The 72,089-nt window shown below is 32.3% G+C and overlaps 7 protein-coding genes and 1 pseudogene across 10 annotated transcripts in view; 3 read left to right on the top strand and 5 right to left on the bottom strand.

Moving 5' to 3' along the window:
* Positions 1–1,130: 1,130 nt before the first annotated feature.
* On the bottom strand, positions 1,131–2,446 carry LOC124833325 (protein ROOT INITIATION DEFECTIVE 3-like). Its single transcript, XM_047307779.2, has one exon. The coding sequence runs from the start codon at positions 2,418–2,420 to the stop codon at positions 1,131–1,133; it is 1,290 nt and encodes a 429-aa protein (XP_047163735.2). The 5' UTR covers positions 2,421–2,446.
* Positions 2,447–12,552: 10,106 nt separating this feature from the next.
* On the top strand, positions 12,553–14,466 carry LOC124833326 (uncharacterized). Its single transcript, XM_047307780.2, has 2 exons — positions 12,553–13,323; positions 14,031–14,466. The coding sequence occupies exons 1-2, from the start codon at positions 12,745–12,747 to the stop codon at positions 14,076–14,078; spliced, it is 627 nt and encodes a 208-aa protein (XP_047163736.2). The 5' UTR covers positions 12,553–12,744; the 3' UTR covers positions 14,079–14,466.
* A 423-nt stretch (positions 14,467–14,889) lies between these two features.
* Positions 14,890–16,669, bottom strand: LOC124833328 (bidirectional sugar transporter SWEET2-like). Its single transcript, XM_047307784.2, has 6 exons — positions 16,366–16,669; positions 16,191–16,227; positions 15,870–16,086; positions 15,595–15,753; positions 15,376–15,495; positions 14,890–15,264 (listed from the first exon to the last, which is right to left on the bottom strand). The coding sequence occupies exons 1-6, from the start codon at positions 16,424–16,426 to the stop codon at positions 15,151–15,153; spliced, it is 708 nt and encodes a 235-aa protein (XP_047163740.2). The 5' UTR covers positions 16,427–16,669; the 3' UTR covers positions 14,890–15,150.
* A 10,354-nt stretch (positions 16,670–27,023) lies between these two features.
* On the top strand, positions 27,024–30,669 carry EMB1473 (Ribosomal protein L13 family protein). Its single transcript, XM_047316770.2, has 4 exons — positions 27,024–27,369; positions 27,996–28,181; positions 29,605–29,775; positions 30,277–30,669. The coding sequence occupies exons 1-4, from the start codon at positions 27,121–27,123 to the stop codon at positions 30,391–30,393; spliced, it is 723 nt and encodes a 240-aa protein (XP_047172726.1). The 5' UTR covers positions 27,024–27,120; the 3' UTR covers positions 30,394–30,669.
* A 2,112-nt stretch (positions 30,670–32,781) lies between these two features.
* On the bottom strand, positions 32,782–34,799 carry LOC124840669 (protein trichome birefringence-like 42). The gene is made up of 5 exons (XM_047316767.2): positions 34,488–34,799; positions 33,947–34,121; positions 33,674–33,849; positions 33,412–33,567; positions 32,782–33,212 (listed from the first exon to the last, which is right to left on the bottom strand). The coding sequence occupies exons 1-5, from the start codon at positions 34,742–34,744 to the stop codon at positions 32,945–32,947; spliced, it is 1,032 nt and encodes a 343-aa protein (XP_047172723.1). The 5' UTR covers positions 34,745–34,799; the 3' UTR covers positions 32,782–32,944.
* Positions 34,800–49,466: 14,667 nt separating this feature from the next.
* On the bottom strand, positions 49,467–56,486 carry LOC124840663 (G-type lectin S-receptor-like serine/threonine-protein kinase At4g27290). Of its 2 annotated transcripts, XM_047316753.2 has the most exons (8): positions 55,851–56,484; positions 53,479–54,285; positions 52,261–52,374; positions 50,983–51,140; positions 50,684–50,894; positions 50,337–50,574; positions 50,117–50,267; positions 49,467–49,870 (listed from the first exon to the last, which is right to left on the bottom strand). In XM_047316753.2, exons 1-8 carry the CDS (start codon positions 56,323–56,325, stop codon positions 49,568–49,570), a joined length of 2,457 nt encoding a protein of 818 aa, XP_047172709.2. In that variant the 5' UTR covers positions 56,326–56,484; the 3' UTR covers positions 49,467–49,567. The 2 variants fall into 2 exon arrangements, with proteins under 2 accessions (XP_047172709.2, XP_087966352.1); XM_088110226.1 differs by lacking the exon at positions 50,117–50,267 and having other exon boundaries at positions 49,683–49,870; positions 55,851–56,486.
* A 4,911-nt stretch (positions 56,487–61,397) lies between these two features.
* On the bottom strand, positions 61,398–62,876 carry LOC148202491 (uncharacterized; annotated as a pseudogene).
* A 7,837-nt stretch (positions 62,877–70,713) lies between these two features.
* Positions 70,714–72,089, top strand: part of LOC124835455 (rust resistance kinase Lr10-like) — a 3,383-nt gene continuing 2,007 nt past the window's right edge. The window contains exons 1-3 of one of the 3 annotated variants that reach the window (XM_088110230.1): positions 70,918–71,057; positions 71,168–71,713; positions 71,828–71,881. In XM_088110230.1, the coding sequence (XP_087966356.1) occupies positions 71,209–71,713; positions 71,828–71,881 (559 nt within the window). In that variant the 5' untranslated portion in view covers positions 70,918–71,057; positions 71,168–71,208. Of the gene's footprint in view, positions 71,714–71,827; positions 71,882–72,089 lie in introns of all 3 variants that reach the window. The other 2 variants (XM_088110228.1, XM_088110229.1) reach the window with 2 other exon arrangements.

The following is a 72,089-nucleotide window of genomic DNA, read 5'->3' on the forward strand; positions in this document are numbered from 1 at the left end:
TATAGTATTTAATTAATATTTCAGTTATTACTGTATAAATAATTATGTTATGTTTAAAAAAATAAGGTGCATCAAATATTTGTTCATGATTTTTTTTAACCTGCTAGAATTATTTATTACACATTGAACTAATTAACACCGACCAACATAATATATTCCATATTCAAAATGTTATCACTTCTGAACGATTTAATTAAGAGACACAAGTCCGGTATTACTTATGCCAACTAATCTTGATATTTCTATTCATTATTTATGTAATTAATTGATCATAAAGTATTTAACTAATATATCGTACTTATTATATTTGCTATATAATATTTAAAATCCACTTATTGGAGTTAAATGATTATATTTATTATATAAAATAGTTTATTATTCTATTTAGTATTTATAGTAATGTTAAAAAATATAATTTATTAAATATTTTTTAATTATTAAATGAAATATTTAAAATAAACATTTTAGTTTATATATATATATATATATATATATATATATATATATATATATATATATATATATATATATATATATATATCATTTAGTTGAATACACATGGCAGTTCTATAAACATGTTGATGTTATATAATTTTATTAAATTTTAAAAAAATTCTTCTCTTTGTCTATATAAAAGTAATTAGAATGGTGCTTCTTGAATAATTTAGTTAGCTAAATTAATTTCATGTTATTTTCAATTTCTATATATATATATATATATATATATATATATATATATATATATAATTTATCATTTTTCATAAATAAAATAAGTAGCTAACTCAATAAACTTGAAAATACTTAAGAAAAGAAAAAAAAACTTGTCAATTTTAAATTTATTGTAGCTTTACAATTTCGATAAACTTTCTTATAATAAGGAACTTGTAAGATATAAAAGTTAAAACTCTATTTCACTACTAGTTAAAAATAAAATTAAATGATTTTCTATTCAAAAATTATTAGTATATATTTTCATAAAATTCTCTTCCAAATATCTGAAATTTATTTGTGTGCTCGAAAAATTCAATATGTAGATAAAATAAGAAGATTAAAATTCATTATCATTCCCAAACACCAAATAATGCTACAAATAATTATCATTTTCTTCGGTACATTGACGACCAAAAGTACTAGTTCCCTTCCTTCTTATCATCTTTCTCGTGTTCTTCTTCATGTTTATCATCTTTGTCTTCTTCATCCATTTCTTCTTTTTCTTCTTCAATGGCTTTTGTAGCTTCCTTAAGGATAAGCTTCAAAAGTCTCTCATACATTTCAATCACAGATTCCAACATTTCAATGGCCTTTTTCCTGTCTTGTAATACAACATCCTTGACCTCTTCAAGGGCTGTCATTTGATTCATTGTCCTAAGAATCTCTTCATCACATAACCTAGAAGAAGTGAAGGACCCATTCTCTTCACCAACTGCAACATCATTTCCCTTTCCAACTCCAAACCCACCACCATTTCCCTTTATCACAATCATGTCACTAATGGTTATCAATTCATCCCCAAAAACCATCACAACTTCTCCTTTCTCAACATCCCACATCCACACACTCCCATCTTCTGCAGCAGACACCACATTCCTCTCTTCCTTCACCAAACCCAATGACACAATCCCCCCACTATGCTTTTGACCCCATTTTCTCACCTTACAACCCTTATCACCCACTACTTTTCTATTTTCAACCTTATAAACAAACCCATCTGCACCACCAGCGTAAAACGTTGACCCCGATGAATCTACGGCAACCCCAGAAACGGAACAAGGTAATGTCACAGTCTGCATAAGGACCCCACAGTTTTCCAGATTCCAAAACTTGCATGTTCGGTCTAATGAGCAAGAAACCAAAGTACCCATCACAGACTTGAAAGCAGTCACGGAATCAGAATGCGCCTTCCATTTGTGCAAGATCAAGTCTTCCACATTCTCCTCCAAGGAACCCTCTGCAACGATCTTGAAGCTAGGGACAACAACAACTGTTCCATCTTCACTGCCTGAGATAACAAGTGACCCATCGTCGCTCAGATGAAGACTGGAAACTGGACTTGAGTGAACAACAGTTGATCTGATGACATCCCCAGAAGAACCTGAAAGAGATATAACACTCCCTGAGATGCCACCACCGAAGAGAAATGCTCCATCGGGTGTTGCAATGAGAGGGGCAATGGGTTCTGGCACGGGGAAGTTACGAAACACAGAAGAACCGTGCCAATTGTAGATGTTGATGGAGCCTGCACCCGTGTCTGATGATACGTGTGAGGCTGCCAACAATCTCCGGCCCACCATGGTCAGGCCGCGACACGGAGATCGGCTGCTGGAGAACCGTGTCACGGCGGTGCGGCTAACAGTCTCGTAGACCATGATTGGCCCGTCAGGGGAGCTAGTGAGGATGAGTTCATTGGAGGAAGAAGACATGTTTTTTTTTTGTTTAGGAAGGGAATGAGGAAAGAAGAACTGTGTCTGCATACGATTTCTTAGGGTTTAGTTTTATAATTTTTTTAGAATCATTCCATAAAAAATTCAAATGTTTGTATGGTAGGTTTGTTAACTTTTAGTTTTATTTTTTTATAATTAAATTTTTTATTTGTGTTTCTTTATTTCATTTAAAATAAGTAATTTATTGTCATATATCTAAACAAGATGTAAATTTACTTTTAAATTTGTTAAACCTTTTAAAGAATTCAAAAATGGATTCTCATGCAACAAGTCAAACATTTTAAAGTATTTCATATATATCATCACTTGTTGAAGTAGTTTTTCATTGTTTTTAAATGATAAATAACTTTTATGTACAAGTTGATAGATTTTTTTATGAGTTTGTACAGGTTGGTAAATGTTTCTACATAACTTTCCATTTATCATTTTGTTTTTATCAGCTTAACTCTTTACAATTTAGTAATACATGATAATTTTCTATTGTAAAATTAATGCTTTAAAATTTCATTATATTTATTATATCATCAAAATGGTCAACGGTAAAATTTTTTAATATAATAATTATTTACTCCATCTTTGAGTTACATATATTTTAATGACTTGATTACACAATTAATCATGTATTGATTATTGTATTTATTAACATTCATTTATTTTTTAATCACTTATAAAATAAAATTAATTACACATATGCACGTCACTTATTTCATACACGAGATAAAATGAGTGAAAATATCTAACTAGGTTACTATTATATCCAACTAGATTTATATAAATATTCTTAATATTAATTAGTTTAAAACTTAGTATATTATTTGAACACTTAGATAAATCATTATGTACAGTGAATACAAATCCATTATATCAATGTTAAAATTTGTTATTTTAAAGGTATATTTATAAACTTATTTTATTTTTTTGCAAAACATGAATACAATTAAATATATTATCTTTATTAAATATAATATAGTTAATAGAGATTTCAATTTAGAGTTAAAATATTTAATGTTAAGAAAAGTCTATCGTATTTATTATTAATTAAAGTATTTAATAAATATTGCAGTTAATACGATATATAATTATAATATTAATTATGTTATATGTAATAAAAATAATATATTTATCAAATACTATATGTTTTTAACCTGTTCTAATTATTTATATGAAAAACAATACTTAATACGGACCAACATAATATATTCCATTTCCAAAATGATATTATCAGAATTTGAACAATTTAATTATCAGACAAGATTCTTACTATTTGTGTCAATCAATATCAATATTTTCTTCATTATTTATATAATTAATTGATGCTAAATTATTTAGCAAATATGTTATATATTTTAACGACTATACCTATTAGAATAAAAGGACATATTTATGAGATAAAATAGTTATATATTAATGTTTCTAACACTTACATCCAACTTGGGAAGCACATGAATAGGGATTTTTTTTTTCTTTCGCACCCCAAGTTTTCTTCTTTTACTTCCAAATTTTAATGTATATACTATATAAATTAGGTAAGCAATATTGCTTATCAAACATATTTATTGTAGCTTAGTGTATCTTTATTAAACTACCATGCATTCCTAATTCATTTTCTAACGTGTTTTTTGTTTTCTTCAACTCTTTTCTTTCAACACCAGCATGACATCTCCTTAGTCTTACTTTTTTTTTCCTTCAACTCATCTTATTCATTTTCATTTTCATTCATCCTCCAAGTATATGTATTATTTGTTTTTCTTGATTAAGTTTCGTTTTAAATTTTATATTTATTTTTCTTATATTTTAAGATTTCAAAATATAATTTAAGAAATATGATCGCAATAGTTTGTCAACATTAATGAATCATGTGAACTTCCAATAAATTTCCCTACATCATTTTCTCATTGAACAACATTTTTACTGCTCAACATTCAGTTGCTCCTTAATAACATTCTATCCTACTACTTATCAAGATCAAAATGAGATAATACTTCTCAAAGATGACTCTTTCTACGAATAAATGTTGTAGATCTCCTTCTGGCTTTACTTTGTGTAGAACTCTCACACTGGTATGTAGAGGCATATTATGTTCTTGTCGTTTATAACAAATAAATTAAAAAAAGATTAAAACCAATATACATAACAAATAACTAAATTTAAAGTGAATAAATAAAGAAAACAACAACACATAAACCCTAAACTATAACATAAAAGTAAGGTGCTAAAAAGATTTCAAAGGGAAAGAGAAACCATTTATCAAGTAAGGTATCTAATTAATACTAAACTATTGTAAATTATAATTGAGAATGTTAGTTGAAGTAACGTGGGAAGAGATGGCAGAAAAAACTAAGTTTATCTACATAACTCATACTTAATATATATGTTGCAATGGATATCTGAATATTGATACATTTATGTAAATAAACAATATCCTATAAGTTTATTTATAGACTCATATGATATGTGATGCGATCCTAAGGGCAGATAACATGTTTCTTCTAAGACCCAATATGATAAGAAGGTTCAACAAGACGGTTACACCAACATGTTTACTTTTCATCATTAGGAAAATATGTACTCTTTCATTACATTTAATTCCAAGATGAATACAAAAAAAAAATATGAAAAAAAAAAATATAAAAAGAAAAGGAATCCCACAGGCATGATCTTTCAAAAGAAAAACAATAAAAAGAAGAAAAAAAACCTTTTAAGCATCCATAAGGAGTTAACAAAGGTAAATAATTTAGATAAAGAAATAGCTAACAAATTATGTTTGTCTTCTTATGTTTCTTCCTCTTAAAAAACAAATAACAAGTTTTTTAAAGAATACTTAAAATATCAACTTTAGTATGGATAGATAATTAAGTGAACTTTTGACCTCGACATAACAAAGAAACTTTTTGGGATAGACACCCACAAAATTTGAGGATGAATTTTCTACAAGAAAGGGATAATAGGATTCTGAAAACAGTGTCTTAAAATAAAGAAGATTTGGGAGAAAATTCCTTAATAAGATAAATACAAGAATATAAAAATATAAAAAAAATATTGACAAATGTAACATCCCAAAATTATACAGTCAGCAACTATATAATAGAATATTAACATGTATTAATATGATAAAGCAGTTTTAAAATAAAAGAAGACAAGGTTCAAATTTGGCTGAACGACCTTACATTTACATACATAAACTAACGAGCGTTCACAAAATAATGAGGACGAACGGTTTACAAAAATAACTACCGAACGTCCAAGAATTTACAACCAGCAAAAGGGCGCTCGCTCACAAGCGGCCCGTATCCTAAATACACTAACTAAAAACCGAACGTCCTACTGTTCGGCCTTCACTTCCACTTCTACGAGATTCTCTTCCGCAATAAATCCTTCTTCAAGCGTTTCCTCTAAAGAAGCATCTCCCTCTGCTCACATCCACACGGATGATCATTGCATTGACATGACGGACGTACAGAAACGGACAACACAATGGAAAAACGCAAGGGTAAGCTTATTGAATTTAATTCAAGTCAAAAATACATTTCATACATATCAATTACATCAAACAATTCACAACACATACATTCAATTCATCCATTAACTCAATCAAATTCCTGGTACTAGACCGACCGTCCGGACTGTATGAATCCTGTGTAGCTAAGGCGTCCGTGCACTCAGGTGGGGTAACTGGAATGCTCATCAGTAGCCACCTGAGGTTAGTCTGTTCTGTCCAAGTTACAGTTATGGACTAGACCTCCTGCCATTCCCACGCATGACCTACTCCTCTCTACTTGAGAACGAGCACTCACGGAATATCAGGATGAACCACCATCTAAGCTTACCACGTTCATACTTACAAATCTCAATTTCCATTCAAGAGTCGTTCCACCCTGGAACGCTCGTTCAAAAACCACAATCACAATTTCAACTATTATAGTGTTCGCACATCTTAATTCTTCCTCTTAAATACATTTTCATTCTATGTTCCACTTGCATAAAAAGACGAACGTTCAATCCTCTTCAAAACAGGGACGAACGTCAAGAACGAGACCGAAAGGACTTCTTTTCTGAAGGAATAAAGCTGACTCTTCTTTCATGACGAACGTTATTAAAAATTTGAATCAGTTAAATGAACTGATCCTAGAACAATTCAAATTATACTTAGAATAATTCACTTGACAAGATTTCAGATTTAATTCAGTTGAATGAAGATAAAATACGAGTACTAAATGTACTAAATACAATTTAGTTGGAATAAGCGCCTGCTAGTAAATGACCGAACACGGATATACAATTTTACTGAAAGTTAGGACGAACGTGATTTTGAGTTTATGGACGAACGCTATGAAAATTAGGACGAACGCTATTTCTGTTCGTTAAAAATACCGGAAGGAACGAACGTTCAGTACAAGACCGAACGCTACTTATACTTACGCTTTGGGACGAGCGTTCGGTATAAGACCGAGCGCCACTTAGGACGTACGCTTTTAGGTCAAGGCTATTCGCTGATTCAAAATTATAGAAAATTGGGATTTATATAAGATGAGATACTTAAAGTTTATGTTTTAACAATTTGACTAAGTGTACACAGGTAGATTTTTCAAGCTTCTCAATTTCTCACACCACACTCATGAGGTCTACGTTTGGCCGAACGTTCAAACGTAAAGTTATGTATAAGAGGGCGTTCGTCCTCAAGGATAATCCTTTCCAAATGAAAGGGTTCGACTACTTCAAGGAATTTACTGAGAATACCGAACGGTCAAAGACCGTTTCGATAACGAACGTTTATTTTCATAGACTTAGATATTCAAACTCAACTTACAGTATACACATTTTCCAGTACAGACTTTCATACATCAATTTACTCAAATCATAATACAAATCCATACATTTTCATGCATCATCTCATCATACAGATCATTTTCAATTTAATCAAACCATAGAATATTTCATCATTTCCATGTATCAATTCAGATCATACTGCATACAGATTTACAGAACGCTCTTACAGTACAAAACATGTAATTCTCAGTACATTCATACATCATATTAAATTACATGAATTAAACTTAATAAGCTTCCCTTACCCGGATTGTGTGTTCGTTCTTCAGAAGGAAAACCAGATTCCAGTACACTCTTCTACCCTTAACGTTCAACCCAAAACTTCTTAAACTAAAATTACAGAAAACCAATATTGGTTCAGAGAAGGTACATGCAATTCAGAATGAGGCTTGCATGATGATAATGAAGATTAGTTAAGGACGTGAAACTTACCCGTTTCAGAATCCAAAACCGTTCGGTTTGATGGAAAGCTCAGGACGTCTGGATCTCTTCTACGGTCTCTGAAATTTGATCGGAGAAGAAGAAAGGAAGTTATGGCAGAGAGAAGATGGAGGTTCTAGAGAGATGGAGGAGAAAATGAAAAGTCTAAGTTTGGAAGGGGAGGAGGTGCACGCAGGAGAGTGGGAGATTTTTCCAGAAAATCACTTTTGTTCAAATTCCCACTTTCAGACGAACGGACGTCCCCCTGGTTGACACCTGCACCCCACCATTCACTTTAGAAACTTCCACTTTGACAAGTGGCGTGCATGCAGGGCTCGTTTTTCAGTGGATTTTTAATGCACTGAATTACGTGGCATGGTGCATTGATGTAAGCAGCTAGGTGACTCAACACAGTAATAAATGAGGCGTGACAACAAACATTTACAACATGATAAAAATGGACTAAAAAGAGACGTATGCCAGTAATTTCTAAAATATTTTATTCTAAAGTAGAATACTATAAAAAAGTATGATAACACCTTAAGTGATAAGGCTTGGATTTTGACAATCATGTCCCTGATATAGTTGATGTTAATTGCTTATGACAAAAGTAAGGTGATTTAAGTCACAATCGAATCATGACGCTTAGGTTATACACTCTTAAGTAGAAAGAGTTACATCTTAACTATCAACTATAATTTTTGATTTAATGCTAAGTGTTAGATCCAGTAATTGGTATTAAAGTTCCGATGTGTTGTTTTCAACCGCTGCTCAATACGAAAGGTATTGCTCCAAGTTCTTTCATCGTGACATTATTGAACCAAAATACTTAGATCAAGAGCTTTTTAGGAAGAAAATTTTAAGTGTTTCAATATATTGACAAATGTTGGTTTAGTTTATTTTGTTTGTCATAAAAAACACTTACCCTGAGTTAGTATGAGTTTTTTATAATAATGTGTGTATTTCTGACGATGAAGTCATTCGTAGTGAAGTAAAAAAACTGAGAATGACCATACATCCACACTTTTTTATTCTCTTATGAACATACTATCTGTATGGTTGTCTTTTGAAGGTAATATACCTTATGAGTGGACAAATGATTATTTTGGCCTACATGCTAGACAAATTATTTGTAACAACATGAATGCAAACATTGTAGGTAGAATACTGGAAAGGTCCATGAAAGTTGACACTAGAATATTGCATTACATTATTTGTCGCATTTTAGTTCCTCGTTCAATTAACTTGCACAGGCTATAAAGGAAAATCTTATTTTGATTTGGACAATTCTGACATCAAGGGAGATTAATTGGGCTCATCTCATCCGACATAGGATGAAAACGACTTTGAGAAACAATGCATGTTTACCCTATCCACAACTGATCACCAATTTTATGCATCGTTTTGAATTTCCTTTGAATTAATAATCATTTATGCAAGTGAAGAGGTCATTCAGAATTGGTGTCGAAGTTATCAGTTCCTTTGACATTGTTAAAAATGTTGATGGAAATTGGGTTCACAAAAGAGATGATGCTCTGACATTTCTTGATGACTACCAACCATCTCCCCCTCAAAAAGATACTTCATTTGTAAAGCTTACTAAAATAATGAACGAGATTCGTGATCTACAAGCATTTGTTGGTGACAAATTTGATAGTATTGATGCTCGAGTTTGACATATCGAGGAAGACATAAATTATCTACGTCGTCATTTTGGACCACTAGGATCTTCTTATGTTTTAATTTTATTGTGCTATCTTTTATTTTTATTATTATCTTTTTGTAATGACTTTATCAATTAATAAAATACTTTTTATTTTGTTTATAAATTTGTTTTCTGGTGTTAATGTGTTCTTAGTATAATGAACATTTAAATCATACTTAATGAATTATAACTTCATTATACTCTTAAATCACAAATTATATATCACATTTTCAACCATTTAACTTAGTTTTAAGTCTTTTTAATTATGGTAATCGATTACAACAACATTGTGATCAATTACATGGCCCTTTTATTTTAATTTCAGCATTGATAATCGATTACAGTAGTGGTGTAATCGATTACTAGTGAAGTCATGGTCTCTTATATGACTTTAACACTGTGTAATCAATTACACGTGTTCATAATCGATTATCAGTGCCTGAAAACGTGTGGGGTGCACGACTTCACCTTTTTTATTGTGTCAATGGAGAAGTCAAGCATCCCCTGCACGACTTCTTCATTTGAATTCGTGTGAGAGTTGCACAACTTGTCCATTTACATAAATAAATAAAAAATTGCTTAAATCCGTAATAAATTTTTGTCTATAAAAAAAACTAAAAAAGAAGGGAGGAGAGAGATCCAAAACAAAAACTAGGCCATGATGAATCATATGAATAGAAATATTAGAAATTATTATGATCATGTGACAACATATAACAAGATGTATAACAAAAAAATGTTAGAACGAAGGATTGATGTTGCGTTGTTGGAGAAGGTTCTTGATTTTTGTTTGGTGTGTTTTGTTGTTGAGGTGCTCAAAGATTAGGTCCTGGAAAATGGGGTGTGTTTTTTCTAATGGCTTGTACTCATTCGGTGATTAATTGGTTACCAAAAATCAGAATTCGGAAATACAATTACGGAAGATGTTACCAGCAAATAAATTCCGTAATCGTAAAATTGGATTGTTATGGAAAGTTAATTTCTTAATTGGTTTGAGGTGTTTGGCAAGGTGCACATGGAAGTGTAAATGCAACTTTTAGAAGGTCCATTGCGAAAATGTAAAATATCCATTCCGGAACAAGCTTCCCGTAATGTAATTTTATACTTCCAGAATTGACTTTTCGAAATTTACATTTACACTTCCAGATTTATGTTTTTGGAAAACTTCAATCAATTTTGGAATTATATTTTCTGAAAACATTCTAATAATGGTTTTTAAATTTTTTTAATTTATTTATGACATGATCATAAGCAGCCATTAATATTCTCCTATTCCTAAGATTGGAGCAATTTATAAACAATAACCGCAATAACTATAAACATATACATCAATGACATGAAAACTATATTAAGGAAGTATCGTAACTTCAGTTTTTTCTCTCTCCTTTTCCAATTCCAACTACAAGAATTGTTATGCATAAAATGTATGATACCAAAATGCTCAAAAAAATATGATAGTCAAATTTTATAGACCTTTCATATTATCTGTTTCGGATGTGAAGGGCTGCGTCCTTCGTCCAATGTCTCCACGTCCTCCTCTGCTCATACTTAGTATGTCCGGTCTTCCGTACTCGCTCCTCAATTTCCTCCTAGGTCCGTGGGTGGGGCAAAAGATTCTCCGATGCCAAAGTCAATTGAGAGCAATGGCGTTTTTCTATCGAACAGTAATAAATGTGCAGTAAATGCAACCTATCTACCACTCACCCTGGATCTGTATTTATAGTTTTCGCTATGGACTTGGGATTAGCGACAAGTTAATCACGGCCCAAATTCAGCCAAATACCTTTTAACCTCAACTTACCTTAAACCTGATTAATTAGCGGTATGGTCGGCCGGTCTCCTAAAGTTCGGCTTTTGAACCAGCTGACCCTTATGGGCGGCTGCATAGCAAACAACATGTCCGACCGACCTTTTAGTGTATCCGGATGACGAGGTAAGATTGTGTGATCTAGGACGCAAGGGCGTCCGGCCTATCTGGCGTCCGGTCCCTACTGGTACATTATCAATCCAAAAGACTTATATAATATTTGGAAAGAAATGAAAAACCAAATGGCATTAATTGTTCGAAAACCCTTAAAAAAAATTATCAATGTTTAGTAAATGTGTCCAATCTTTGAGCTCTACAAAACCTTGATTTTCATTTTATTCTTGTCAAAATTTTGATGTTTAAAATAGCATGAAAATCACAAAGTTGGAACAAAGCAGTAGAAAATAACGGAAAACAAGATTGAAATTATAAAAGGTTTCTACACATATAAACTATAAAGGGTAAAATAGGCAATTTGAAATATATAGGGTGTAGGAAAAAAGTTATATATGGTGGAAAAAAGTTGCGGTATCCTCGTGTTTTATTTTTTCTTAATTGTTTTATTTTTCTTTCCAAAACTATTATTTTCTGATACGTAAAGTACTGTTGCACGAGTTTTATTAGAAGCATTGAAGACTTATTCACTTTTAAATCAATCTTAAGATATTAAAACCACATAATAGATATAGTAAAGGGTTCAAAAATAATAATTAAATAAATTTATAACATTAAATACCATAAAAATTAATATTAATATGACATTTGAGTAAAACTTTTATATGATTTGATTCACTGTTATTTCATATCAATTTTTGTATTATTACTGATGGAAACATGCGTATTATAAAAATGTACGCGTTTATTTTTCTTGATTACAAAAAATCATACAATTATTATTATTAATATTATAAAAATAAATATAAATCATTTTTATAATTTTATTACAGACAGAATGTTTATTATAGATAATTATTTTAATTAAAAAAACAGTTGAATTTAGAAAACCAATTTTTATTTATTTTTTTAATTTGATACCCAACTAGACTTATTTGAAAGTAAAGTGATATTATTATTTGTTTTCCAAATGCAATATCATTATGAGTTAATGACTTGTTTAGATGATATTTCTCATAATCACAGCTTTAAATTTTACTTTCCATGACCTCTCTAGCAGAGTAGAAGCACACAGCTTCTATTTCCCATTCCCAAAGATCTAAAACTGAGTTTTCCATCACTTGATGACAACCACAGAATTCTCGTGAGAAGCCTTTATTAATCATTGAACGGTGAGCCACCTTTCGATTCAACGGATAGCAATATTAAGTACATACCAGAGGTGTTTATTGGGGCCCAAATTTCAACAGTTCCATTAGCGGTGGACCTCATATGGAACTTGCCAACCCAACATGGCAACATCACCATGAATGTTTCATCATACTTTCATTATTCTACATTGATTACCAAACATACTCCGCTAAAACAACCTAGGCTCCTCCTCAGTTCACTTGGACATACTCGAAGTAGAAAAAGGAAAAAGAAAACTCATGGAAGCTTTGTGGGATTTGGAAGACAAATTGAAGATTTCCACACTAGGTGCTGTTCTTCTTCTTGCATGTGCAAGCCTTGCTCTTGTGTGCCTTTGCATTGTTGTTACACTTAGAAGGAAGGCCATTAACAATAAGATTGTACACCAAGAGGGTGCTTTAGATGAAGAGAATGAAAAGAATACCACAATTACAAACACTAATACTAATTTTGATGCTACTGTTACTACTACTACTACTACTCCTACAGAATGGTCAAAGGCAAGTTGTGTAGGATGGATTTCAGTGAAGAGGGTTTTGATGGGGTCAATGCTGTGGAGCAAGGCAAGGAAATTGGAGGAGAACATTGCATGGCAGAGAGAGAGGGGATCCCCACTACTTGGCTTACAAAGGCAGCAGGGTCTTCAAAGTGGGTGGCAAAGCCATAACTCAGAATCTCCAGTGTGGCAAAGACCAATACTAAGAGGGGAGAAGTGTGAGTTGCCAAGTTTTAGTGGCCTCATTCTCTATGATGAAAGAGGAAGACTTCTTCGTGATTCGCAGAATCAAATTCACCACTTCATGGAAACATCACAACAGGTAATTCTCATCATCATATAGGATACTAAGGTTCTTAACTGTACATAGGATGATTCTTTGCAAACACATTAGTTTTAAGACCAACATGATGATGAATGGGGGACAGGCAGCTTCTTCGTGCTCCTCCATAGTTCTTCCAGCACCTCCATTTACTTAAAAATTTCAATTTTACACCCTTTTGAGTACCAGAATTCGTATTCCGAACAAAAGTGTATTTTAACATGGCATATGGAGTTGCAGGAAGAAGTTGCAATGGGAACAATGATGATACTAGACCTATTTGGTATCTATAAAGTAAAATGAGTGCATGCATGATATTTATGTCCATTTCTTTTTAAGCACAATTAGGATCTTTGAATATATCCTTACAAGTTTTGGTCTTGTGGGAGTGATCTTCGTTCTGGAGCTTAATCACATCTAAAACTCTTAGTCCCTCATGGATATGTTCAATGAGAATCAAAATAAAATCCTCTTCTACACCCCCAACATTTGTTGCCAAAATTGAGTTGTTTGTGTTCATTTTAAATGAATGCATAGATGCACACACAAAAAAGTTTGAATTTTCTTCCACAATAACTTCTTGTAACTCAATAGGATGCAACAGTGTTTGCTTCACAATACTGAATCACAGGAATGTCTCTGTTTCAGTTTCAGGCAACATTTTTGCTGCATTTGTTTATGTCTAACTTTTATTCTGTTTGATGCAGGAAGTAGGAACTGTTACAGTGAGGACTACTCTAAGAGATTTACTTTAGTACTCGCTTACTGGGTTTTTCTATCACTCGTAAGTTGTAGCAGACAGACAATGAGGTTTCACAGTAATGACATGTTGTGAGCAGTTCAAATATGTAACTATCATTTCATAAAATTGCAGTTTTTTCCGAGAATTCAATTATGCATTTTCCATTTCAGATCATTTCATAAATGACGCATTAGGAAGCTGCATTAACAAAAGCAAAGAATAAAAAGAACGTAAAGGAAGTTTATGGATCTCTGCAAATTGTGGAAACTACACAAAAATGGTATCTAGTTTAACCGACACATTATCAACTAGGAGATCAGTTACAACTTTTTATTAATACTTGGTTTACTGGGAAATCCTATTCTTATGCAAATGTCAAATGTTCACACTATTCTTTTAAGTTTCTTCCTTCAGTCACCTAATGGCCCTGATCTTACTTAAAATATTTTAACGACATAGTTCATGCTCACATGCAAGTTTGCTATAATTGATCATTAGCATTGTTAGGGTTACAAGTGTCCCGTGAATGCACCGAGTCATAATCGAAGAGTATGTAATTCCTAGGGAGACAATTGTTAAAGGAGAACTTGTTACATCAATTGTCCTGTGATAAAAGTAAGGTGAATCGAGTCACAATCAAATTGTGATACTTAAGCTTTTGCGCTCTTAAGTAGAAAGAGTTACACTCTTACTATTAACTATAGTTACAAGTTCAATTCTCAGTAGAACATTGGTTTAGGAAGAGATTATTGCGACTTGAGCTGGTATTTTTGTATGCAAGTTGGTTTCTACCATATTCATTCTCATATAGCAACAATAGAAAGTTGACACAAGGCACAGCCAGAAATGACATTAAAATATTGTGGAACGTTTCAATGCAATTCACACATCTCCATGAATTGCGTGGAAAAACTTCACACACAACCATAAATTTCACTCATTCAAGTAATGGAAAACATTTCAAACACAGAGAATTGCTGCTACTAATTTCAGAGAACTATCTCACTGAGGAAAAGACCATAAATCTTAATCAATCATGATGCATTTGCCTATGCCTCCACTTTGCCAACACTCACCAGCATGGATCATTCATACGACACTATCAAGGGCTGTCTGCAGTTTTCAGTGGATGAACTCTTGTAATAGAAATATAATATCAATTGCACAATTCCTAAAACAGTTCCTATCCCATTTGGCACCTACAAAATCAAACACAGACAGATTTATTTCATATCAAATCAACAAAGGAAAAAAGGGATCTTAAACTAAAATGAGTATCTCAAGAACAAACGAGCTGAAAGGAAACTCACGTAAATGAAGGTATCATCACTGACCAATCCGTAAAGAAAGAAGGAGATGCTCATCAGGAAGGTGGAAAGTGAAAGATAAAAAGGCATAAACTCTACACTTTTTGTCCGAATGACCAATCTCTGAGAAGTTACATAGACAAAATATGTAAAACAAATTTAATAAAGTAACAGATGCAGAAACTGATAAATGGATTGGTGTCTAGGAAGTGACAAGCATACAATTATAAACAATGGAGAGGCAAACATTGAAATGAGAGAAGCACAACTCAAGAGTCCCACAAACATCCGTCGCATTGCACTGTCATCAATTTGCAAGCTCCCAACTAGTATGATCACAAATATGCCCAAAACTGCTAAGAGTAATCCAAGCATTCTCACCTATCAAATGACAATTTATAGTACACAACAGCTTAAGAAAATAAACCAATTTTTTTTTCTTTTTTTTTCTTGCATTTATCATTCACAAGACTCCAATAGTTCATCAAAAGATTAACCTTTCTTGCTTTCTCAGCATAAATCAAGAAGAGGGTTATGTACACAAGCTGAAAGACTCCCCCAATTGTATTAACAGTTGTCACCAACAGATTATCAGGTGATATAAGAGGTGTGCCATACCACAAGCAGATCAAGCAGTTCAAAAGAGAATAAACATATGGCAGTCCTGAGAACATTTCTGTTGACCCATTTCTGATGATTCTCCTAAATGTAGGTCTAGAGTTCAGAACAGAACAGAACAAAAGTTATTATCACCAATGGAAAGATAAGCAATAAACTCTTCTCAGCTCAATTATTGTCTTTCACTTTAAGAAACTTACATGGGCGATAAAAACAACCCAAAAGCAAACACGTTACCTGCAATCCAAGAAGTGTATATCATGATCAATACAGAGATGGGTCTAAGTTTAATTTCAAAAAGTAAAGTTTTTTCTTCTAGTTTTCAATCTTTCCAACCAGAATAAATCATCCCATAAAGAAAAGGAGGTAAAATACCAGCAACTCCTGCTGCCTCTTTGCCAACCTCACCGATGGAATAAGCACCTAACAGAGACATCACTGTTCAATGGACAAAACCAGCTTTGACAGAAACAAACTAAACCTTCAGTTTAGTACATACATGTACAAGAATGTAATAAATTGCTATGAACTTTTGGATATACTTGTTCTCTCTATCTTTTGTCTAGTCAAAAACCCACTTTTGGTAAAGCACTTCTCTCCGAAAATCTAATTATAATGGTTGATCACTGCTAATGACATTTTTTCTAAAGACACGGTGGCATGCTTAACACGTTGTCTTCCTGTTCCTGGTCATAATGGTCCATAGCTGGCACTTGAGAGAAAAACTCCTCATAGAAAACTCTTTTGTGCCGTAATTTGAACCTTAATTTCATGTGCTGACGTGGATCTAAATGTTTCTATAATTCTTTAATACAATGGGGTACAGAACAAGACAACCTACTGCAAGTTCCTTGCTGTACTTTCATACCTTTTCTCTTGTATTTTTTTATAAAAAAACAAAACTCATGTTATTATATAATTTAGAAATAGAAATTAACTTTAGATTTATATAATCTAAAATAAATTTTTAAAGAGATTTCTAAATTGAAAGATAAAAAAGTTAAAAATAACTTTTAAATTATACAATTCAAAATTTAAGAATAATAAGATTGAATTAGTGATAAAAGCTAAAAAGAAAAATAATAACTTTTAAATAATACAATTCAACATATAATATATAATAACTTAATTTAATTTATTATATCTTAAATTTTGTTTATATTATCATAAATATCATTTTTCTCTTGGTTTTATAATTATTAATATTTTAGATAATTGAATATTATACTTAATGAATAAAAATAATAATAGTAATTTTGGACCTGTACATACAACCATGTATTCTTAGAGAAATTATCGTATGTATTCTTCTAGTTTGAATATGCCCATGTAATCTTTAAATAAATTTTAAAAGTTTTACTAGAAAAGTACGTAACAAGATATACCTTAAATCGGATATGTTCTAGAAATTAAATAAAAGATAAAGGACGAAAGAGTGTCGTGTGATTGTTAGTTAACAAATTGATATTGTTTATGTTAACGTTCCCTGTTTTGACTGAATTGCTCTCTAAGAGCAACAATATGTTTATTAGGGTTTATTTTTCTTTAAGTTTGTTTTTGGGTTAGGGATTTTTGTGAAATCCCGTTTCTTCCTTTCGGTTTTATAGGAACTCTATGTATATAGGGTTCTTTATCTTTTCCTTGTAACATACACAAATAATATATATTATTGAATACATACTTTTTCTTTTTCTTCTTCTATTTTTTTTTTTATACCATCGTTTTTATACCTGTCAAATAAGTCCCATAACAGAGATTGGCCTAATCCCCATGGATTGAGACAAAAAAAAACTCGGACCAAAAATCTTTTTATTAAAATAGTCCACGGGCTAAATACTCCCAAAACCCTAGGACTAGCCATAGACATTTCTTTTTATCAAATTTTTAAAAAGAAATACATCACCTTAATCATTGTTTCATTTATTTTTTATGCTTAGATGTCATGTATAGATACCATTGTTGAGTTAACCGTTTATTACTAAAATAGTATACTAACACTTTCTTCTAAATATTTAATAAAAAAAATCATATGTTGCTCATTTATCAATTTTGTGATTTAAAAGCATCAAAAAAAAGAAAAAGAAAAAGAAAAAGGAGATAAATTTTGATTAAATGAATTGTCCAAAAAAATAAGGCCAGACATTTGTAAAGCTTGTGACTTGAATGATATATATCTCTATCTATCACTATCTCAATCAAAAATAAAAAATATATATATGTGTGAGTAGTTTTTTTTTGAAAAAAAATTAAAAAGATCATTATTATCATAAATATAAAAATGAATATAAATAATTTTTATTAATTTTATAAATAATTTTTTGTTATAAATAATTATTTTAGTTTATCAAAATAGTAAGTTTTAGAAATAATTAAATAAATAATAACGGTTAATTTACAAAATATTACCAACAGAATGAAATTAATAAGATAATTATTTTAATTAAAATATATATATTTAATAAGATAATAACGTTTAAACTAATTTTAATTTATGAAAAACAAGTATTTTTACTTCTCTATTTTATAGGTACAGGTGTGTATATATATATATATATATATATATATATATATATATATATATATATATATATATATATATATATATATATATATATATATATATATATATAAAAGTATTCATTGAAAAAACATACTACCAATATAAGAGGTTGTATGAGTAGTTTAGAAATAAGTACAAATGTAAGAATAAACTGAAAATTATTAATAAAAAATTGATAGATATTAAATAAATTGTTTATAATTAATTAACATATTTCTGTATTTATAAGATTAAAATGTAAATTTCCAATATTACATTTCTTTATATTAGCAAGTTTAATTTACATAAAACATATTTTTTATCTTTCTAATGAAGTTATTTGACCAATTTAGATCATAAATATTTAATATATATATATATATATATATATATATAAGAGAATAAAATTATAATAAATTATCTATGTATAAATTATATTGTTTCTAAAATTTAATTAAAGTTTTGCAGTGGGGCTAAACTCACTTTAACCCTGACCCTAATCCACTTGAGAGGGGGTTTTGGGGGTTGGGGCTTTTTTCTGACCCCCTACTTGAGGGGCTTCTTAAAATAGGGCTTTTTCACTAATGGGTTGGGGCTGGCCCTGGGGCCAAGGGTTAAATTGACACCTCTAATCGTTCTGCCACTTCACTGGTGCTGCTAACTTCGCCATGGAAGCCTTCGTTGTCTTCTCTCCCTCTACACGTGAATACCCTTTTAGGTTTTACACAAGATATCAATTTTAATATGGTATCAGAGCAGGTCTAGTGTCTGTTTTGCCTCTGTTGCACCTTATAATTTGTATCTTGGGTTTTATTCTATCGTTTTTGCGATTCTTGAATCATGGAGCACATAGACCGGTCCAACAATCCTTCCACCCCTTCTATCTACATCCTGAAGAGAATCCAGGTCTCACCCTCATTTCTCAAGTTCTAAATGAAACCAATTATGCTTCTTGGAGTAGAAACATGAGAAGAGTTCTTCTCTCCAAGAACAAGATAAAGTTCATAGATAAAGGAATCAAGAAACCCCAAAGAGATTACCCTCTTTTTGATTCTTGGGAGAGGTGTCACATGATGGTTCTTTCTTGGATCATCAAGACTCTTTCATCACAAATTGTTGAAAGTATCATACATGTGGAGGATGCTAAAGAGTTATGGGAAGAACGAAAAAAAAACGTTTTCTAAGGGTGACTACTTCAATATTTCTGATTTACTTCAAGATATTCACTCCATCAAACAGGGAGAAACAACCGTAAGTCGATACTTTATTGACTTAAAGATTCTATGGGAAGAATTGGAGTCTCTTAGACCCATACCATGTTGTACCTGTAAAGTTCCTTGCACATGTGACTTGTCTAAGGTTTTTCACAAATACAGAGAAATGAAACATGTTGTTTGCTTCTTAAAAGGTCTGAATGATTGCTACAATACTGTGAGAACACAAATTTTACTGATGGAACCCCTCCCTAGTATTAACTGTGTCTTTTCCCTCATCATGCAACAAGAAAGGCAAGAAAAACATGATTATGGGCTCAACAACCAGAATGCAGAAATTAAAGTTCTGGCCAAAATTTGATACGTTGTAGTTGAAGCTTTCAAATTAATACTACTTTTGAAGGCAACTTTAGTATTGCCAAGTAGTATTCAAGAAAGTAGATAGGGTTAAAGTAACCCTGAGTCGTCTCCCAACGAATACGAAATTGCTTTTAAATATTTGAATCTTATGAATGCAATGCAATGCTCAAGAATTAAAGTGATAAACTATGCTAATAGAATTCATGTTTGAAGAATGTTTGAAAAACAAAGATGAAACTTAGAAACAATTATGATGAGATAGACTAATTCCACTATTTTTCCAAGATAGATTCATCATCGGTTATCCACATATCACTGTTCAATTGATTATTGTTCAAGTTTCACATTAATTAAAGTACATTCTTAATTAATTTGAGGGCAATCATACAGTTAACCAAAGTAGATTCTCAATCAAATGCAAGACCTTTCTAGATTATTCACAATGAATTCAACCAAAGTACATTCTCAATCAAATTCTATTGTGTTTAATCATGTCTATTATTAAATCTCCTAACCAAATTAAAAGCTAATTAATCAAAGTAAATTCTCAATTAATTATAGCTGAAATTATTACCACCAATCAAAGCACATTCTCAATTGATAGCAAAAACTCGTTTAATCATATGAAAGTTCCTAAATTTAATCAAAGTAGATTCTCAATCAAACCTAGAAACCCTTCAACTCATATAATTAATATGCATGTAGGTTCAAACACCTTATGATGCAAAAATCATTACTTTTAATGTGATTGAGAGATGAAAGACATAGAAAGAAAAATAACTCAAATCAATAATCAAAAGAAACAATTACATTAATTCAACTTAACCTTAAAATCCATAATGAAATTATAGTGGAATAGCCCTAGGAGTTGGCCCTCCATGAATGAAGTAGAATACATGATGAAATAAAAGTGAGAAGAATGTCGGATGAATGTTTCCAAGTGGAGGAGTCTGAGAATGAATGAGTTGTGCCTCACCTAGTCTCTTTATATAGGTTTGATTAAGCTTGAACTCTGAATCTTCTGTTGATAAGATCTTTTATCTTATGTATTTCAACCCTTTTTATTTTATTCAAAATTGCACAGAAGTCCAGAAATTTCCTTTAATTGCACTTTAGCCTTTTCCTTCTTTTCAGAATTGCAATTCAAACTTTAATTTCAACTGCATCAACAAACATTAGACTATCCAAAATAATTTATGCAACTAAAATCACATTTTAAGCATCTTTAATTCTCAAACCTGATAAAGTCAATCATCACAAATCTTATTTTAAATCAATCATTTAAGCACAAGAATCTCATAAAAAATTTGAATTTTAAACCATAAATGTGGGCATAAATATGCATTCATCACCAACAAAGCTGACAAACAAAATCAGTGGAGAAATGATCAAAATTGGAAGCCTCATGGACGTGGTTATAAGCCTCGCAGTCAAGGAAGAGGGAGAGGAAGAAATCCAAATTATGGGAAAAATGTTCCTACTGTCTTAAGATGAACCACATAGTGGATGAATGCTACTCTAAGCATGGTTATCCACCATGGTACAAGAAGCGTGACAACGACAATCAAGAAAAAGAGGGGCAGAATGAATGAAACTCTGTTAATGCTTACTCTGCCTCTGCAAAAACACATTCCAATTCTGCCCAGACCAACACTAATTCTACTTTCAATCCTTTCACTCCAGAACAGATGCATAAATTGTTATAGATGATAGAAAAGGTTGATAACCCTTCCCACAACATTAGTCAAATGCAAAGAGACACAATAGAGGACAAACAAGGTATGTTTTCCTGGATTGTAGACACAGGGGCCACTGATCATGTGACCCATGACAAAAATAACTTTGTCACTTGTCATAAGATCAAACCTATATATGTTAGGCTACCAAATAATTCCATTGTCATTGTCCATTATGCTGGAACCATACAGTTTTCAAGAGATTTTATTATCTTTAATGTTTTATACATCCCTGAATTTTCTTTCAACCTAATATCTGTCCAAAGTCTAACTAGAGACATACACTGCACACTAACCTTTTCTTCTAAGATGTGTCAAATACAGGACAACTCTACATTGAGGATGATTGGATGTGCTAATGTCTACAAGGGCCTTTACTATTTGCAATCTTTCTCTATTTTTGATCAAGAATTTACACCTAAATTTGTTTTCTCTTATGAACATGTAAATATAAACTTGTGGCATTATAGGCTAGGCCATCCTGGACATAAAATTGTTGAAAAGATATGCAAGAATTTTCTATATGTTCAAACTACTTCTAATGATGCTTGTGATATATGTCATTATGTCAAACAACACAAATTGCCCTTTCCTAAAAGTACTCAGAGTTTTATTATAAAAAATAAAACTTAGTTTGACAAAACCATTAAAATCATTAAAATTGATAATGATCATCATTAGAATCATTAAAATCATTATAATAACACCACTATCAACATAACATAACCTGGAACATCTCAAGTATCATGATGATCATCATAGATACACCACCATCATGGCTATCCCAGTCATGAACAACACAATGAGCATCACCGTACCATAATAACATAGTGAGAAGAGTCCATCTCACTCTTGTATCTTACCTGACCGACTATAGTCGCTCCTACAGCCCACCTGTAGCCTCCCTTACAGAACATTTGTAGTCTTCCCTACAAATCATCTCCTTCCAATGCACACAAGGCAAAAGGAAGCACTTATTTGTAGATAGAACTAGGATTTACGAGGCACGAAAAGTAGACTTATCCTTCACTCTCATGCTCATCAACATACTCAGGTACATCCCAACACTCACTCATGTTTCATCCTCAACCACAAGTAAAACTAACCCTAAACAAAACCACTAACCTCAATCTCTAATTATCATCATATTCCACAGCTCCTCAAGCTTGGTTCACATTCATTCTTCATCAAATTCGTCATTTTTCACAAAAATGCACTGTAATAATCAATTATCTCAACAAAATTTACCTAGAAACATCACGCAGGAAGGGATAATTGATTATCATCCCAGATAATCGATTATTCCCGAAACCACACTCAAAACCAACGCGCAGATAATTGATTATAACTAATGATAAGCGATTATTGTCGAATCAAAACACATTCTAGACATGATTGCATTCAAACATACATACATCAACCCTAGGTCACGTGGAAACATAGTTAACACATCATACATGCATCCAAGCATCATATACCTATGTAAACATACTCAAACACATATAATGCATTTTTAATAATCCAGATCCAATCATTGACATGTTATACCCCCAATAATAGAGTGCAGAAGAGTCTCCGATAAAAAAACCAAATAGGGATTTCAATCAGCCACATTAACTAAGCATAATGCTTACAAAGAGAACCAAAAAGATAAAAATTCTCCAACAAAGCTGCTGATGTGAGGCTGTTTGCTCCCAAACTAGACCCCCAATTAACGATATGAACAGTCAGAATGAAGAACCATACGTATGGAACCCACTTTCCAAAAATCAGCCTAATCCAACAGTGAATGATTTCTTAACAACGAAAGTACCAGTGCAGATTTTGTTGTGTTTTTGCTTTTCAGGTATCGTAGAGTTGTAAAAAAGTATCACAATTAATTAAAAAAATAAAAAAATTGATTAACGTCGAATATTGACAAAATTCGACGTTAAGTTAACGTCGTATATTAGCAAAATTTGATGTTAATTTAACGTCGAATTTTTTAAATTCGACGTAAATTTAAGGTCTCCGGATATGTCGTTGTTTGCGAATTCGCCGTTAAAAGCCCAAAATATTCGACGTTGTACGCGATTTTTGTACTAGTGAAAACATCAATGTAGATTTTATGTTATGCAGGAATGACTTCTTCTCTTCCTATCTCTCTCACTTGGCTTTTCCCTCTCTTCAAATTACTCTAATGTGTCCTAATAATCTGACTCATCTCCACTAAAACAAAGTGAGACATAATAGTCTACATTATTTGGCCTATTCTTCACATAGGAAAGGAGCTCAATAACCCAACACTTACAACATATATTTGCATGGAAACCCCTAAACATCATAACTTTTTTCTCCCTTAGCATTAAACCATTTGTTGGGATAACCCAACAAAACATATACAATACATTCATAGGAAAAACTCATCATAAATATTACATAAACTCTATACCCATTCTTACACAAACTCTTACCTAACAATAACCACAAATAAGTATGAAGAAATGTAATGGGTTACTATAAGAAATAATCAACTAATATGTTAAAAAAACCTTTGTTACTTGGTTAAAGTTGTGAAGACTTATGTTGCTTAAACTTGGATAAAATACTTTCCTACATGTATGACTAACACACATTCAAACAATAAATTTGTAACATGAAATACAATTGATTATCTTTTATCATCAAAATATTTTCAAGGATCTTTGTGAAAAACAAGTTGGATACACAAAAAGTGATGGCTAAATTGTGTGTCGCAATTCTCCACATTTTTGTAATGTTTTTGTCTTATGGGATGATGATAAATGATTTTTTTTAATATCACAAACAATTTGTCACTCTTTTTTAAATAACCTGAATATTGTTTAAATCACAATCATTTCTAGCTAAGACTAGATTATTGTCTATAATGAAGTCACTCTTGGATAAATGATTTTAAAGAAAAAAATGGTGATTGTTTCAGATGTGAAGGGCTATGTTCGTCCAACGTCTCCACGTCTTCCCTGCTCGTGCTTCGTACGCCAGATCCTCTGTGCTCGCTCCTCAATTTTCTCTTCAGTCCACGGGTGGGAGACCTGCAAAAGATTCTCCGATGCCAAAGTCAGTTGAGAGCTATGGCGTTTTTCTTAGACAATAATAAATGTGCAGTAAATGCAACCTATCTACCACTCACCCTGGATCTGTATTTATAGTTTTCGCTATGGGCTTGGGATTAGTGAAAAGTTAATCACGGCCCAAGTCAGCCCAATAGCTTTTAAACCCCTACTTACCTTAAGCTAAGTTGATTAGTAACGCGGGCGGTCGTCCCCAAGGGTTTTATCCTCATGATCGACCGCCCTTAACGGGTCCCCGGTCTGACCGGCCGACTTCGGGCGAGTTGTTTTTTCCCCAAGTGTCAAGCGGTAAGGTTGCATGATTATGGGCATACGAGCGTCCGACCTACCATGCCCAACCCTTCCCAACAGTAGGTAGAAGGGTAGTCTCCTGGGTTCTATACGTTGACTTGGGCGTTCGGTCCGTTTGGTGGTCCAATGACGTGGGTGTCCGTTCCGTACGGCGCCCGATCCCTGTTGGTACAGTGATCTATATAATATAGATCACAATAAGGTTTTGCTTATTAGATAGAGAAAAGGCTTTTCACACATTCGATGTTAAAACATTCTTCTAATTAGTTAAATGAATACAAATAATGATCTTGTAAAACTTAAGGGAAGAAAAGCTCTGAGCAACAAAATTAATGGCGTTTTGACACTGTTGATCACTTGTTTTTATTCTTTTTGAAAAACTACTTTATATAGGAAGTTATGAAAATTGGCCCTTGTAAATCCTTTTTTTTTCCTTGAGAAGCTTCACACTTTAAATCTTTATCTTCAAGTATTCCTTTATCTAGGTAGCATGTAAAGATGCATATTACATACAGATCACATAACATTAAATGTTTATATATTTTTAAAAAAATAACATTATGGTAATTGACATGACTTGTCAAACTTAGCTGAGAGAAATTTCCCCTAATCTAGAATAAAGCATAGGATCATACGTGACAAATAACATTGTAAAGTGTCAAGATATACATTGGCATGAAACACCTTTCATGTATCCTTTAAAAGATATTTAATGTTGACATAAGTTTTATAAAATCTTTTTGGTAGATGTGAAGACAAAAACATTTCCTACAAAACAAAAATAATTTCATAAAGAATTAAATTAAGTACAACATGAGATTAAAAAACTAAGTGTACCTTTGACTAAGACATTACTTTTCAAATTACCTAAGAGAACACAACGTATAATTTTTTTTTTATCAATCAAGAATATATATATTAATATAAAGTAGAGCACTTGAGTTACTATAACTTTTTACATAATATTTACAAAGAATGATCTCCACAACTTTACTTCCAAACAAATTTAAAGAAATCACAATGTGCTAATTGTCCATTTTTTTTATATAATTAAAATCTGTCATCTTGCAAATGAAAAATAGTTGTATTTACACTGTTTAACAACACTTAATCAAAATTAATAAATATTTACAAACTTTCTTGTAAAAAATATTCAGGGGATGACTTTTTAATTAATCATATCACATCCAATTATTTATAATAAATAGAAAAGTATAATAAATCTTTGTGCTTTAATCTTCTCCCCCAAACCAACTAAGAGTTGGACTTCAATTTAGTAACACTATAAAACATAAAACAAATTCAACTTACCCATTTAAGAGGATAAACGATTCTCGTAGTGGTTGAAGTTCGATTGAGAACAAAAATTTCAAATTTCAAACTACAAAACTTAATACAAACTTTTAAGAAGAAACAAATGAAAAAGCATACGTTTAATTGTTACTTTGTCTTAAAATTTGAGGTTAAATTAGTTTTTTTTTTTCTCTCCAACTAAAAAGGAAGGTTCAGTCTCTTAATTTTTTTAAAAAATCTTTCAGTTCCTAAATTCTAAATTTGATGAATTAAAATAATTTTTCAAAGTCATTTTTACTTTCGAAATAGTCAATATAAAAAAATAAACGTATTTTTAAATTTTAAAATTAAGATCTTAGTATTAAATTTTGAAATTCAAATATATTTTTAGTTTAAGGTAATTCACTCCGAATTTTGTAACTAGAATAATTGTAATAATAATGAAAGCCAAAAGTATATTACACTAAAAACTGACTATACATATTTAACCTAGAAATAACTTATCTCTCCTAGTCCCATATCGCTCAATCGCTAAACGTTATCCAAACAAAAGAAACACTGAAGGAAGCCATATAGCGAAAGAGATAGAGCGATAAAGCGAGACAATGGCGCTGCTGTGTGGTTCAACTTCTGTGACTCCGTTACTTTCCCAGAAGAACGTGGTCGCAGCCTCTACAAAATCTTCCTTTGGAGGCTTCCAATTGTCACTTCCAAAGCTTACATTATCTTCTTCTGTTCGAACCCTTTTACCCTCAAATTCCCGTATCCGTTGTCAACAGGAATCTACCACACCTGCCCCAGTCGAAGACCCGCGTTTCGCCTGCGTCGAGCCCGAACCCCGATTCAAAGGCCCGGTACAATGCAACCGTTGTTTTTTTTTTTTTTAAACTTATGAAGAAGTCGATTTCATTTTATTGGGAGGAACTTTGGTAGAATAGCTCATCCAAACATACCTTTAATAGGTAGTCGCTAAGTTTAACTAAATTCTTATATATTTTTCTCTGTTGATTTAGTGCTTAGTTTAATTAAATTGTAACTTTTTTTTTATTTAAGTCTCTAAATTAATTACTCATCGTCATTTCGGTCCCTGAGCAGATTTTAATATTATCACTAAAGTCACCTAAAATGAGTGGTGGGTTATAGTTGGGGAGATTTTTTGATTTGGTTAATAGTAAGGATTAATGTGACTGTCAATTACAATTTTAGGAACTAAATTGACCATTTATTTTTTTTGTTTTCATTTTATTTTCTTTTTTAATTCTTTAAGTGGTTTTTAATCTTTGCGTCAGTTTTTCTATTGAAGTTAGTTTGAAGGTGGATTCTAGTGTTTGTTATGAATTTCAAAAGAATACTGATGTTAAATTTCAGTGTCTGAATGCAATTTTTGTACGTGTTGTTGTCTTTAAAGATTTTTAACTTTATTGATGTTTTTTATTTTGTTGGGTGAATTTGAACTCCCCAACCAAAAAATAAATTGCAGGACATTTGGAACAAGAGCTGGTATCCAAAAGCTGCAGATCATGTAAATACAGAGAAAACATGGTATGTTGTTGACGCTACAGATAAAGTTCTTGGAAGATTAGCTTCTACAATTGCTATTCACATCCGAGGGAAAAACTTAGCAACCTACACACCCAGTGTGGACATGGGTGCATTTGTAATTGTGGTATGTAGCTCTGCATAGGTTATTGCTCATGTAGTTATGATTATATTTATGCATTCTACCTGTCTGTTTGTGAGTGGCAATGGAAGTACTACTTCAATTGTATAAACCCTTTGTTAATTAGCTAGAACAGGGTATGTATAGAAAGATTAGGAGGGGAAGTTGTAGATTTGGAATAGGAATTTTGGGAAGGAGTAAGTATAGTCTCTTTGGTATTTCAGAAGGAGAAAGAGAAACATCCATTGGGGTTTTTGGAATTGACCAATAGTTGCCTGGAGTTTATTACATTTTTATCTTTCTTTTAAATGGTAGGCCTTATGATTTGAATTTGAACCTAACATTTTTTTTTATCGGCAATGTTAGTTAGTTTTGTTTCCAACTTTATCACTAAATCATCCTTATATCTCCAAATTTGAACCTAGCATAGTTACACAAAACTAACTTGTAAGATACATTAATTTCCACTTATACACTATATTATGGCATATAACTGATACAAGACTTGGGTTTTTCGCAATAGTAGGGAACAACAAAAATGAATTACATGCAACTGATATCATGTTTTATTAAGTTAACGTTATCATTTTTAGCTCTATTTCTGTAATAATCTTCTATTTGACAGCACCTTCAATTAAATTATATATTTTTTGTATATTGGTTCTCAACTTTAGCTGTAATCAATGTATTGTTTTTTGCATCATATTTGGAAAAATCTTGATTAAGCTGCACTTAATCATTTTATGTTTGAGTACATGATTTTTGGATTGTTTAAATTGCTGCAAAAGCATTATTCTTTTATATAATCAGTTAATTATCATTCCATTATGTAAATATGAAGATAGGGATTCTTCTGCATTTAAATTTCCCAATATTGTAAATAGTTTGTTAGATACATTATCTTTATCTTTTATCTAACTAGTTATTATTTCTTATCTATATTTTGGACTTAGTCCATATTTCTTTTATTATAAATAGGAAACTCTGTGTATATTGAACCCAAGAGAGATTAATCTCATACTTTGTTTTCACTATATTCAACACAGTTTTTATGCAATATTGCAGTTGGTGTTTGATTTCAATTATATAAGTTTGAGGACAACTTATGATCCAAGAACAGTTTTCAAATTTCGTTGATAAACAGTTTTTCTAGAAGAAAAATGAAAAGGTATATTAATGAAACACGATCTCCTTTATGAAAATATTCTATATTAATGATAACATTACTGCTTGGTTTCTCACTTTTCACACGATTGTCTGTGTTAGGCAGCCTGAACCTTATGGAGAAGGTTTAAGTAATAAGAATGTATCTGATTATATTTTCTTCTTTTCCTATTGATGAGTGAAGGACATGTGCTACTTAGATATAAAGTTTTGTGATGCCATACCAAGTCTGAATCTGTTTATTATTTAACTTGGGGCTCGAAAGGTAAATGCTGAAAAGATTGCTGTATCTGGGAAAAAGAGGACTCAAAAGCTTTATAGAAGACACTCTGGAAGACCTGGTGGTATGACGGTGGAGACATTTGCTCAGCTGCAAAACAGAATTCCTGAAAGAATTATTGAACATGCTGTTCGGGGCATGCTTCCAAAAGGGAGGGTAAGTTCAAGTGTAGTTGAATATTTTTCTAAGACATGCCCATATCGGAAGTAGAAATGTTAAACCGACTTGTTGTTGCATGGTAATTGTAGAGATAGTAACAATTCTAAATTGGATGATTAGTTTTCATGACATTCCACATGTAAGATTCAGCCCCATAATTGATGGAAGAATTTAGTGGTGAAGAATGAAGTGAATCCCAGGATTGTAAATTAGCCGAAGATTTTTGTGTTGAAAGGAATGCTTGGATATTTTGAAGGACAGACTATACTCATGATCATGCTTTGGGACATGATTTTCTTTTTGCGCTGTTCAACGCAAGAGTCATTTTTCTGGTGTTTCTATACTTTAGGACTGGAAAACTCTCTTGCGTTGGTAATTTTATCTTCTAAGGATGGTTAACTTCATGTGCTATATGCTCTTTGATTTATTTATTTCTGTGAAAATAATGCTCAGCTTTTTGTTGAATCGACTATAATCAAGGGTTGCTTGTTTATTTAGCTTGGCAGGAGACTATTCACCCACCTGAAGGTTTACAAGGGCCCCGATCATCCACATGCGGCACAAAAGCCCATTGACTTGCCAATAAGGGATAAGAGAATACAACTCCAGAAATAGGTCACAGTTGCCGTCGAGAAAATGGAATGATATATGACAATCGTAACTCTATCCATTTTGCAGAACATCGAGTTTCCTGCTTTGGCTTCCACCTTGCTGATGTCTTCCATTAATGTTTATATTGTCTGTAGAGGTAACTGATTAATGTATTATTTTGTTTGTGTTCGAGGTCCTTTGTTGAATCTTCATAATATTTTTGTTGTAGATTTGAATCTTAGTCATGTCATATTTTTTAATATGCTTGAGTTTATTGTCAGCTTTATTATTTGAAGGAAACGTCCATGCCTTTTATTTTTTTCTTTAATTGTTTAGACCCCAAAATGGAAAGAAAAAAATGAATCGAAGAAAAGAAGATCGAAGTGGAGGTTATGCCACTTTCTACTAGCTCTAGTACTGTATGATATTGCTTTGTCATGCATTTCATATATGTGTTTGACTATAGTAGATTTGGAGTTAGAGAGAAGGATACATTGAGAGGGTGTCTTTGTATTGCTTGTTGTAAAACTCAATCTATATAGGGCATTTGCTTTCAATCTCAGGTTGATTGAAAGAGACTAGACGTAGGCATTGAAGCTGAACCAGTATAAACCTTAGTGTGGTTCTTTCTATTCTTCATCTCTTTCATTTCATTACATTTATTTGCTTGTATTTCAAGAAAGACTCAAATTTTCAAAAGGTTTTTAAAAGATCAATTTTTATAATAAAAAACCAATTCATCTCCCTCTTGGTTGGGAAACAAGGCCAATCCATTTCTACATTATTAACGGTAGATGAAACGTGTACACCACATGTCTTTTTTTAATTGTTTTAAATTTTTTCTTAATTTTAAAAAAAGTAATCCACATGTCAAGTCAATAGTATGTCATGTGATAATATCAGTATCATGTGTTTAATCAGTTAGTGTCACATGTAAGTGCCTTATATTTAATTTAATCCTAATTTTCATTGTTTTTGTTCAAGTTGGTTTCAAGTTATGTTAATTTTGTTCAATTCAATCCTAATTTTAATCTTTAAAAAGGAAAATTTTGTATTATTTTTAAAATTATATGAAAATTTCTTCATTATTTTTAAAATTAAAAGAATTTTTTTTCATTATTTTTAAAATTAAAAGAATTTTTTTTCATTATTTTTAAAATTAGAAGGATAATTTTTCGTTATTTTTAAAATTAAAAGGAAAATTCTTCATTATTTTCAAAATTAGAAGGAAATTCTTCATTATTTTTAAAATTAAAAAAATCCAATTTATTTCTAAAATTAAAAGAAAAATTCTAATTTATTTTTAAAATTAGAATGAAAGTTCTTTATTATTTTTAAAATTAGAAGAAGAATTTTTCATTATATTTAAAGCAATTCTCCCCTAATTTTTACATGTAGAAAAAATCAAACATAAATCTAATAATTATATTCCAATAATAATATAGTTAGAGTTAGTTTAAAAATAAAAAAAATTAATAAAAATGTGAATTTTAATAAAAATTAAATTTAATATCAATTTAGAGAAAGACAAAATTAAAATTCAATTGAGTAAAATTAACAAAAAGTAAGACTAAATTGAATAAAATTAATGAAAATTGAAACTAAATTAAATATAAGATATTGACACGTAATAGTGACATAACATCTAACATTGACACTACTTGCCATATGAACATCTTTTCTAAACTAAATTTTTTTTAAAACTAATAAAAAGTTTTAAAAATTAAAAAAAAATTACAAACTGACATGTGATGCAAACAATTCATCTGCTTAAAGATTTTGACGACATCATGAAACATGACTCAACTGAACATAAATTACGAAAATTAGCACAAAAATAAACATTACAAAAAAACCTCGTATTAAACAAATTAGATGAAAATAAAGATAAAAAGTGGTATTATAATATATTATTAAGTGTATAGTATATTTTTAAGGTGAGAGGCTAAATATGATTGGAGGACAATATCAATCCTATCAATATTATACTTGGGAAGCCAAAGTTTCATATATGTATCTTTCCTTTATTTGAACGGTTCATAGCTTAATTCCATGGCAAAAAGGTCTAAGAAACTTATATCATTTACTCGATCTTCTTGTTTTGATAGTGTAAATTTATTTATAAACCTTAAATGATTAATATCCATCCTTTTTTAAGTCTAATCATTAAAGAGCTAAGACATGTATGCTTTCTCAAGTTGAACTTCAATTTACCTTTGCGAAAGACATGTTTCATCCTTTTTTTTTTCAGAAAGTTGAGATCTAAATTATCTTGTAATTATACTATAACCCAGATATTCATTGTAGTCCAATTAGTCAACATCATCCAATATAAGTTTTCTCCTCTCTCTCTCTCTATATATAAATATATATATATACAAATGAATAAAAACAAAGCTAATTATATAGTGCAACTATGAATGCTATATTAATCTTCAAAATAAAGCAAAAAGAAGACTAAACTTTTTGTTCTAAAACAACAAACACATATAAAGGCAAAGTGGAAGTTTTATCCAAGTTCAGTCCTATTTGCTAAGAAAAGATGAAAAAGCAGAGAGAAAAGTCATGAAAAATGTTAAAGTCCAAGCAGAACAGCATACAAAATTTCATTCCAAGCATCAGGTGCACCAGCTAGACACCAGTGACTACAGTCCACATAAGAGGTGCCTTTGCCTGTATATATAGAAGGATGGCCATCTATTCTCAGCTGTGTCAGAAATGTAATGTCAAGCAAATACACAGGATATGACATACTGCTCAAAACATTCCTCACAATTTCTACACCAGGATAAGGTGGCTGTGCTCCTTCTGCTGGCTCACTTTCTTTCAGACACCCCTTTCCCCTTCACAATTCACAACAAAACATGAATCTTCCACTACAACTTTGGACAATTGATGTCCTCATTATTCAAAACATGTCTTCATTTTAGCTTCTTTGGACAAATGGTGTTCCTATACTTTCAACTCGCCCTTGTTATTTATTTTGTTATCTAGAGTTCTTATGTGAATTTTAGCTTAAATGGAATGAACAATTAGACTTACTCAAAATGGGATGCAGCAATTCCTTGGAACAAAACTTTTGTCATCGAGGGATCAATGTTAGCATCGATCCATTTAGACCAAGTTGTTAACCCAATCTTGTAAGCTTCCATGGGATCCATGTTCTTTATTGTTTCATTGCCTACTTGAAATTGAACCCTGTTTAAACATAACATGAACGCATCATTATTAGCCATTTAACATCACTGATTAACATATCCTTCAACCAAATTATGCAGAAAACATAGTTCAAAAACTTCATTACGTTTCAGACTCATTCAAGTGGGTCCACCAATGATAGGTATTGAAAATCAATACATCTCCTTTCCACATGTACCCAGATTTAATGGAGTCCAGTTTCACAATCCTGCCCTTTTCTTTGTCATGAACCACATCCACTAGGAACCCATTTTTCAACCACACAATTGAAACATCAAATTCCTATCATATGATCCAAGACAAGTACACAAAGTTAATACTAGTAATCTCACACAGCTCAAAATTTCCCTTTGATCAAAATTGAAATGATGAAAACTACCGGAATTGTGAACACAGAGAGATACTTTATGGGTGTTGATAAGGCATAACTTGATTCTGGGACAGCATTGTGAAGCAAACAAGTTAATGATTGCCACATGTTGTTGCTTATGGAGTCCCCAACAAACATTATCTTCTTCCCTTTGTATCTCTCCAAGAAATTCACCCCATCAAATCTGCTAACAACACAACACCACTTGTCAACAATAACAAAACCTTAATCATTACCTCAAGTTAATAATACATGGATACTCATTTGAGTCAATTAAAGAACAAAATCTCAGAGATTTTACGTACACTAGTGAATGAACAAAGATATTGAAAATGAAATCTAGAAGTGTGTTTGAAGACATGCTCAAGATGGAAAAATATATTTCAGGTACACCTTTACATATACATATACATACATATGTATGTATATGAAAGTTATAATCATTAACTTCTGAAAAGTATATCGAAGAGCCGAAAAATTACATGTGAAGCTTGGAACGAAAACATGCAACAAATGTATAAAAAGTGAAATGTAAAAGTGAAAACTTTACCGGGGAAGATCACACCCAGAGGGTTTCCATCTATACTTGAGGTAATCTTGATCAGGTCTACCATTTCTGAGGCAATTGAATCCCCGAACGATGAAGGGGCAATCTCTTGAGGCATCATAGAGAGGGTAGTGGGAGTCATCAACAACCCAATTTCCGAGAGAAAAATCACAAGCATTGGCTTGAACAAGGTATAGTGGAGATGCCACTGACAATAGAACAGCAAAAACCAGAGCACACAACCGGAAATAGAATGCCATTTGAAATTGTCATTGGCATTTTCGCACCATGTTTGTGTGCCATTTGTATACACGGGAGTTCCTCTAAGGAGAGAGAAGCTTCCATTGAGGAGAATAATAAGATTAAAAACAACAAATATTGACTTTTTAAAGCTTTTATATATATATATATATATATATATATATATATATATATATATATATATATATATATATATATATATATATATATATATATATGCATGGCAAAAGCTTGTCAAGGTTTTATAATGTTTTTGCTTTAGTCATCATTGCAAATAAATTAGCCACACAAAGTATTGGACTAATCTTTGTTATCTTTGAAATTTTTTTGGTGAAAGAAATAATTAGATGATAAATTTCCAATTTTATCATCAAAGTATTATTTTCTCTTTTAAATAGTTTTGAAATTGTTAAAATAATATATAAGTAATTATGAAATATTATAACCATGTTTTAATTATAAGTTGAAACGGTTTTTATATTATGAATTTATTAAATAAAAAATATTAGGTAAGTGCTTTAATTAAATCTATCAATAAATATTTAAAAATTCATAAACAGTTAAAAAAAGAACCATTAAAAAATTAACTTGGACATTTCATTCTATCAAGCCAAGCCGACATTTTAACAAGTTCTTTAGATGAAAGTGAAAGTAAAGGGTTGAGCAAAAATAACTGATGTGTACTGTACTATAGTTAACTATACTATATTATACTAAAAAAAACTGATCCACTTTTACTAAAAGTTCAGTATATTATTTTATGGTTTAATTTTTAAAAACTGAACTTATAACAGTTTCGGTTCAGCTAACTATGAGAACTGTATCTACTCTTTTCTCTTCTCTAGTTCCCGTTCAACTGCTTCATCTTGCCAAGAAAACGTTATTTAATAATAAAATATTAATAAAAGAAACCGTTTATATAAAAAATTAATAATGAATTTTTTAAGACAAAATTTTTTTATCACAAATTTTAAATTTTTTTATCAGTAAACATATATTACTTTTTAAATAATATTATTTTATGTAATAAAAGTAATTTTTTTTTTAAATTTAATTTTATTAAATGATTAAGTAATAGAAATCATAAAAGAAAGAAAAAGACTATATAAAAAAAATAATACTTTAAATATATTATATTCTTTAACATATTATTAAATAAGTAAAAATATGTTAAAATTTTTTTTAATGATATTAAAATGTGTGTAAGCGCACACACTAAAATAACTATTTATTTTAAAAATCAACTTACTTTAAAATAAATATCAATATTATTATTTTTAAATGACAATATTTTACATACTAAAATTAAAATATATTTTTTAACATTAAATTTTATTAAATGACTATATAATGAAATATCATAAAAAAATAGTAATATAGCAAAAATAATTAATATTATAGAAATATCAAACGACAAAAAAATTAACAAACGTTTATTAAGAGTAACTTTTCTAGTATCATCTTTTATTATATTATAATAATTAATAAATATTTGTTTTATTTTTACATAATAAAATATAAATAATAAATAATTGATTAATAAAACAATTTTATGAGGCAAGAAAATAAATATAAATAAAAAAATTTAAAATAAAATAAGTAGATAAAAAGATAATATAAATTATATACACATATAAAACTAAAAAATATAAATAAAAAATTAAAAAAATAAATATAAAAGTAAAATAATATTCATGACAAAATAAATATAAATAAAAAAATAAAAAATAAAATAAAATAAAATAAATAAATAAATAATAAAATAATTTCCATACACATATAATAATAAAAGAAATATAAATAAAATAGAAAATAATAATATCAAATAATTAAAAAGTTAATTTGTATGACACTTATGAATAAAATAAAATAAATATTAAAATAAATTTTAATTAAAAAGAACATGTATTGTTATACTATTGAGTTTAAAAACTAGTACAATTCAGTTTAAAATTAGTATAGTTAGTAGTTCAGTTTAGTTTATATTGTAGTTTAGTACAATTTAGTATAGTTCAGTTCAGTCCAGTCTAGTTTGATAAAACAAAAAACAATTCAGTTCAGTTTGTTTGAACTGTTTTACAGTTCAGTTCAGTTTAGACAAATTAGTTTTTAGTTCATTACATATTTTAGTAGTACAGTGCAGTTCAGTTCTATTTGCTCACCCCTAAAAGTAAGTGGAAAAACACGAAAAAAGAAAAACACTAATAAATAAAAAATTGAAAAAAGTGCACAAATATATATTGTATTGTATGGTTTTAAGAATGACCGGATGAGACCATCTATGATCGGTATCAGTATATCGCAATCAACAACACTACGCACTATCCAACCAAGACAAATATGGTTTATTAATCGACTGCATTGTAAACTACATCCAAAACATTTTAGTACCCACCGTGAGATCGAGTGATTCAAAAGAAGATCCAATGGTGACCACGAGAAACAAAAGTTTAGAGAACCTGACTGAGATGATCAACACACTACAACAACAAATGTTGGAAATGAAACAACGGTACGAGGGAGAACTGACCGCCTTGAGGGCTGAAAATGAAACCAAGGCCGCCAAAGGCCATTGATGAAGACATAACTGTTCGGGCAGAGTAGACGGTGCAACATTCTGGACCGGGAAGGATGAATCAGGTTACCTCCATTAAAGTCAGGGAAAGTGGAACGAGAACCATTCAGGAGGAAAGTACTACAGCTAGCAAGAAGCATTACACAGTGAAGACAGAGCATACGACCGACATATTGTCGTTCGTCCCCGCTATCATGAAGGCCCATATATGAGAGCAGTTCGTTCTCTGTAATTTCAAAATGTGTGACGACACGACCAACCTAGAGGAACACTTGAAGATGTTTGTCAATTGGATGACATTTCACACCGCTAATGACGTCATTTGGTGTCGTGCCTTCTCCTTGTCCTTGGAAGGAGAAACTTTGGAGTAGTTTAACTCCCTTCCACCTAACTTGGTGGAGAATTTCTCCAGCAACAGGCGTATGTTGGAACAATAATTTGTGGGAAGTCGAGCGCATGACCTAACTTCCTTGGCGTTAATGAGCCTAAAACAAGAGAAGGAAGAGTCCTTGAAGACTTTCATGGACCACTATTAGAAAATCATATGGTAGATCAAGGGTCTCAACCCTGAGCTTTCCTTTCAGCACGTGGTGACCACCCTTAAGCATGGGCCTTTCGCTAACAGTCTGTGTCGTAGGCCACCGAAGATGATGCAGGAGTTAAGGGAGCGGGCGATTGAGGACATACAGGTGGAGGAGATGTAGGAGTACAGGAAAAAGCAGAGTCAAGAGACAATAAGGGAGAAGAAGGAGGGGAAGAAATCTGGCTATCCCGTCGAGAAATCGGGAGGATCGCAGCCGAAGGAATTATCCTGGGAGTCGCGTTTCCAACAATATACTCCCTTAAATGCTCCCCGGGCGAAGATACTACAAGAGGCTTTGAATGTCGAGCTGATGTCGATGTCAAAGAGGCGATTGACCCCTTCGGGGGCGAATGGTAATTAATAAGCATTGCCTCTATCATAAAAATGTGGGCGACACCACGGAAGAGTGTGTTACCCTTAGAGATAAAATCAAAGAATTGATCCGGGGGGGACAACTCAAGAAATATGTCAAACACGAAAGACATGAGGGAATTCTGCGACAGAGGAGTCCAGGCAAGAGAGAATATCGAGGACACCTTCACTATGGAGGGGCCGACCGACCGTGACAAGAGAGAAGGAGAAGCAGAAGCCGAAGTCGAAGTCAAAGTGGAGAATGACTGCTACGTAGACATATTATCACCATCACAGGAGGATTTGTGGGCGACGAATCCTCCATTCCATCCTCGATCATCATGAACATCACACACCTAGACTAACAGTCTATCCTCTTAGTAACACCTATGCTAACTATACCACCTGATACCATTACTACCATCATAGTACTCCCCTGATTTGCCCTCATCACGATAATCATCAACATGTGTACCTTCATCATGATTAACCCTATTATGAGCCTCCTCAAATACCATAATAGCTTGGTGGAAAGAATCAGTCCCACTCTTGTACCCTACCTCACCGACTATAGCCGGTCCCGCAACCCATTCTATAGCCTTCCATATAGATATGTTCGAGTAGCCCCGCAATCCAGCTAAGGAACATGCCTTCCTGTCACACAAGGACAAGGAAAACACCATCACCCCCGCACAAGGAAGGTTCAATACCCGAACAACCCTTTCCATGCACACAAGGCAAAAGGAAACACCTATCTATAAATAGAACTAAGATTTACTAGGTACAACTAATAGACTTATCCTCCACTCTCATGTTTATCAACCACATACTCAGGTACACTCCAACACTTACTCATGCTTCAATCTCAACCACAGGTTCAAACTGACCCTAAACATAACCACTAATCTCATTCTCTGATTATACACGTTCTACAACTCCTTAAGCTTGATCGACATCCATTCTTCATCAAAATGTACTTTTCTAGTAAAAATACATTAGGATAATCGATTATCATAAGTGATAATCGATTATTCTCGAAACGTTCATAATTACTCAAAAATACCCTGTGATAATCGATTATCACTTAAGATAATAGATTATCTCAATGGTTCTGACAACAAATTTTCAGATTCGTCACATATGAAGGGATAATTGATTATCATCCCAGATAATTGATTATTCCCGAAACCATACCCAAAACCAATGCACAAAATGTAAGTTTTTGACTAATGATAATCGATTATTACCGAATCAAAACAAATCATGGATAGAATTCAATTGTTCAAAAGACACATACATCAACCCTAGATCATGAGAAAACATACCCAACACATCATGCATGTATTCAGACCTCAGATACCCTTATGAACAAACCCTAATACATTCATTACATCACTTGAATCATACAAAACCCATCATTATGCAGATTATAACCCAAAAAACCCAATATTCTACATATGATTATCATACCATCTTTATAACATATATAATTGTATGATAAAACTCTCAAGCATTATAGCTTTGTTACCTCTTAGCATCAATACCTATTATGGGACAACCCGACAAAACTATACATACTTTCATAGGGAAAATCCAACACAAATATTACATAAACTGTATCTTTATGCATACACAAACCCTTACCCAACAATAACTACATATAACTATAACCACAATCATGTACACATGCATCAAAACAAGGATTATTAATCAAGATAATCAAGAACATATAACATGCAAAAACAAGAAAACAAAGGTAAGCTTCTCCATACCTTGGCCAATACTAGGGTTTTATCTATACTCTAAAAACACCACGAATCCTCCCTTGCACCAAGGTTTTCCGTAGCTTTTCCTCTTTTCTCCTAGAACATGTCTCTTATCTCCCTTATCTCTTTCTTTTTCATGTTTAGAATTAGGGTAACAATGTTGATGGAAGCACGTTCAGGCAACATGCGAGAACAACTTCCTCGAACCATAGAGTGCAACGGAATAGAAATTTAAGCAATGAAAGTTGGTGCATGGAAGGTGTTTGATGAAAGTGTGAATGAAGGAAATAATGGTGTTTGGAGTGTTCAAGCTTAGAAAGCCTTCCTACTAAGGAAGCAAGCTAGAGGATAGTAGCTGAATTCGAAATTCAAAGGTGAATTAGGGATATAAGAAGTTAAGCAAACAATTCTGTAGCAATTCATTGCATCCAAAAAGTGAGAAATTACAATGACCAAGCACATATATTTATAACTTCGAGGAAGCCTCAAATTCTTATCATTTTTTCCTCTAAAAATTCAAAAGAAACCAATTGGAGAGGTTAGTTGTCGTTGCACATGAACTAGGCCTGCTCACATGGACAATCACTTCTTCACATGTAAAATGCCACTCGTGCGGCTCGACAGGCTTAAGAGGGTTTCAGCTAGACAAATTTCTAATTCAGAAGCCATTTTTCTTCAAAATTCTAATTCGGAAGGTAAGCTCCCAATCTAGAATTCAACCCATTTCTTCCTAACTTTGCTTCATTTGCTTTCCTTGGCTAATTAAGCTCCGTTGCGGGTTGTTCATGACTTCTTACCTTTATTAAATCCTACAAAATAACATATAAACATATTAAAGACAATACTTCTATGACTTAGAAAGAAAATCAAGAAAGAGCTTTTAAAAGTATTCTTCAACTTCTCTTTTTTAGCCTTAACTTAAGTTGGTACTCCTTTGAATGAAATTCCCTAAATGGGTTTCCATCAAATGTGCAGACCCTTTTTACTCTACTCCTTTTTATCTTCTTCCACTCTATCTCTATCTTTTTTGTTAAAATAAGATCTCTCACTTAATCTATTAAACCACCAAGATTTCCTCTCTTATTTTCTCTCAACCACTTTTTAAAATATCAATAACTACTAAATATTATAACCCTCCACATAAAATCCCCATTTTCATTTTTAGATTTATTTTATTTTGTATACCTTTACTTCTACATCCCCTAACTTGATTTCTACACCACTTAATGAAGGTAAAAAGACTATTTTGCCCCTAGACCAAAAATTACAATTAACATATAAGTTTCTCCTAAACATTTTTCCTTAGGCATTGAACTCACATCCATTTCATCCTAAACAACATTCCTACCAACAAACCAACACATCATATTGGTAATATCACACACACAAAAATAATTAATATAACAATTACAATTCTAAGAAACATCTAGACATGAAACACCAATTACAAAACAATAATACTCAAGTCTCAAAACCACTTTATTCCCTAATTACTACATTTTCCTCGCGTCTTACACCTAGTGGTGGGAGCGCTGGTCCAAGACTTCATGCGTGAAGACCCCTTATTCAAACCCTGTTAATTCCCATTTTTTGCGCTGCTGGGCTTGTTTGGTCCATGGCTTGGGCTAGGGTAGTTGAGTTCATCCCAGTTTGTTTAAAAAGGGTGGCAAGGGATTCAGAACATTAAAGATAAGTTTTTATTATTTAATTTTTTGTTCTCTATTTTTTTAAGTACCAAAATGGTGATTACCATTAAGTATGTATATTTTTTAGGCTCATGGGCTAGAGGGTGACAAATTTAGGCATAGCTTAGGTGTATAAATATTAAATTAATCACAGTTACCCTCATAATTAAAACCTAGCAACTTTGAGGGAATTTTCAGTGAAAGAGAGAGGGATTTTAGATTTGTCACGCCAAGGCCTAGAAGTTGAAAGGTTTGGAATTTGAGTACGGATAAAGGTTTACTTGTATTAAGAAGTAGATTTTAAGCCTAACTCAACCCCACAAAACCAGCTTGTAAGGTGATGTTTGCACCCACTTATATAATCTAAAGTAGCCTTATCTCTAGTTGATGTGAGACTTCCAACACACCTCTCACGCCGAGGTATATACATCTCGAGCGTGAGACTAAACACATTAATGGGTGGTCTAATAACGACCCGATAACGGGTGGAACAATATGCCCAACAAACAACCATTATTGCTAGGATAGGCTCTAACTATAGCTTTGATACCATATTAAGAAATGGATTTTAAGTCTAACTTAACCCCACAAATCTGGCTTGTAAGGTGAGGTTTGCACCCACTTCTATATATCTCTAGTCGATGTGGGACTTCAACCACACACCCCTCATGTCAAGGTATATAGATCTTGAGCGTGAGACTAGACATTAATGGGTGGTCCGATAACGGTTCGATAGCAGGTAATATGTCCAACAAACAATAAATATCGCTAGAATAAGCTCTAACCAGGCTCTGATACCATGTTGAATATATTGAAAAGGTTTAATGTCTCGGTAGGTCCCTATTTTTGGCGTGAATCTCAAATAGGTCCCTTTTCTTTTTGGCGTTTCAATTGCATCCTTATTTTTGTAAAATTGGAGCAATTAGGGGTCTGCCGTCAAATTGAACAAACGCCGTTAAGAAGAGTATTACGTGGCATGCTGACGGTGCATTAAAAACGTGTGTGAATTATATTTTTTTAATTTTTGAATTAAAAAATTAAATGTACATAGTCGAGTTTCTACGCTCCGTTCCCAATTCCTTCACTCAGTCCTTCTGGCCGCACCCTTTCAACGCCGATTCCGTGACCTCTTTTTTCGTCGATTTCACCGGCTACGTCTCCAAGGCTGCGCAAGCGTCGCTGGATTTTGCCGAGGAGCTCACTGCTTTCGCCGGCGAAGTAATCATTTCCGCGATCGGCGAACCTCGCTCCAGCATGGAAGCCGTGCAGCTGGTGGCATTGCGGCTGCGCGCGGTTCCGGTGGCGGCATACCTCTTTCGAAAAGAGCTCCAGAGCTCCAGAACATTCAGAGCTCCAGAAAACAGTTCTAAGCCTAGAACATTCAGAGCTCCAAAAAACAGTTCTAAGCCTCTTGCCCGTGGGTGCCCAAAACTTGGTCCTCGCTGACCCAGTTGCGTGTTAGAGCTTGAAGTTGAATCATCAACACAAATTTCTTGTGCATGTCAGTGAAAAAGAGTTGTCACTTATAGATCTTAGCATGTAGTCCAGATGCGCACTAAGTAAGAAATATTTAGAGTTTGGGAGTAACTAAGTTTCACTCACTTTTCAGTGTTATCATGTTGCAGTAATTATAATTGAATTCTGCCTTTCTATTTGATCAGTTCACTTCATACAAGTTTCAATACTCTTGATATTGATTATGCATAGCTTTTTTTACACTGTATACAACGGATCTTCTGGGTATGTACCATAAACACGCTAGGAGTTTTTGTCTTTTTTTTTTCTTTTGAGATATAGAGTGTGTTTATTAATAGGCTATTCTAGTGGTCTCCCTTTACCATTTATGTGCTGCTGAAGAAGTCATCTTCTGCCTTATGAAAATGGTAAAAAAGTTAATGTCAATTAACAAGCAGATGGAGTTTAACATTTTTCTTTTTATGTGTTTGCTTTTGCCTTATCAGTGAGCATAATTTTGATGCTCAGAGATTACACGAAACTTTTAAAACGTTTGATTGGAATTTGACAAAAAAAACCAGAGAATCATGATATGGATATGTCTTCCCCCTATAGAAAATGGTTTCAAAATAGTTAAACTAAATCATTTTGTTCAATAATATAATATTTTTGGCTATGCTTATTCTATTATTTTTAAATTATGAACCAGTTTTAAAATGTGAATATTGAGTTGGAAATATGTAAAATGGCATGTGATATGCTTGCTACTAATGATAATTCACTGATTTTATGATGTCTTTCAAAAATCTGAACATATCTACCTTCGTCTGAACATAAATCTGGACTTCAAAACCTTCAAAATGGATCACAAGTATCTACCTTCCCCTTAAACAATAGAGTACAAAATAATTACCGAGGAACTCGCGTACTCATTTTATTGTACAAAGAAATACCTTTAATCTATATACTTTCAATTCAAACGGAATGAATAGTATGGTTTGACTCTACGAAGATATTTTGTCTAATGAAATCATCACTGATTGAGAAACAAGTAGGAGGATACAAGAAACCCCGAGCAGAACCGTGAGCTTGCCAGCAGAATTTGTCAACATGTGAGAGATTTGACTCTGTGAGCTTACCGTCAAAATAATCTTAGATCGACAAGGTCCACCAATGTCCACTGGATAGATAAGAAAAGTTTCCCCAGATGGAAAAACAAGATTTATAAATCCAGCGAGAGAACATGTGATTCCCCAAGCTTCCAGGAAGGCCTAAAAAGATAAATAAATAGACAAAGTCATGGGGACATTCCTAATCCTACCCAGTCCTTTCAGACAAATTATCATACATTTCATGGGCTGTTATGAAATCTACGATAAACAGTTTCAAGCAAAAGAATCATCTAAATAAACATTATTAAGCAAATCGGTCATTGTGAAGTTACACAAATAGAAGGAAGCAATTACCTCAGTGTCATTGTGAAGACCATCCCCTTTAGCACCATAATCACCGACATAAAGAACCCATTTCGATCTAGTTCGTGCTCTTCTCCACCTGGAACGTGGGTGCTGGATCACAGAATCAAACCCTTCTGCACGAGTGAGATATGGAGTGACAAGTACATTTACATGAATGAAGATAATCACAAATGCCCAACTGAAACAATATCTGAGGTTCTTCATTTTCTTTCAGATTCCGACCATCCACAGGTTTCGTGACAGAATCTTAGGTTGCTGGTTCAGCAGGAACAACTACTAAAAGAGTATCACGTGACAGAAACACCATTTGAAAACAATGCACACTACTACTACAACGTCAGTGGCGATGTTTCTATTCTATTCATCAAACCATAACCGAACCTAATTGCTTTTTACATCTGCATGCAATTCAATTTTTCTCAATAAATGTCACATTCATGGCGCAAAATTAAACTATTTTAGCATAGAATTTATCTCTTGTTAATCTAATACTTTCAAGACCCAAAATTTCCTTTTCTCGTACCCTTCTTTCCTTACTACAAGAACTGCATCCCAATGATAAAGAATTTCGTGCTATGTCGTTTTTTTCACTCTCTTTCTCTTGTTTTTTCTTGCTCTGCCCAGGTTGCTAAATTAGTAAATGGTAGACTATGAAGGCAGTGAGCTCCTCGGCAAAATCCAGCGACGCTTGCGCGGCCTTGGAGACGTAGCCGGTGAAATCGACGAAAAAAGAGGTCACGGAATCGGCGTTGAAAGGGTGCGGCCAGAAGGACTGAGTGAAGGAATTGGGAACAGAGCGTAGAATCTCAAAAATTAAAAAAATATAATTCACACACGTTTTTAATGCCACATAAATTAAAACTACACCGTCAGCATGCCACGTAATACTTTCCTTAACGGCGTTTATTCAATTTGACGACAGACCCCTAATTGCTCAAATTTTACAAAAATAAGGATCCAATTGAGACGCCGAAAAGAAAAGGGACCTATTTGAGATTCACGCCGAAAATAGGGACCTACCGAGACATTAAACCTATTGAAAACTATGTGTGGAATTAATCTCCCTTGTGTTGAATATACACATAGGGTTATCTATTTATAATAGAAGAAATATGTGCTAAGCCCAAAATACAAATAAGAAATAATAACAAACTAACTAAATATAAAAGATAAATATAAAATAAAGATAATATATCTAACAACTTGGAGTAGAGGTAAGGGGAGATAGCCTTCAATGCCTATGTTTGAGAAACTATATGTGAGTGCATGTCTCATTTTTTTGGTGTGTGTGTCATGAAGGTGATTGTATGTATCATGTAAGTCATGTTAATTGTTTTAACTGTTGTAATATATTAATATTATATTGCAAAAGTAAATTCTTAACGTTGGCTTTGGAAGTTTTAGAACATTAATAATTTTTATTAGTTGGAACCGTTAATTGTTTTAAAGAGGTGCAATGTTCAAACTTTTTAAGAGCAACAATCAAAATGTTTAAGTGTTCCAACGTTAAAATATTTATTGCCTTTAATGATTTTATTCTCCCCTAGCTCTATAAATAGAGCGCTCTTCCTCCATTCCAAGACACACCAAAAATCAGTTTTCTCATTCTCCTCTCTTCTTACTTTCATCTTCTTTTTCTCTTCTAAAATATTTTGGGTTTATTTTATACTCTTTTTAGATATCCTTGCTAGTTCTGAGATCCTCAAAAATATTCTAGGAAGTTCCTGTTGTATCCTGCGTGACTTGCACAATACACCGTGGATAAGTCCTTAAGGACAATGATTCTACACGCCTCAGGAAATATTGTTCGTGGTTATGTCAGCTTTTATATTGGTACACGCAATGAGATTGTCACTATAACTAAATTGTTTCTAGGGTCAAACTTTGACATGAAAGACATGAGTGAAGCCAATGTGTTTTTAGGTATTAGAATCATAAGGAAGGGAGATAGTATATTACTATCCCAAGAACAATATATTGAGAAACTTCTTAAGAAGTTTAGGTTTTATGACCTCACCAGTGAGTACCCCTTACGATTCTAATTCCAAATTAATGAAAAAATATAGGAGAATCATTATCTCAGTCTTAGTATGCCTAGATAATTGGGAGCTTACTACACTTGATGAGTTTTTTCTAGACCCGATACTGCTTATGCAGTAGGTAGACTAAGTAGGTACACTCAATGTCCAAATCAAGAACATTCGGATGCACTTGCTAGGCTTATGAGATACTTAAAAGGTTCAATGGATTATGCCATCGAATATAGTGGATTTCCCGCTATACAAGAAGGGTACAGTGATGCTAACTGGATCTCTGATTCAGATGAGACAAAATCCATTAGTGATTATGTATTCACACTTGGGGGTGGTGCGATTACATGGAGATCAGCCAGACAAACAATTATTGCAAGATCAACAATGGAATCTGAGTTTGTTGCTCTTGAGATGGCTGGTAGTGAGGTTGAGTGGTTGAAAAACTTCTTAGCAAACATTCTACTAGAAATGAAACCAACCCCATCGGTGTTAATACATTATGATTGTCAATCGGTAATAGCTATAGCTAAAAACAAGAATTATAATGGAAAGAATAGAGACACAATTTGGTGAAGCAGCTGCTAAAGAACTATTTCCATTGACTATGTGAAGTCAGAACAAAATCTAGCAGATCCTCTAACAAAACCCCTGGGAAGACAAATGATATTAGAAACATCGAGGGGAATGAGACTTAAGCCACTTGCAAACAAACAAGTGATGGTAACCCAACCTTTGTGATTGGAGATCCCATGAATAAGGCTCATATAGGTAAAAACAAGTTACTTGTTAGTTATGATAGCACTAAATTGATTTTAATCAATTATGTCCATTCCTATGGGGTGTGTGTGTGTAAGTGCTAGAGACTGCATTATTGAGAGGCTAAACTTTGTTATTAAAATTCTATGTGGTGAAAGAATTTTAATTTAAACAAAATTTTTAATGATTTTCATATCCCTTATGGGTGGTGTATGATTTGTAGCAGACACTTGATGAAATCACCTATATGAGTGTCGAGTGGGGCCGCTTACATGAGATCTTGGCATGACCTCTAAAGTACTCATGAATACCGGGAAAGGATTGTGGGGGTGTATTGTGATTGATAAACCTCTAACACACGTCAAATGTCTTTGATTAATATAGCTTGTTATACCAACTACACTGTGTGTTAAGTATCTCAATCTAAGACTGGTTCATATAGCTTGCTATACCAGCTCTGATGCATTACATCCTATGAGACCCAGGATAAAAGTTTCTTATCTTTCTTTTAATGTTTGAATTAAAGACATTTTGTTCTTTGCAACTTTTGCAATATGTGGGGGATTGTTGTAATATATTAATATTATATTGCAAAAGTAAATTCTGAAGGTTGGCTTTGGAAGTTTTAGAACATTAATAATTTTTATTAGTTGGCAACGTTAATTGTTTTAAGAGGTGGAACGTTCAAACTTTATAAGAGCAACAATCAAAATGTTTTAAGTGTTCCAACGTTAAAATATTTATTGCCTTTATTTTCTTTTAATGACTTTATTCTCCCCTAGCTTTATATATAGAGAGCTCTTCCTCCATTCCAAGACACACCAAAAATCAGTTTTCTCATTCTCCTCTCTTCACACTTTCATCTTCTTTTCCTCTTCTAAAATATTCTAGGTTTATTTTATACTCTTTTTAGAGATCCTTGCTAGTTCTGAGATCCTCAGAAATATTCTGTGAAGTTCCTGTTGTATCCTGGGGGACTTGCGCAATACACCGCGAATAAGTCCTTAAGAACAATGAATCTACACGCCTCAGGAAATATTGTTCGTGATTATGTCAGCTTTTATACAACATTAACCAAATTTCATTATGTTGCATGTGTTTTTGTTGAGTTATGTTCATCCTTGTATTAGTAAATTATTATGAAAGGTTTTAAGTTTTTATGGTTAGTATAACATGTGCTATGGAGTTGTCGGGTTGTGTATGTGTAATGTCATGTTGATATATGCCTAGACTATATTGTTAATAGATTATGTTGAGTTCTTTAGGATTGATTTACATGAGGCTATGGTGTTCATGGGATGGTTGAATTATATGTCTTACTATAGTTGATTCCCATGCATCCTATATTCCTATAATGATATTTTATGACTGGATTGACGTGCAAATGACATGTTGTGATGATTTAATATTTTACGGAATGTCCTCAATGTTTAGGGTGAATATTTCAAGGTTGGACGAGTTGTGGCAAAGTTTTCTATGGTGTTTGGCCGAGCTTGTCAGGTTGTTCAGGATTGAGAGGTTCCAGACCTTGGTTTTGCGATTCTAAGGCTTAGATTTGGACGTTTGAGGGTTATTTTGGGGGGGGGGGGGGAATGGGGAGGGGGGTTGATGCTGGCTGACCTCCTAGTGATGTTGACTTAACTATTTGAGGTGTTGGTTGGGCATTTTATGGTTTGGTTGAGTTATTTATTCGAGCTTTTTGAGACCTCGGCTTCGAGGTTCTGGAACTCGAATTTAGACGCTTTTAGAGTCATTTTGGGGGTTCTTGATGCTGACCGACCTCCTAGTGATGTTGGCTAAAATTATATCTCTTAATATTTCTTATAATCTCTTTGTTAAAAATATATAAAATATAGTTTCTTTCTTCTTTGTTTCTTCGTAGAATCAAACCTTCAATACTTGAATAATAACTTGATTAATCTCATGTTCAATTAAGATATTATAAGAAGTTGTTTGTCCTTAGTGTTTTTGGATTAATATGATATGCTTTGTATATAAGTATGTAATCTCAACTAAATTGGTCATTGTATTTATTTTTCAAAAATGAAAAAATATATTCATATTTCACCTTATATGACAATGAATATTCAAGTATTTGTTACATAACTTTGTCTAATAATTATAAACAAATTATTATTTTTTATCTAGCATTTAAAAGTGAGATAGATGCTTCATTGATGGAAGAAGATGTTTGTCTATTAGAAGAATCTTCTTCTTTTGAGATTCTTCTAATTAAGAAACCAGGCTCCTTAGGTTCAGGTAAAACATTCTTGCTGGTCAACATAACAACAACCAATGTCATGTTTGGCCTATCATTTGGATGATGTTGTAGACATAAAAGGCCAATTTGAATACATCGTACAACTTCAAACACATCATATGAGTTTTCCAAACAAGCATCGATTAATTGCTCTGGAGTACCCTCTTTCCATAAACTCCATGCCTACAATAAATTAATACAATTATTAAATGAGATTAAATAACATAGTTGATGAATCTTTTGAGAGAGAATAATTGGAGAGATACAAAACTAATGAGAAACGAATAAACCCACATAAGAAATTGACACCACTTCTAACCCAAAATCTTAGAGTAATGGATTTATGGGTCTTCCTTGTATGTGTTCAACTTTCTCATTTAGACTTACTTATATTCTCAACCAGGTTTATTTTATATTTATGATACTTACATGGTCAATAAGGTTATGATTGTTGTCTTGTAAGGTAAATGCTCTATTTTTCTTCCCACTAAGAATTTCTAGTAATAATACTCCAAAGCTGAACACATCCGATTTCGTAGAGAACAAGCCATCAATGGCATACTCAGGTGCCATGTAACCACTAAAAAGACCAATACAAAATTAATTTCATATACAATTAATCATTTAACATTAATATTAAGAAACTTACTGGGTTCCAACTATGATGCTTCTACTTCCTTCAACTTGATCACTTCCACATATTCTCGCAAGACCAAAATCAGAAATTTTAGGATTCATATCATTATCTAATAAAATATTAGATAATTTGAGATCTCTGTGTATGATTCTTAATCTAGAATCCTGATGAAGATAAAGAAGTCCCCGAGCAATTGCATTCAAAATGCTAAAGCGCATTTGCCAATCTAAAAACTTACTTTGATATGTATCTGTCAAGATTGTTCAAGAAATTCGTTAGTGTTTTCTTTTCAAAGTAACCCTTAAAACAAATAAATCTTTATTGCCATAAAATAAAATAATAAGAATTAGAATTCTTACCAAAAATAATTAAGTCAAGACTTTTGTTGGGCATGTATTCATAAAGAAGCATCTTCTCTTCTTGTTCAATACAATAACCAATAACCTTAACAAGATTTCTATGTTGAAGTTTGGCACACAATATGACTTCATTTCTAAATTCTTTCAATCCTTGTCCTGAACTTCGTGAAAGTCTTTTGATTGCAATTTCTTGTCCATCTACTAATGTACCCTAAATTTTAAAATTAAAAGAAATTTGACAATGAGATTCATGAGTTTAATTTAACTATATATTAATAATAGAAAGCTTCAACAATTACCTTGTATACAGGTCCAAAACCACCCTCACCAAGCTTATTCTCAATTGAAAAGTTATTAGTGGCTTTAACCAATGTAGCAAGATCAAAGAAAGGAAGCTCCAAATCTTCTTGTTTTCCTTCATTTTTATCCACCGTTGCCATTTTTGTTTTCATTTTCCCTTGAATTTATTAAACGAGATCAATCCTTATGTCAAAATAAAATCAAAACTTTTATTAAAAGTTATAATCACATGAAGAACTCATTTAAATCCATGCACCAACATTTAGGCTTCAACTCTCCTGGTTTTTAAATGCAAGTCTCAAAATTCTTAAAATTTACAACTAGTTTTTAGTTCTTAAACTACTAGTTAGTTTAAGGTAATTTTTGTTTTAAAAACTAATTTCTATTTTCTAGTTTTAGTTTCCAAATAAATTAGTTCAAAACTTCATTTCATGATAAAATTAATTTTAAAGGTAGGTTTCTAATGTTGATTAGTAATTGTAATGAGTAGTGTCCATGTATATTGATAGTAATACAATAAAGATATTGATAATAGTAATGAGTGTAGTAAGTATTTTGTGATGGGTGGAGTGGAGTAATGACAATAGTAATGATTCTAGTAATATAATAATGATCTTGGTGGTGACAAGTGATAATAATAGTAGCAATGATTTGGTGATAATAATTATAATTATAACGACAATGGTGAAGAGAAAGAAAAAGATGACTGATTTTCTTAACACTAAAAGCTTAATTTTCAATTAATTATTTAATTTTGGGTTAATATAAAAAATTAAAATTTAGTTGGAAAAAAAACTATTTACCTCCATTATTTTGAAAAAGAAAATGCATGCATTTCAAAACAAAAAACTTACCACCATCCCATATCCTAATTATTTACTTAAACATATTGTGATATGCGAGGGGCTCAATTTACCATATGTAATAAATTCTAATTAATCAAGTTCATTGTATAGCAAGGAGAGAAACACACCAAAAGTCCTTAAATAAGCAAGTTCACTTAGTGTTTATCTACAATTAGTATTAGGATAATGATACTTTAACAACATTTTTTTTACAACATTTTAACATCAATCTACGTGTCATTCTATGATTGGTCCATGTTAATGTTTATGATTATTATTATTGATTCTGAAGTAATTTTGGACCAATCACAGAATAACATTTAGATGATGTTAAAATGTTGTCAAAGTATCATTATCCTTAGTATTAGTTTCAATATCCGTAAGAAAAGTATAATAAAGAAAGGTATATGTGAGTAATATCAAGAAATTTACCTTTATATCTTCGTTTGGTCATGTAAATGCAGAATGTTGATAGCAACAGAAACACCAACGATGCGACGGCTGAAGCCACCGCGATTACCTTTTTCCTCCGCCCGTGTTTACCGTCTGCATATAAAACAGGTTCACGAAGAAACTAAGCACCAAATGATTCAACAATTGTTAGCAAAAACAATGTGATTCCACAATAATATAAAGCCCACCAAATTAATATCGTACTAAACATAAAAGGTTATTGATACGTTTAACCAAAGTTAAAATAAATTCAATACAATATTAATTTAAATTAATATCCATTTTAGATTGAAATATTTTCAATTAAATTTTTATCGGTTACTTTACTAAGTATTTAAAGTTTTTCAATTGAGTTTTATTTAGTAATTGCATGTGTCTGTGTGTTAAGAAATACGAAATTTTACTGTTAAAAATAAAAAAGTTATTACTGATAACATAAAACAACATATCATTTTAATCTATTTTAACTGAAAATGTGTTGAGTAACACCAGAATATGGCACAATCGCCTATATTAATAGTGATTGCAATTAGCTCACAATAACGTGAAAATAATTGAAAAATATTATAATTTAATCATCCAACTTATTTTCAATAAAACTAATAAAAAATATTTATTATTTTATTTTAATGTCAATGCAATTTCATATTAACCCTATTTAGGATAAAAATGAACATATATTACAATGAAATTCTCAAATAATAATTAATCTATAATGATAAATTTAAATATTAATTTATAAATTAAAAATTATTAATAATTAAAATAATTTTTATTATAAATTGACACTTAAGTTAGTTATTAATATTAATTATCAAAATTTTAACTATTTAAAATAATTATCTTTAATTAAGTACTTGATTTAGTTCCTACTTAGAATTTTTATTATAGTGATAAAAAAAAGTAAAAGATAAACTATTATAATATAAAGATTTTAATTACTAAAAGGATTAAATATATTTTTACCCTTTTAAATTAATCCTTCTTCAAATCTTTATATTAAAGAAACTTAATAAAATTTAGTTAAAAAGAAAATTTACATATTTCTAAATTTAAAAAATTAAATTAAGTAAAAATTTAAAAAACAAAAGATTAATTTCAATTTTTACAAGGAAGAAGTTTAACCCTGTTATAAATTGAATTAAAAATAATGAAATTAAGAAGAATATAAAGTTGAAAAGACAGAGGTACATGTACCTGTATCGGAAGTGGCAATTCGAACATACAAATCTTGTCCACTTTCTATAAGTCTGAGATCAGAAAGATCCGCAAACCAAATAGAGCAGCCAGAACCTCCTCCTCTGGTGTCCAAATTCGAATAAGCAGTGCAAGAACAATTCGCCAAACACCTATTCCTACATTCCTCAAGCGTCATACTTCCATTCACCCAAGAACCTGTGCTGTTGGGCAATTTCATAGTCGCAAATCTGCGAAACCCATCTCTGTCTTTCACCCCACACTTCCACTCTGCACTCCGCACACACCCTTCTCTCCAATCCATGGCATTCCACCGCCGAGACGATTTCGGGACGAAGCCATCCAAGCACTGGCAAATGGGTGATCCTGCAATGGCACACTTTCCGTTGGGTCCACAAGTGTTGTAGACGTCGCAACTGTCTATCGGGAGGGACTGGTAAATGGTCCAAGCTTTGGCCTCCGGAATCCACGTAACACGGTGGCGAAGATAAAGGGTTTGGTTCATGACGATTATGGAGATGACGGAAGCGTTTTTGAGGGTGTATCTGAAATACACTTGGTCTTTGTCGTTGACGAAAACGTAATCGTAGAGTGGGTTGTTCCTGGGACCGTATACCCCACTGAACATGTTCCCAGTGTAGGGTCCTGTCCTAAAGTACTCCGTTTCACCCTTCCTCATCACGATGTCAGGGTTGCTTCCTAACTCCACTCCCCATGTGAAGTCCCCTGAAGATGGATCATCCCATGCTTTCCAAGCTGTTAGTTTCCTGTTAAGACCACTTTTTAAGTCCCACCCCAGCTTCATCCCTGTTCATATTATCACAACAAACCTAAAATCATCCTACTGCCAAATTTCCAAATTTAGATTGTGTTTTCTTTTATGTTATCCATTTTTATATATTTTTTTCATAAAAAAAAACTGATATTAAAGAAAGACAATATCAAAAATTCATAAGAAAAATTAAATTATATTTGTAAATTTTGATTTTTTTAGAAAGATATTTTAAGATTAATTTAACTCCACGTTGTAAAATAAGATTTGTATTTATTTATATATTAATTTTATATCTAATCAATTAAGATTTTTAATAATTTAAAAGAGTTTAACTCAACTTTGATCTGATCATAATTTTCAACTGAACTATCTTGACAAATCATTTTAAAGCATAATTTTCATCTTATATACATCTTATATTAAAGATTGAAATTTGAATTCTCTATTAAATTTTTGGTCATACTTATATTTAAGGTTTGAAATTTAATTCTTTATTAAGTTTTTGGTCTTTTATTTAACTTACATCAAAGTCTTGAAATTTGATTTTTTTCATTAAATTTTTGGTTTTATATATAACTTTGATATTAAAGTTTGAAAATTTGAATTTTTGATATTGTTATTTTTTCAAAACATACTACCAATACACTAAAAGTCTTTAAAATATACTATCAATACAATAAAAGAATAACACACAAAATTCTGTAATGATCTTGACTCAAGATGCATTAAAGAATTTAATTCATAAAGTTTGTTTTGAAGGAGTTTAACAAACGAAACTACACTACAATTTCTACACTTCTTTCAATTATGTAGCACCAGAAATCATTTTAAAATATAATTTTCATCTTATTATGTTATTTACAACTTAAGAATTGTGTTTTCCTAGCACTATATAAAAAAATAGTTTATTTATTTTCTTTTAAATAACTGTTATTAAAACCTAATATTCTCTCAAACTTGTAATGTTTTATCTGTTTTTTTGACATCTCATTTGTCCTCACTTTAATTAACTTTAAATTCAAATTTGTTAAATAATATTTCAATCTTAAAATAAAGCGAGATGAAAAAAATGGATATATGTTGAAAAATATATTAAATTTAAAATTAGTGTATATCATTACAACAGTTATTTTAAATTAATGAAATAAAATAATATGATAAAAATACGGACACGTTAATGATTGAGTTTATGCTAATAAAGTATAATTGAATTAATCTAAGGAGATATATTAAGAAATAATAAAGATTTTGAAAATTCTATGTTTTGTTTACTTGAATTGATTTAGAAGAGTGATATGAATTTGAAGATAAATTTTGTTGTTATTTATTTGAGTAAATTTGAAAATAATAAAAAATAAATTTGAAAATAAATTTATCAAATCCTATACTAATTATCATAAACTTGTTTTCAAATCTATTTTTACTTACTTTCAACTTTATTTAAATAAATAACAAAAATTTATTTTCAAATCTATTCGATTATTCTATTTTAAATCTATTTAAATCAACAAAAGATAAAATAAATTCGGTTTAAATTTTTCCCATACAATAATAACAGATTAATTCTGTATGTTGTTATTTCATTTCACCCTCCTACCTGGTAACAGCTTGTCACAAGGAAAGTCAAAGCTCTGCCACAGAAAAACAGTCTCTTCATTTGCATCTGTTAGAACCAAGTTTCCAGAATCTAAAAGCTGCACAATTGGATTCGGAACCTTCTTCGTTGCATTTGCAGACCAAACAAGAGTCTCGTTCTGGCTGAAAAGTACGAGGTTTCCTTCTTGGCTTACGACCAACTTGTTTGTTCTTGAATTATTGATGTTGTTGTGTGTGAGTGGATTGTCGCGGTTGGCCACCCAAACCACTGTTCTGACAGCGATGTTTTTGTACCAGATTCCGATGTAGCGGTTATTGGAACTCCCTGGACTGAAGAAACCCAACTCGAAGGTTCCGTCCCTGGAAACCAAGGTGGTGCCGTTGTCGGAGAGTGGCTCGAGCTGGGTGATGGTCACAGCTGCACTGCAAATCTGAGAAAAGAGTAATAAAAGGTTGCAGATAAGAGCAATGGCCATTTCTCTGCACACTGCGAAATTGTAAAGAATAGAATGATAATGTGCTACAATAACTGTTCGGTGTTGACTCTGCTACTTTGTCTGTTACGCCACTTTACAAACCGCGCCGCCATGTGTGACCTGTTGTTTTGCGGAAACTATTGAATAAGATCTGTATATTTTCAGTTATCCGTTGAATATTGATTGATGACAGCTACCCAACATTTGAATATTATTGTGAGAGTTGAATCACTATTCTAGATAACCTTTATTTTCGGTCCTTAAAATATAAATATAAATATAAATATTTAGGTTTAATCCTTTTCGACATCCCTATTTATGTACCAATGTCTCAATTGGGTCCTCGTTTTTTAAAATGTATCAAAATGGTCCCTAATTTTGGACGACCGTTCGTTCCACACTGGAATACCGTTCGTTCGGTGGTCGACGAGCGTTCGTTCGCTGATGGACGAGCGCTCGTTCGCTGGTGGACGAGCGTTCGTTCGTCATCTCAGCATCCACTCATCAATTTTTTTAACGCCGTCCAGCCAACTTAACGGAAAGGACTCAATTGATATCAATTTTCAAAATTAAGGACCATTTTGATACACTTTAAAAAACGAGGACCCAATTGAGACATTCGTACATAAATAGGGATGTCGAAAAGGATTAAACCAAATATTTATAACACGTCTTCTATTTGCTTCATTACATGCACATAATAATTTAAGTCAAAGTTCTGCGTAATTAAAATCTTATGAGTTTATTTCTTATTGCAGAGAATTTTTTTTACATTTACTAAGAAGATCTCATGAAATAGAAGTCAATATATTTTTTTTTAAAGACACTCTATAAGGTGTTTCACGCCAATATATATTATGACATAATTCATGAATTTAGAAAGATTATTTGTCTTGTATAATCTATGTTTTACTTTACTTTAGTTGAAAGTTCTCTAATCGAGGCTTACTGTTAGCTATCATAATGTTATTTAAAGAATAGATAAGTATTTAATTTCATGTGGAGTGTATTTAATATATTTCTACATTCATACGTGAACATATGAAGTCTTAAAAGACAAAAATTTGAAGTGAAGTCCCTCAACGAGTACAAAATTGTTTCCAAGAGCTCTTTTCCTCAACTCTATATTTAAAAAATCTTTCCAGTTGAAGATCAGAATAAAGTGATCAAGAACAAAAATACTGTCAAATTCGTAGCTCAAACATTGCGTTTGAATAACACACTAGTATTCTTTAAATCTTACATTAATTGTGAGACATTGTCTCTTTTTAGTGCGCAAAGAACTTTATTACTTTTAAATCATTCCGTACACCACTTCCTTAACTAATTATGTTTTAAAGAATATTCAATCTTAGTCTAAAACCGTTGTGGTTCCAAACTAAACTCAAGAAGTTTAGCTAAGAATGGATTACATTACAAAAAATACTTAATATTAGTTAGGAGTAGTTTTTATTCCAAACAATACTCCATGTTATTAGTTAAAAGTGATTGAGTTTACTCTTAATTGTTTAACTAAGTAACTGATGTTTAAACAATATTCACTAATGTAAGAAAGTGATATGACAACAATTGTTTTCGACATACTAAGACGAGGTAAAAAAGGAGAGTTTTTGGCCTCAATTATAAACCGAAACAAAAATATTCACATTTTGCTTCGGTTATAAAAAACCAAAGCACTAAATTGAAAATAAAAAATAAAAAAATTTGGGTCTATGGCAACGTTTTGAAAAGAACTTCTGTCATTGATCCTTTTCTGTTTCGGTTCCACAAACAAATGAGGCAATAAATTTTATCTAATTTAATATAATTATGTAATTTTGAGATTTATGGTAGTCGTTTTTCTCATAGGCGCTTCCACAATAACCATTGTCATGGACCATTTTTTGTTTCGGTTTCATAAACAACTGAAACAATAGACTTTATCTAATTTTATATAATTATTTAATTTTAAGGGTATATGACAATGGTTGTGAGAAAAATCGTTGCCATTAACCCATTTTTGTTTTGGTTATGGAAATTTTAAAATTTTCATCAACCTTTTGGTTTCGGTTGTAGAAGGAACTGTTGTAGAAAGTAGATATGATCATGGTTGTTCAAATAAACAAAAGTCATAAGTTCTGTTCATAAAAAAATAATTAAAAATAGCGGAATCTTTGAAAAATTTAAAAATTTTGGTTTCGACCGTGATTCTTTACTAACTGATGCTAAAATGTATATATGATTTCAGTTCTTTTACAATCGAGACATATAAGTTTGTAAAATTTTCAAAAATATCACTGCATTGTTGTATGCTTTAGTTTTTTCAAAACCGAAACATATTACAAGTTAATATGCTAAATCTATACTAGTAACTCAAGCTTTTAGTAAAAAATGAATGTGTTTCCAAATAATACTTGGATTATTTAGTCAAGAATGCTTGATGTCCAAACATCATTCACTTATATGTTTGCAATAATAGCAGGCGTAGTTAAACTTATTTAGTTGATTGAGAACTATATCTCACTTACTATTTAGACACAAATTTGGATTAAATAACTTGTGTAAATCTCTTTTATTTTCCTTTTTTTAATTCAATGTTATTAATCTTCATCTAGCTTAAGGACAATTTTTTTATAAAAAAAAAACAAGTTTTGAAAAGTATAGAATGCATGTCAAACTTATAGATACATTTGACGATCTTCGATCATATTTTATTTTGAAGAAAATTACTTAATATCTATATGTTAGCATCTATATGAAAAAACTTTACAAAAATATTTTAAAAAAATTTTAAACACAGTTCGACCTTCTATTTTTGTGTATTCATATATCTTCATATGTTTGATTATCTTTATCCTTAAATTAAAAATCCATCCACATCCCCCGAAGAATATAAAATTTGTTTCAAATTCATCATTATTACTTGTTCATGCCCACTCTATATTATTCTAAATGTTAGTTATTAACTAATTTATTACAAAAAAAAAAACATTAACGGAAACATGTTATTATTAAGGATTTAGTATCAAAATGAAACATTTTCTTTTCTTAAATATCATATATCAAGAAAAAAAATAATGATTACACAAACAAATATTAAAACAAAGTAACAAAATGTTAATGTGAACATTTAAAATCAAGAATCAAATATTAAAAAAATAAAAAATAATAACATTAAGCTTAGAAATAATAGAAGATGTGCTTTGTAAATAATTTGATTAATTAAATTGATGTTTTTTTTAAGATGTAGTAAACCATTAATAAAACCACACAAAGAGAAACAGCATACAATTAAGATTATAATGAGAAGATAAATTTATTAAGGATTTAAGTGAATTTTGTAAACATTCAACTATCTCATATTAAAAGAATGAAAAGTTATATATAAAAGCAAAATATTTTGGAAATGAAACAAAACTAATTAAAGATTAAAAAGAGAAAAGTTGTTTGAGTGTTTTAATAATTTAAAATGGAATGAATAAGTAAGACAAATATAACATCAAAAAAGGACAGGACTAAATATATTCATATTCTATACTCAATTTAAAAAACAAAAAAGTCAAATGTTATTCATACTATATCTACACTTAGTTAATATGATAATTTCTCATTACAATTAAGACGAATTCGAATAATGACTCAACAACAAAAGTATGATTATCATTCCTAAATTAAATTAAAAAAGAAACTTTTAATCCTAAAATAAGTTAAAATTAGTCTTAAAGATAGTGTTACTTTTCTTTTGGATATATTGAATGTCAATTTGTATTTCTGACTTATTTTTCTAATTTTTCAATACTGATGAGAAATATTTTGTCTTGGCGTTAATAGTCAGTGGCATGCCTTTTTTTCAATACTATTAAGTGAATGAAAACGATCGTTATCGTTTTCTTTTAACTAATTTCTGCAAAAAAATCATGTCCACAAACTAAAAATATATTTAAAAACTTATCATAATTCCCTTTTTAATAATATTTTTATATTATTTTAAATAATTAAAGTAGAAAATAATATCGTTACATGATGATTAGGTAATGTTTCTCTCATTCTTTTTTTTTTATATTATTTTTGCTTTGAATCAGAGAAGTTCAGCTAAACAAAATTTCTAAATTCTAAAAGTCCTGAAAAGTTAAGCGTTTTCTTATTTTATAAATAAAAATGAGAAAACAAAGCCTTCTAAAAATAATTATTTCAGTTTTCTCTTGATTTCCCAGCCTTCTCTATTTCTTTCTTGCTTCCTCCATACTTTCCTCTCATTTCAGCTTCGTCACTTTCTTTGCTTTTTTCTTAATATTTTTTCGTCGTCTTTTGCTTACTCTTGAATTCTTTGTTAAAGTAATATAAATGAAATCGTTAAATAATTTCTACCCCATCTTAACCTGAAAATGTAAATTTAAAAGAATAAGAAATGACATGATTGGTAAATAAATTTGTCTCTTTCATAAATATATATATATATATATATATATATATATATATATATATATATATATATATATTTATATTTATTGAAGCACAAGAAAAAAAAAGTTTGAATAATGTTTTAAAAAACTTTCGCAAATAAAAGCATATCAACAATTGTTGTTGTTAGATAATCTATAACAACCGTTAGACTAATGCAAATATAATAGAACATTTAGAAAAACATTTAAAATAAAATAAATAGTGACACAAGCATCTTATTATGGTTTGTTTAACTTGAGTTATGTCTAGTCTCTTTTAAGAACTACTAAGGGGTTTCATTAATCTTATTCAAGATTACAACTAAGTTTAACTCACTCTTAGTTGTAAGTATTATCAAAGCACTCTTGGTTTTCTTAGTCAACCTGATTAATTGAGTATTCTAAACCACTCTTGGTTTCCCTAGTTAACCTAACTAGTTGAGTATTCTAAATCACTCTTGTTCCCTAATCAACCTGACTAGTTGAGTATTCTAAACCACTTCTGGTTTTCCTAGTCAACTTGATTAGTCTAAGTTTATTCACTCTTGGTTGTTAGTATTATAACCACTCTTAGTACACACCGAATATTGTTATAACCACTCCGAGTTCACTAGTCAATCTTGATTAGAACAGTTCGCTAAATACAATGATTTAATGCAAACACAACTCCACATCTCCTTGAAAATCAGATTCCAAGATCCTTTTAACCGCCACCACAGTCCCATTAGACAAGGTTCCCTCATAAACCAACCCAAACCCACCACGACCAATCAAGTTCTTAGATGATAAATTATCAGTGACTTTCTCAAGCTCCCCAATTTTTAACCAAATCGACCCTGTATTAGGCCTCAATCTACGCCTACACCTTTCTTCCTCAAGGTCGAAATCAAACTGAAAAGTCTCAAGCTTTTTTCTCCTGTGCTTCCTGTCACACCACACATAAAGCCCTAAGAGAGAAGACATCACCAGCAAAGTCACCCCAGCTCCTGTCAAAACAAAAATAAGAGCCTGAGAATAAACTGGAATGCTAAAATATCACATACAAGCTGTCTACACATAACGACAAAAACTACGAGAGAAAAAAATATTCAAAACCCCGTACCTCAAAGCCACACACGACAGACGTGAGAAAAATCCAAACGCCAACCGGAAACCTCCACAACCCTCACCTTCACAACAACCAAAAACCTCCACAACCAACGACTGAATCGTCTCAAACACAAAAATGGGAAGGAACTACGCCAATGAAGAACGATGGAGAATGTTTTTTAAAACAAAACCTAAATGGGGATTTCGATTCACAACCGAAACAAGAAAGAAACCCCAATTTACATTTTTCCACTTTTACTCTCAATCAGTATGCAATTTTCTTTTAAAAAAGATGACTTGGACCATGTCAAATGAGTGTAAGTGACACGTAGGCATGTCAAGCTATTAGTACTCTTAGATTCCATCAGTTGCATACTAAAAATTTCTGCTATAGAATCAATACGAACCATTCTTCTAATATGATGAAGATGGGCATGTAAAGGAATATGGCTAACGTCACCCAGCAAAGTAATAAACTGGCCCTGATGGAGAAACTTTAATTGCAAAGATTCATAATTTGCTGTGTGGACCAATAGTCTTCAACTAGCTTGCCCCCAAAATTAAATCAGCACCAGATATGGGAAGCACATAAACTGGCAGGTGGAAAGTACTTCCTTGCACGTGAATAAGTAAATCTTTAATCAAACCCTCTGCAGCCATATAATTCCCATTACCTACCTTGACTCGAAATGCATGAGCAGGTTCAACATTCAACTTTTAAAACTTGGCTATTCTTGGTTTGATAAAATTATCAGAACTCCTCCATCCACTAATGGGTAAATTGTTAACTAGTGCCTCAAAACGGATAGTACCAACTCCTAACCCACCTTTTAACGCATTCAAGGATAAATGATGATCAATCTCAGTACCTTCATATAAATCCTAAATGGACTCAGTATGCTCCTTATTCACCAACAATTCATTGTCCAACTCATTCTCCTCACCATGCAACATCAGCATTTGCCTGTTGGGGCATTTGTGATTAAAAGTAAACTTATCATCACAAAAGTAGCAGAAGCCTTTTTCCCTTCTCAATTGCATTTTAGCTGGAGATATTTTCTTTATAGGAAGGGCTCGAAGAGGCTTAGCAAGTGTTGGGATACAGCGGTACTTGTTCCCTTCTCTGTGAACCCCAAAATGGGCACTATGCGGAAGCGTAAAAAATAGAAGTGTAAATGAAAGTGTAGGCATAGGGAAAAATAACACCGAAAATTTTAACGTGAAAAACTCTCTCGGGAAAAACCACGGGACTGAGTCCAGAAAATTATCCCCACTATGAAAGTAGGATTACAGAGTTTCTCTCACTCTCTGAGGATCTCTCTACAAATATCTCACCCTCTCGGATGGTATACAAAACTCTCACACTCACACTCTCTCTATTTTTCCTCCCCTTCACCGTGGCTTCACTTCTCTCACGATGGATTGTGTTTTTGCTTCTATGTTGGTGTGTCTTCACTTCTTTGCTTCTACCCTTTTATAGAAGGGCTTCACAAAAAATACCAAAACAACAAAGCTGAAAAACATGGAGTAAAGCATGGAGTAAACCATGGAGCAAAACATGGAAAATCATTGACCCTTAATTTAGGGTGTGAGACCCATTTATGTTTATCCAACAAAACTCCCCCATAAACTTAAATGGATCTTCTTTCCCATCTTTGCATCTTGACTTAGTTGAAAAAAGGTACTATGACACCAGCACCTTCACAACAATCTTCAACCTTCTTGGTTGGTACTGACTTAGTCATCATATCAGACCAATTCAAGTCTGTATGGATTTTCTCTATCTTTAATTTCTTCTCATCCAGCGCTTCTCGTATCCAGTGATACCGCACGTCGATATGCTTCGAGCGTGAATGGAACATGGGGTTCTTGGTTAGATGAATGGTACTTTGATTATCACAATTCACCACATAATCATCTTGATTATGTCCTAATTCACTTAGGAAATTCTTCATCCATAACATCTCTTTAGAGGCTTCAGTCACCGCTACATACTCTGCTTCAGCAGTAGACAATGTCACACATTTCTGTAGTTTTGACTGCCAAGAAACAACTCCCCCTGCAAAAGTAATCAGATAACCTGATGTTGACTTCCTTGAATCGACATCTCCAGCCATGTCTGAGTCTGAATATCCGATTAGCTTTAGATCTCCATTGCCAAAACACAAGCTTCTTTTGGCAGATCCTCTTAGATACCTTAGTATCCACTTAACAGCTTCCCAATGCTCCTTTCCTGGATTTGACAGGAATCTGCTCACAACTCCTACAACATAGCCAATATCTGGCCTTGTACAAACCATTGCATACATAAGGCTACCCACAGCAGAAGAGTAGGGTACCTTGCTCATTTCTTCTTTTTCTTCTTCATTCTTTGGACATTGAGACTTGCTGAGTTTGAAATGTCCAGCAATTGGAACACGAGCAGATTTGGCATTGTGCATGTTGAACCTTTTGAGAATCTTCTCAATGTAATCTTCTTGAGATACCCATAACATTCTTCTAAAACGATCTCTGGAGATTTTCATTCCAAGTATCTTCTTTACTGCACCCAGGTCTTTCATGGCAAAAGACTTACTCAATGCCTTCTTGAGAGCAGCTATTTTAAGTTTGTCCTTCCCTACAATCAACATATCATCAACATACAAGAGAAGTATGATGGACTCACCATTTTCATAATGCTTCACAAACACGCAGTGGTCTGCAGAGGTCTTCTTGAAATTATGTTGGATCATGAAGGAATCAAATTTCTTGTACCATTGTCTTGGAGCTTGCTTCAGACCATAGAGGCTTTTCTTCAGACGACACACCAAGTGTTCTTTGCCTGGTTCTTCAAAACCCTCTGGTTGCTTCATGTAAATTTCTTCCTCTAAGTCTCCATGTAAGAATGCTGTTTTGACGTCCAGTTGTTCAATCTCCAGGTCTAGTGTTGCTGCCAGACCGAGAATCGCTATAATGGATGTCATCTTCACCACTGGAGAAAATATTTCGTCGAAGTCTATTCCTTTCTTCCGGTTGCACCCCTTCACGACAATTCGTGCTTTGTACCTTGGGCTTGGGTTGTTCTCTTCATTCTTGAGCTTGAACACCCATTTGTTCTACAATGCTCTTCTTTCTTTTGGTAGTTCTACCAAATCATAAGTCTCATTTTCCTTTAAGGATTGCATCTCTTCTTCCATGGCTTGCAACCATTTGTCTTTGTCTTTCATCTCCATTGCTTCTACAAAGCTTTGAGGTTCACATTCATCAGTAAAATTAACATATTCATCTGAAAAATACCTTCTTGACGGTTGCTTCTGCCTTGTTGATCGTCTCAATTGGGGTTCTTGCGGAGCATCCTCAATTAGTTGATCTTCTTCCGTCAGATTAGGTTGATTTGCTTCTTCAGTCATTTCATCAAGTTGTAACTCTGGTTCAGCTTGATGAGTCTCTCCCCCTAAGTTGTTCATCACAATAGGGCTTTGATCACTTATCAGCTTAAGTGTTGGTTTCTCCACTTTCTTGATGTCTTGGATTGTCTGATCTTCAAAGAACACCACATCTCTGCTTCGAACAATCTTTCTGTTTGCAGGATCCCATAATCTGAAACCAAATTCATCTCTTGGAGAACCAAGGTATATGCACTCTTTCTCTTTAGCATCGAGCTTTGCTCTTTCATCTTTCGGAATATGAACTGATGCCTTACATCCGAAGACTTTCAAGTTGCGATATGAGGCCTTTTTACCGGACCATACTTCTTCTGGTATCTTACCGTTTAATGGTCTTGAAGGTGATAAGTTGATTAAATCAGCTGCTGTCACCACTGCCTCCCCCCAGAATGACTTGGGAAGTTTTGCGTGAGACAACATGCTCCTGACCTTCTCGGCAATCGTTCTGTTGAATCTTTCAGCTACTCCATTCATCTGAGGTGTCTTGGGAGGTACTTTCTCATGTTTGATCCCATGAGTCTTGCAATAGTGCTCGAACGGACCTCTGTACTCTCCACCATTATCACTTCTCAAACATTTCAACTTTCTACCAGTTTCACGTTCAACTGAGGCATGAAACTCCTTGAAGATTCGTAGAACTTCATCTTTTCTCTTCAATGGATAGACCCACAATTTTCTGGAGTGGTCATCAATGAAGGTAACAAAATATTGAGCACCACCAAAGGACTTTTCAGATGTTGAACAAACATCTGAGTGTACAAGATCCAAAATATGCTCTTTTCTTCTTCCACTTTCAGATCTACAGAAGGACACTCTATGCTGCTTACCTGCTAGGCAGTCTTCACATAATTCAACTGGTTGTCCTTTTATACTTTGGAGATGATCTTTCGCAAGGATCTCTAATCCTTTCTCGCTCATGTGGCCTAGTCTTTTGTGCCACAACTCCTTACTTTCTTCTTGAGCGACATTTGTCTCTCCTTTGTATATTTTTCCTTGCATGCAGTACAAGGAGCCTTCCTTCTTGCCACGATCAACAATCATGCTTCCTCGGCTAAGTTTCCATTTTCCATCTCCAAACTGGTTGTTCATTCCAGCATCATCTAGCTTGCCAATTGAGATAAGGTTTAGACGCATCTCTGGTACATGTCTTACCTCCTTCAGCACAAGTTTGTTTCCATTTTCTGTCGTCAAAGTCACTTCTCCTATGCCCACAATTTTGCTTGTGACATGATTTCCCATCTTCACTGTTCCAAAATCTCCTTTTTGATAGGATGAGAAGAATCCCTCATGAGGAGTAACATGGAAAGATGCTCCGGCATCTACTATCCAAGTGCAATCATCAAAAGCAATATTTAGATAGTTTACCTCACTGATAAGGAACACATTCTCATCATTTGATACCACCGCTGTTGTGGTCTTTTCCTCCAACTTCTTTTTGGGATCTACCATATCAGGGTGTACAGTTCCATTCTTCTGATCTCTCTTTAGGAATCTACATTCTGGCTTCTTGTGACCATCTTTTCCACATTAAAAGCATGTCAGACCTTTGGAACGAGACTTGAATCTTCCTCGTGACTTTTCACGTTTTACCTTGCTTCTGTTTTCACTCCTTCCTCTATTCTCAACAACATTGGCTTCTGAGTGACTACTCGATCCCCTTTCTTTCCTTCTAGATTCTTCATTTAGTAAATTGTCTGTGATGTTATCCAGACTAAGCTTTCCATCTGGTGCTGAGTTACTGAGAGTGACCACCAACGTGTCCCAACTCTCCGGTAGAGAACTAAGGAGTAGAAGAGCTTGTAACTCGTCATCAATCTTCATATCCGCCTTCATTAGTTGGTTCACAATACCTTTGAAGGTGTTGAGATGCTCGATCATATTCTGGTCGTCAGTGTACTCCAACTTTACAAGTCGTCTGACAAGGTGAGCTTTGTTCCTGGGAGTCTTCTTTTGAATCATTGATTCAAGCTTTGTCCATAACTCATACGCATTGGTATAAGTCGATACATGCTCAAAGAGACTTTTGTCGATGTATTTCCGAATCATAGCCACTGCTTTACGATTCAGAATCTCCCAGTCTTTTTCGGTCTTCCCTTCCGGAATTTCCAGATTTGTGATCGGCTCATACAAATCCTTGCAGTATAGATGATCTTCCATCATCGGCTTCCAGTAGGAATAATTATCCGCAGTTAGCTTGAACATGTCTCCTTCCATCTTGTGTTTAACAGGATTCTGACTTTTTCGAACCAGTAGCTCTGATACCACTGTTGGGATACAGCGGTACTTATTCCCTCCTCTGTGAACCCCAAAATGGGCACTATGCGGAAGCGAAAAAAATAGAAGTGTAAATGAAAGTGTAGGCGTAGGGAAAAATAACACCGGAAATTTTAACGTGGAAAACTCTCTCGGGAAAAACCATGGGATTGAGTCCAAAAAATTATCTCCATTATGAAAGTAGGATTACAGAGTTTCTCTCACTCTCTGAGGATCTCTCTACAAATATCTCACCCTCTCGGATGGTATACAAAACTCTCACACTCACACTCTCTCTATTTTTCCTCTCCTTCACCGTGGCTTCACTTCTCTCACGATGGATTGTGTTTTTTCTTCTATGTTGGTGTGTCTTCACTTCTTTGCTTCTACCCTTTTATAGAAGGGATTCACAAAAAATACCAAAACAACAAAGCTGAAAAACATGGAGTAAAGCATGGAGTAAAACATGGAGTAAACCATGGAGCAAAACATGGAAAAGCATTGACCCTTAATTTAGGGTGTGAGACCCATTTATGTTTATCCAACAGCAAGAGGGGTAGGCAACAATGGAGGTAAGGAATCGTTAGAGGAATTTTTCTTCCCCGGAACAACAGTACTGCTACTCGAAGCTATAGAAGAATACTTCTGAGTATAATTTGAACTCCTTGGGTACCCTACTGGTGTATATTTTTCCTCATATAATAAAGTCATAGGACATTGCACAATCACATCTCTACGAATATCCTTATTCAAGCCACTTATAAAGCATTGTAACAAAGCCTCAGCCGAAAGTCCCTTAGATCTATTAGCAAATGCCATAAATCGGAGATAATACTCAGAAACACTACCAAACTGTTGTAGTTTAAACAACTCCTATGTTGGGCAATCAAATAAAGACAGACCCAACTGAGATTCAAGTATTGTAGTAAGCTCAGTCCAAGAGCAAATCGAATTAAGCCTTTGCAACATTTGAAACCATGGGACCACATCTTTCTCAAAATGAATAGCTGCAATATCCACAACAAATCATCATAACTTGCTTTCTACATCTAGTCCAAACGGTCAGTCGTGGGCTTCTGCAACTGAGTCACAAGTTGTTGTTGGGCAATATCGCGGTCATGTTCTGCTTGATCGCATAGTTCTAGCAGAATCATCAATCGCGTAAGTTCTTCCCCTGATTCATAAATTGATTTTGCAAGTCCTATAGAATGCTATTTTCAGTCGTTTGACGTCAATGAAAACGCCAATGAAACAGTGTATATATAATCTGTTATATTCTTTCTCCAAATAAACTCTATGTTCTTTCAACAAACACATAGTCTCTTGCTCCCTCCACTACCACCAACCCCTTTCTGTACCACTTCATACCTAATTTGCCCATTTAAAAAAAGATGTCAACATCCGTTTCACTTTAATAGATGTTGACATCCATTTACATTATATTTTAGTTTATTGTTTTTATTTTAAAAAAAAAATTTTCAACGATGTGGCCACATCCGTTTAATAGATTTTTAAAAAGTATTTTATTTATTATTTAAGGTTTAATAGCCAATTTAGTCCTCACTTTGGTTGAAAAATCTCAATTTAGTCTCTCGTTATAAAAGTGTTTTGAATTAGTCCTAACTTTTAAAATAGTGGGTCAGATTGGTCCTTTCTGTTAAATATAAGTTAACAAAATTAATGGATGATGATGTGACACAACTTAAAGCTAACGAGGGACCAATCTAACACATCAGCTTTAAGCTGTGTCACATCATCATCCATTAATTTCGTTAACTTATATTTAACGAAAGGGACCAATCTGACCCACTATTTTAAAAGTTAGGACTAATGCAAAACACTTTTATAACGAGGGACTAAATTGAGATTTTTCAACCAAAGTGGGGACTAAATTGGCTATTAAACCTAAATAATAATATATAAATTAAATTAATAATAATTATTTTATTAAATAAAATAAAATTAATTTATAAATAATTAAGTAATAATTTTAAAAAAATTAAATAATATTTATATATTAATTTAAAATATAAAAAATTAAAAAACTAAAAACTAAAAAAAAACTAATTCAATAGATGTCGCCGCATCTGTTGATGGATGTGACACATCTGTTTAATAGATTTATAACAAAATTTTTAATTATTATTTAAATAATAAAACATAAATTAAAATTAATAATAATTATTTTATTAAATAAAATAAAATTAATTTATAAATAATTAAGTAATAATTTTAAAATAATTAAATAATATTTATATATTAATTTAAAATACAAAAAATTAAAAAACTAAAAATTAAAAAAAAATGCAACGGATGTGGCACATCCGTTTTAATATATTTATAAAAAATATTTTAATTATTATTTAAATAATAATACATAAATTAAATTAATAATAATTATTATATTAAATAAAATAAAATTAATTTATAAATAATTAAGTAATAATTTTAAAAAAATTAAATAATATTTATATATTAATTTAAAATACAATAAATTAAAAAACTAAAAAAAAAAAAAAACTCAACTGATGTTGATATCTGTTAAAGAAAAGAGGTGGAAATATAGGATATTTTAAAATATAAAGAATAGTTTTGAAATTTAAAAAAAATATGGTGATATAAAAAGTAAGGCTTTATATCCTATTTTGTCTTCAGTTTCGTTTGAAAATGTTAAATTAGTCCATCCTTTAAAAAATGCGTCAATTACGTCCTCACTTAATAAAATTTGCATCAATGAATTCCCTTTCCTTAAATCCGTACAAACGGGCGTTAATTATCTAAGGAGAAGAAAGAGAAATAATTAACGCCGTTTGTACGGATTTAACGAAAGGGAATTCATTGATGCAAATTTGATTAAGTGAGGACGTAATTGACGCATTTTTTAAAGGATGAACTAATTTGAAAATAGAGTATTAAGCCAAAAAGTAAAGTAGAGTAGTGTAGGGAGCAACTCTCAGTCTGCAATTCTATACTACTGTAAATAAGCTTCAATAAGTGAAGCTGTAAAAATTGTTCTCCAGCACCGAAGAAAAAAAAACGGAATCTCCAGACCAAATCATGTCCTTCCTGTCACACCTAAAACATAGGAAGAAAATCAGAGAGGGTTGTTCATACCAATATCATGCCACCTCATTCCTCAAAATCTCGTAAATAAATATTCTTCTCAATTCCAAGGGTTTGTTGGTCTTTTTATTTGAAATATGGAGGTGCAGGAAGCAAGTACAGAGGTACAAGTAGAAGCATCCCATAATCACTTTGAAAGTTCAACGAGTGGTCGTACGTTATCAGTTGATTTTGGTGAATTATTTAACTATGATATGTCCCATTTACACGACCAGAAGAGGTCAACAATGGTGGTCTTATCTTCCTTTTGGTGTTCTGCACAATCGGTGATGGCCAGTGTGGCTATCATTATTGTGCTGTTCCAGCAAACTCACGGTGCCCAGGATCGTCCATTATGTGCTCCTTCTTCGTGTGGAAAAATTCGCAACATAACTTACCCTTTCCGACTCAAAGGCGATTCACCTGGTTGCGGCCTCCCAAGGTACGAATTAGATTGCGTAAAGAATGTGACAGTGTGCACCTTGTTTTCAGGGAAATACCATGTGCAGAATATCGATTACGAGACATTCAAGATCCAATTGACTGATGCAGGTCTTGTGGAGGACACTGCTTGCTCCATTCCTCGCTATTTCATGTTTTCAAAGAACTTCACTTCCGTTGGTAACCCTAGCGTTTACGCGACTGATCCGCTAACTATCTGGAATCGGGATGGGCATGCTTATATTCCTCCGTATGTAGCGTTTCTAAACTGTACTGATCCAGTAATCGATGATCCTCGATACGTGGAAGTGAATGGCATGCTTTGTGATTCTAGAGGCCATGTCTATGCTGTTATTTATTATTCCAGATATAGTTTCGAAATGAGGGACATCAAGGTTGGGTGCCATTTAATAGTTGCTACCTTTGGAAACTGGAGCAATGGCTTGAACAATGGCTGGAACAATGGCCCCAACGTTTCGTATGTTGATATCCACGAGTGGCTACATAATGGGTTTTGGTTGTCTTGGGCACTACTTAAATGTATAGATCAATGTGGAAAGGGTGTGGGATGCTTCATCAATGAAACTACAAATCAAATCCGATGTTATGATAACTATTGCGAAATTATGTGGATTAACTTTGGAAAAGGAAAGTGCGGTGAGAAAAAATTCTTCTACCTCAATTTTTCTGTCCCTTTTATTGAAACGTGTTGTACAAACAAATAGCTTTAATCTTTACAATATATGTTAATGTTTTCTTTTTCTGTTCTAGGCATTCAGCTCCAGATTTTTGGACACCTAGTTCGAATTCTTGCCTATATAGCACGTAAGAGCTTTCTCCCATATCTTTGTCCTTTCAATTACTACTGTACTGACTACTTAAAGTTAATCTATATTTTGACTCATTAGTAAGCTGTACAATTTCTGTACGATTCATTCTGATAACCTGCAAGTTGTGCATCAAAGTTGATAAATTTTGAAACGCATATCGTTCTGTACTCTAACTCAACAAGTAGTTGACAGGAGTTTCTAAA

This window comes from Vigna umbellata, chromosome 3 (assembly GCF_029865625.1).
Source record: "Vigna umbellata cultivar VRB3 chromosome 3, Vumbellata_1.0, whole genome shotgun sequence".
Classification (NCBI taxonomy): Eukaryota; Viridiplantae; Streptophyta; class Magnoliopsida; order Fabales; family Fabaceae; genus Vigna; species Vigna umbellata.

Bases quoted from the DNA above. Each gene is read 5' to 3' on its own strand.
- LOC124833328 (XM_047307784.2), bottom strand. From the start codon at position 16,426: ATGTCTCTGTTAGGTGCTTATTCCATCGGTGAGGTTGGCAAAGAGGCA. The intron at 16,087-16,190 runs GTAAGTTTCTTA...TCTGAACTCTAG, and splicing joins GGGTTGTTTTTATCGCCCAT to ACCTACATTTAGGAGAATCA. The intron at 15,754-15,869 runs GTTAATCTTTTG...GTCATTTGATAG, and splicing joins ATGCTGAGAAAGCAAGAAAG to GTGAGAATGCTTGGATTACT.
- EMB1473 (XM_047316770.2), top strand. From the start codon at position 27,121: ATGGCGCTGCTGTGTGGTTCAACTTCTGTGACTCCGTTACTTTCCCAG. The intron at 28,182-29,604 runs GTATGTAGCTCT...GGGGCTCGAAAG, and splicing joins TGGGTGCATTTGTAATTGTG to GTAAATGCTGAAAAGATTGC. The intron at 29,776-30,276 runs GTAAGTTCAAGT...TTGTTTATTTAG, and splicing joins GCATGCTTCCAAAAGGGAGG to CTTGGCAGGAGACTATTCAC.
- LOC124833326 (XM_047307780.2), top strand. From the start codon at position 12,745: ATGGAAGCTTTGTGGGATTTGGAAGACAAATTGAAGATTTCCACACTA. The intron at 13,324-14,030 runs GTAATTCTCATC...TGTTTGATGCAG, and splicing joins TCATGGAAACATCACAACAG to GAAGTAGGAACTGTTACAGT.
- LOC124833325 (XM_047307779.2), bottom strand. From the start codon at position 2,420: ATGTCTTCTTCCTCCAATGAACTCATCCTCACTAGCTCCCCTGACGGG.
- LOC124840663 (XM_047316753.2), bottom strand. From the start codon at position 56,325: ATGGCCATTGCTCTTATCTGCAACCTTTTATTACTCTTTTCTCAGATT. The intron at 50,268-50,336 runs GTAAGTTTCTTA...TGGTCTTTTTAG, and splicing joins AGCATCATAGTTGGAACCCA to TGGTTACATGGCACCTGAGT. The intron at 49,871-50,116 runs GTAAGTATCATA...AATTTATTGTAG, and splicing joins ATCATAACCTTATTGACCAT to GCATGGAGTTTATGGAAAGA.
- LOC124840669 (XM_047316767.2), bottom strand. From the start codon at position 34,744: ATGGCATTCTATTTCCGGTTGTGTGCTCTGGTTTTTGCTGTTCTATTG. The intron at 33,850-33,946 runs GTAGTTTTCATC...ATCATATGATAG, and splicing joins TCTCTGTGTTCACAATTCCG to GAATTTGATGTTTCAATTGT. The intron at 33,213-33,411 runs GTAAGTCTAATT...TGAATTGTGAAG, and splicing joins ATTGCTGCATCCCATTTTGA to GGGAAAGGGGTGTCTGAAAG.